At 40.2% G+C, this 65090-nt stretch overlaps 2 protein-coding genes across 8 annotated transcripts; both read left to right on the top strand.

The window, feature by feature from the left end:
* Positions 1-5954: 5954 nt before the first annotated feature.
* On the top strand, positions 5955-13635 carry Asgr2 (asialoglycoprotein receptor 2). 7 transcript variants are annotated; one of them, XM_087191712.1, is made up of 10 exons: positions 5955-6069; positions 6340-6398; positions 6724-6878; positions 8735-8848; positions 9084-9179; positions 9384-9452; positions 9804-9890; positions 9973-10118; positions 12647-12753; positions 12969-13635. In XM_087191712.1, exons 3-10 carry the CDS (start codon positions 6755-6757, stop codon positions 13123-13125), a joined length of 900 nt encoding a protein of 299 aa, XP_087047838.1. In that variant the 5' UTR covers positions 5955-6069; positions 6340-6398; positions 6724-6754; the 3' UTR covers positions 13126-13635. The 7 variants fall into 7 exon arrangements, with proteins under 7 accessions (XP_087047838.1, XP_004857415.1, XP_087047837.1 ...); XM_004857358.4 differs by having other exon boundaries at positions 5960-6069; positions 9381-9452; XM_087191711.1 differs by lacking the exon at positions 5955-6069 and adding an exon at positions 6109-6127 and having other exon boundaries at positions 9381-9452.
* Positions 13636-13829: 194 nt separating this feature from the next.
* LOC101725332 (C-type lectin domain family 10 member A) lies at positions 13830-32557 on the top strand. Its single transcript, XM_087191713.1, is given in 10 exon segments — positions 13830-28855; positions 29805-29907; positions 30632-30745; positions 31181-31276; positions 31377-31448; positions 31529-31600; positions 31754-31840; positions 31935-32083; positions 32160-32266; positions 32401-32557. Coding segments are annotated over 9 exon segments (915 nt in total). The 5' UTR covers positions 13830-28855; positions 29805-29846.
* The last annotated feature ends 32533 nt before the right edge of the window (positions 32558-65090 follow it).

The raw sequence follows: 65090 nt of genomic DNA, 5'->3' as shown, positions 1-65090 counted from the left end.
ACAATTTGAAAACTTGTATTGTGATGCCTCCACCTTTGCTCTTTTTCTTTTGGATTGTCAAATAAATCAAATTAGTAGTCACAATGAATCTCAAGGCTCAAATGTTCCAATACTATTTACGAACACGATCTGATAATTTCATATTTTTCTTTCTTTTTTTTTTTGATTTCATATTTTTCAACTAAAACTATAAGTCTAAAATTTAGAACTTGGGCTGGGGATTTAGCTCAATGGTGCTGCTGCCTGCCTTGCAAGATCAAGGTCCTGAGTTCAATCCCCAGTACCTCCCCCCAAATTAATAACTCAGTTTTGGTTTAATATCACAAGGCTAACTTGAAAGTTTTTATCATACTAAATTTCCTTGCACATTATAATACCAAATACAGATTGCTCTTAAATTTAGCACAAATATATCAATACTATATTTTTATTACTTTTGTCATCTGTTTTGCTATTTTTTTTTTTGGTACTGGGGATTGAACTCGGGTCCCTGTGCTTGCGCAGCAGGTGGCAAAACCACTGAGCTAAATCCTCTGCCCCCCTGTTTTGTTATTGTTAATGGATAAATTAACTTGTGAAATGAGGTTCACTGTGCTTTCCAGGCAGTCTTGCACTCTTGGGCTTATGGGACTCTCAGCTTCCGGAGTAGCTGGGACTGGTGGAGTGCACTGTCATACCCAGATACTGTGGAATCTATATATTTAGTTTCAAACCTTCTTAGTTTAGAATACACTTCTCTGAAGGAAAAGCATTACCATCCCTTGTCACCTGGGATTGTTAGAGGTTTTCTGAAGCTACATTATGGGACACAGTTCTGAGACTGAATGTAGGGCTTGGTGCTTGCTTATAACCAGGATGATTCTCCCTGAGCCCCGGGGAAAGATTGTGTGTCCTATTTTAGTTGCTAAGTCCATACTTTCCAGATGGGATTGAACTCTCAGCCCACATTCTCTGGATTCCATATTTCATATTTTTGGTTTGGATTTGAATAGATGGAGTAATGCAAAGGCTGAAGTTGCAGATATCTTCCTTCACTCCACAGCTGGGGTAAACATAAAATTCTTTACCACTTATTCAGCCTGAGCTGTCTAACTTTACCAGGAATTTATGTGATGTCTGACTCATCATGCTGATGATCCAATGGGAGACAGCACTTCTCTCCTCCATCCCCATGGTGATCTACACTGTACTTGCTGGGTGGATTCCTTTTGCTCACCCAGATGAGTTTTCAGGTAGCTCAATGACTTTTCCTGGGATCATCCACTTTGCCTTCACACTTGAGGTTACAGAAGCTCCTGAAGGTCTCTTCCAGTCTGCCAAGAGCTGTGGGGTGCTGAGAGGGGAATCTGCTCAGCCAGTTAGGGAAGTTCTTTCAGGCTTTGTTTGAATAAGATAATTCTAAGGTCTCTGGACCTCAGGAATCTCCAATTGAGAAGCAGCAACCCGATTACCCTGTCTGTTAAACTCCCATGAGTTACCTTCTGCAAACCTTCACATGGTGGGCAGCCCTGTGGGTACCTCCTGCTCCTTGAGGTGGGAGAGGGGAAGATGAGCTACCTTTAATTTTTGTTTTAGAATTTCACCTGCAGTTATAAAGAACACCCACTTCTTCTGGATCACAAAGCTCACTTATTTCCATGTACACAGGGCCTTCACAGACCCTAGCCGTTTGCATTGCAGTCCTTTGTTCTTCCTGTGCGCAGGTGTGGTGAGGGGGGGATGTGCTGGGGGAGGTGGGTGGCTATAGGGGAAAATGAACAGAATTCTTTTTCCCTTTCTCAAGTTACTGTTGAAAGAAAACACAACATCCCTTGTCTTGTCCTTTTTGTGTTGTTTAATTATTATTTTTTATTAGTACATTTGCAGCACATGATTACATTCCCTGTAGGGAGTTGGTACATGTACATAACACAGCTTGATTTTTTCTTTACCCCTCCCCTTCCCCTCCATCTCTTGGTCCCCTTCCCTTTTGCCAAAGCTCTATCTCCCTATTTCCGATTATCTATCTTTTATTTTGCTCTTTATTTATATTTTGGGTTTCTCATATAAAAGAAACAATGTGATATTTAAGCTTGTGCATCTAATTTATTTCATTTAAAATTATGGTCTCAAGGTGCATTCCTTTTCCTACAAATGACTTGTTTATCCTAAAATTTCTGCCATGAAACAGAAAGAAAATTTGGGATATTGTTTAAATTTAGTTATGAGAAAATAAAGTGACATTTTTGAAACTTGAGCTGTGACCACAGTAGTAAGAATTGCAGAGATGTTTAGGGGGATGGCTATTCACCAGGTGTGGCAAGAGAGACAGGGCCAAGTCTGTGTCCCAGGGCTTCCACAAGGCTAGAGGAGGAAGGGACAGCTGGTGGTAGGGGCACACTCACTCTAGAAGTATTGGAGGGATTTACCTACCTCCCACCTACCTCCTACCCCCCACCTACCTCCTACCCACCTGCCTACCAGAGATACAGTAAAATATAACTAAGATATAAGACCACAGAAAACTGAAATACAAGTATAAAATGAAGATTTTGAGGAAAAGACAAACAGAAGTAATGCAGGCCATAATGACCTACAAAGTTGTTAATGTTTAAACCCTTGCTTCACTCTGATTCCTGAAAACTAAAATGAAGAGAGAGACACAATTATGTGGTGCTTATTATCAAGGAGGAAGGAGTATTCTGGTTTTATTCAGGGAGTGCAAGTGTTCTGAATTGTTGCTAATGCTTGAAGCATAGTAGGTTCTTAATGTTTGCTGATTGAATGCATGAGCAAATGAATAAATGAGTGGAGTTGTGTTTGCATTATAAACTAGGGACCAATTTTTAGATGAACCCATGGGAACAGGAGACTAAGGCTTTTACACAGCATGGAGAATTTAAAAAAATCATTTCTTAGGCTATGGTTTATTGTCTTCTCTTTTTCTGTAATTCTAATATGCATTTTGGATGTCCTAGTTCTATCTTATGTGTTTCTTATCATTTTCTTATACTGTATTTTCATCACTTGTGTGGTGTATATTTTTTCACATGAATATCTCTGAAGCTGAGATATTTTGCAATTGATGATGTCTCACAACAGTTTCTATCCAGGTGCTGGTTATGACATAGATGCTGCTCCCTGTGGGTACTTGAACTTGGTTGTTATTCCTGCAGATTTGACCAAAATGCAGGTTTTCCAAATTTTTCCATTCTGTTTGTTCCCAGTTCTAACAGTAATTTTGGCTAATAGCTGGCAGGAATACCCATACTGTTATTGGTTAATGGGTCCTGGGAAAATTCCTTCTAGGTTCTTGCTATTCTGTTTTTTGGTTTTGTTTTTTTGGTACTGGGGATCGAACTCGGGTCACTTGTGCTTGTGCAGCAGGTGGTGAAACCACTGAGCTAAATCCCTGGCCCAAGGTTCTTGCCATTCTGAACAAAGAAAGGGACAAGACACACAGAAAAGGTAGTGGGATGCACATTTATTGAAGGTGGAAAAGAAATAGGCTCTGAAGCCTGACTCACAGTGGCCGTGAGATAAGGGAAAGGGGTTCTTCATGTCTGGCAGTCCTCGATTGGCTTCTCCCTCATGCAAATAAAACATTGACACAGTTGTCCTATCACACATTCACTTGTCCTGGCACCAGATTTAAACTATCCTATCAAAGATTAGCTTTGGTTTTGTGCTGAATGTAAACGAATTAAAAATAGCACTTTTCTGGTTGGGTCCATGTACAGTGGTGAGGAGTTGCAGTCACCCTGAGTCCTGTGTTATGCATGTGTACCCTGGGTCTGCATGGTTTTGACAGATTCTGGCCAGTTGTTTGACTAGTTTTGCCCAGCCCTAATCTTTTACCTCAATGCCACTACCTGGATGCTGTGCTGCCTTGAAATTTCCTCTGTTAGGTAAGCTAGTTCATCACTTTTGAGCTCAGGGCATGGACAAAATGAGACCCAATTCTTTGCCACAGATTAACATGAGTGGCCTAAAGTCTAATTTCCAACACAATCTTCATTTCCATCTGAAACTTCATCAGCATAGCTTTAATTGTCTGCATTCCTACCAGCTTTCTGGTCTTCTGAGCATTCTAGGCTTTCTCTAGCCCACTTCTCCAAATTTTTCCAAACTCTACCTGCAAGCCAGTCCCTAACACTTTCCCACATCATCTCAGGTATAGCAATGACTGCTCCACTTCTCACTATCAGCTTTCTGTCACTGTAAAAAAGGGAAAAACCTAAATAAACTCTCCAGCCTCACTAGCTTTTAGTTGACTTCAAAAATCGCTAATTTGGAGGCAGTACAGCAGAACAATATGTTAGTTGTTTCCCACTAGTTTTGCTGTAGATTGCACCTCCACTGAAGCTTCCTAATGAGTTAATACTGTTCTCCAGCAAAAGCTGCTTTCTGTTCTTCTCCCCTGCTCTGTATCTTAAACGCAAGGTTTGCTATTCCTGGGGAAAGGAACTAAAAAGACATAAGTCATAAAACTAGTCAGTAACTTTTCTCTAGATTTACAGAACCCAGGACATCTGACAACCTTCGGGTATCATCAGAATGTACCTCATCTAGCACAAAGCATACAACTTGACAATCCTGTTCTTTAAAAACAGAAATATAGGTAATTTGCAAGAAAATATGTTTATTAAAGAATTATAGGACAGGGCTAGAACATGACAGTTGATTGTTATTGCAAGCATATTCTGGCAAAAGAGGAAAAAAAAAACCCTCAGTGACAGGATGGTAGGGAGCCTAGATGCGACTCAGTGTGCCTGCTCATTACTCCCCTGCACCTCTCATCCCTCTATAAAAACTTTTATATACTTGAGTTTCCTAAGAAGGGGCTCTGGAGACTATAGCTCTCTCCATGTTCAAGGGTTCTGGCTCTTAAGTAAAACTGATTTCCTTTCAACCAGCTCTCATCTCCTGAGTGTTGCCTTTTGAGCAGTGAGCAGCTGGACCTCGGTCCAGTAACACAAACACCTGAGATAAGTCAACTTATAAAGAGAAGAAATTTACTTTGGCTTATGGTTTTAGAGGTTTCAGTCTATGATCAATTGCCTCATTTTGCTTTGGACCTGTGGTGAATCAGCACATCCTGGTGGGGGAAAGCTGCTCACCTGGTGTCTGGGAATTGAGAGAAGAAGAGGAGGGTTTGGCTTTCACAGTCCTCTTCAAGGGCAGGCCTCCAGTGACTGGAAGACCTCCCAATGGGCCTCACCTCTTAAAAGTTGTTCTCCACTTCCCAGTAGTGCCATGGTCTGGGGAGCAGGCTCTAGCACATGAGCCTTTGGGGACATTCCAGATTCAAGGTACAGTGCTCCCACCTGGAGCACACACTCAATTTTCTTGAGGCTCTAGTTCCCCTGTGGAATGGGGATAGCAAACATAGCTCCCTCTTGGGGCTGTTGTAATGGTTAAATGAGAAAACATCTGTAGGAATTCACAGCAATGGCTGGGGATGAGGACAAATGTTTGTATTCCTGGACCTGGTGTGGTGCTTAGACTGCAGAAGGTGCTTACCGAGGTAGAGTTCCTGCCGCTGCAGAGAGGTCTGCTTCCTGCTGTGCACCTTTTTCCTTCCTCTGTTTTATTTTTTTATTCATTGAGTTTATTGGTACATTTTATGTATACAATATGATGGCACTTATCATTGGGAATTTGTATCTATATATGATATATCTTGGTTCTTATTTTTCCCCCATTCCCCTGCCCTCCCTTCAACCCCTCTGTCCCTCCCTATTTTATAAAGACTTCGTTTCTGTTTATTCCTTTTCTCTCCTTCCCGTTTCTCCTGTATCTTGAGGAACTTTGCTCCCTTAGAAAGTGAGCAAGTCAGGCTGGGACTGGGGAACCTGCTGAGCTCACAGGAAGTTGTGGTCTGGTATTTGGATTCCAGTATCACAGTCCCAGATTGGGCAAGAACAGGGAAACTGTTGGTTCCTCTGAACCTGGTCAGGGATATGTGGAGACACCAAGAATTCTGGGAAAAGGGGGAGGGACAGAGGGGGAACCACAAACTACACCCTGGACCCCCTTGGCCTGGCTTCCCTTCCCAAATTGTGCAATGAAGAATGAGATGATTGGCATGTGAGGATGGTGGTGGTGGGGAACCAGGAGACTCCTTCCTAAGGGGATGAGAACAGAGGTGGTTGTATCCCCCTCCCCCACTATTCATTGTCCAAGTTCCAACTCTGTTTCCACTTCTATTTACTGTCCAAAGTCCCAGGGCCAGGAGATGCCAGGTTAGAGTAATTCGAACATTCAGGACCCTGGCCTGAACTAACTTCCTCTTCCCCTCGCATGTAGCACCCACCACCTGCCTGAGTTGTCTTAGCTTTAATCCTTCTTTCTCCATAGGGCCTGAGCTGCCTGCAGAAGCCAGAGCCAGGTCTTCATACCTTTAACGGCTAACCAAGGTAAGGGAGACAGGCACGATGGGGGATGTTTCAAATCAAGGAGACCCTGGTTTAGGGACAGTGGGGCCAGGTGGGAAAATGTGTGTGATTTGATCTTTGAGAGTATGGAGGGATGGTTTCTGGCCATGTCAGGGGCCAAGTCATCTCTTGAGAAGGGTCAAGATCCTGCAATATTTCTAATCTTTACCCTGAGGTCATCTCCGATCTCATACCCAACTGAAGCCATCACCTTGACCCCTCCAGGCCCTACTCAATCCTACTGTCTGCCTCCACTAGAATTCTCATCTTAGCACAAGCCCCAGCTCTAATAACAACCTCTACTCAGTCCCAGATCTGGCTCCAGCTCTGGGACCATCATGGAGAAGGACTTTCAAGACATCCAGCAGCTGGACTTCGAGGAAAATGACCATCAGCTCAGTGGTGGTGAGGGACCAGGCATTTGTGGGCAGAATCCCAAGAGAGAAAATCCATTTTGGAAAGGCAAGTGTCCAGTTTCCTGGGCTTCATCTGCACCCCTGTACCAGCTGCTGATTACTCTCTGCCTCTCTGGGGTCTGTCACACTGACTTTCTGAGCTGGGACTAAGTCCTTCTGACTGTAAGCTGTAGATAGCTGTGCTTCCAGAGGACTTCCAGAGGGTGTGTGGGACACCTGGAAGTTACAGGTGGCTTTCTTCCTCCTCCCACCACAAGAGACAGCTGTGCTGTGTGTTTGCCTGGGCACATGTGTGCACAGAAGGAATGCAGAGCCAGCTAGGACTCTGTGTAAGTTGGGGTGGGTGGGGAAATGAGCACAGAAAGATCTTGGAAGATTCTTGCTCCTCTTTGACTTCCTGCCTGAATCTTCCTTTAGCAAATTTTGAAGCAGGCCCCAAGGGGCTGGGAAAAGTGTTAAAGTAAGAGAGATCTGAATGGTTCTAGGCAGAGGGGAAGGAGCCAGGGATGGAGGAGGTGCTGTGTGTAGGTGCTGGTGTTGGAGCTGGTTTCTGTGGAGGGAGGAGGTGCTGGGACTCAAGCTCAGGGAGGGAGATTGATGAGCCTGGGCTGGGAGGAATCCCTGCATTCCTGGGGCTGGCAGAGGAGGGAGAGCTGATGCTGGGCAGAGCAGGAGTGGGCAGAAGGGATAAATGTACCACTGATGGCTTCTCCTTCCCCTGGAAGTGGGCTGGTAGGTCTTATGACCCATTGGTGGGGTCTATGGAGACAGAAGCCATGTCTGCCTCCATTGTCTTTTGCAGCTTTTGGGTCCACATGGTGCCTGGGACTAATGAACCTTCAACAATGACTTTGGTTATTGCTAAACCTTCTGAGGTTGAGAGGATTCAGAGTTTGAGTGGGTGGGCTTGGAGAGAGTCCAGAGTTTTTGAAATTAATGGGAGTGGGAACTTGCCCAAATGGACTGAGGGTCAACACTGAGGGACAGGCCTAGGTGTCACAATAAGTTATGCATTTCCCTCCAGCAGCTCTGCCATCTGGAAGGGTCCCTGCAGGAGCAGACTTCACTGCTAGTTGCCTCCCATTCTTCCTGGCACTTTCCATCTATACAGTTTCCAACAAATTTGGAAATATTTTGACCATTGTTTCTGAAAATATTTTTTTTCTGTTTCCACCCCTTTCCTTTCTGTCAAGGACTCCAATTAAGTATATATTAATATACCACATTTATTAATGGCTCCATTGATGCTTTTCAAAAGCATCCTTCAAAAGGAGGTCTGTGAATGGTTTCCCCTCCTGCCCACCAGCCAGAGAGACCCACTGATCATCTCTGGTTTTAGTCTCTGCCCTTCCACATTCCCTGTCCCTTCAGACTGGGATCCCTTGAGGCTGGGCCCAGCATTCTCCCTAAGATCAATGCCTGTATCCCTCATACAAGTCCTCTCGTATCAAGGCTGTGCCTCTGACCTCCTTCCTGCCCACTAAGCACAGCCTCCCTGCTCTCACCTGCCCACACCCTCCATTTATTTACAGCGTAGAGGAATGCAAGGGCATTGGGGAGGGTGATTTGAAGGATGTATGTCTTGTAAAGCCCAAGTCTGTCTCCCAGGCCCCACTGTGTCTCTGTCCCCAAGTCCAATCTCAGTTTTGCACCTCGCTGATGTACCATGTACCATGTGAATGGATGTTCTATGCATGCTTAAACATGTTCATATGGGCCCAGATGTGTGTGTGTTCAATGCCTCAATGGTCAAAACCCATCAAGACCCCACAGCCCCTGACCTGGTTTCCTCCCCTGCCCTGGTTGCACCTCCTCAGACGTCTGAGCCCCTCTGCCCCACTGTGCCTTGTTCTGCAGCTCCCATTCCCTGGATGCCCAGCTCCTGACACCCCTCTCTCACAGGGCCATCTCCCCAGCCCCTCCAGCAACGCCTCTGCTCCAGGTTCCGTCTCAGTCTTCTCGCCCTGGCCTTCAATGTCCTACTGCTGGTGGCCACATGTGTGATTGGATCCCAAAGTGAGAGTCCCAGGGCCAGCAGGGATGGGGCAGGATGGGGAAGGGTTATGGGCATGGTGGGTCAGTGATGGGAACAACAAGAGGGGAAGAATAGAGGCAGCATGAGGTACATGTTGGGCAAAAGTGGGGGTCAGTGATGGGTGAATGATGGGAATAATGATGGTAGCAGTGTGGGTGGTGAGTGGGACAGTCCCACAGACAGCCCCACAACCCATCCCCCCTGTTTCCTGATAAGGCACACAGCTGCAAGTGGAGCTGCAGACCCTGAAAGAAGCTTTCAGCAATTTCTCCTCCAGCACCCTGGTGGAGATCCGGGCTCTGGACTCCTATGGTGAGTGGGCTGGGTGGTTGGCACAAGAGTTTGCTGGTCTCTGTGCTGAGTCTTCCTTCAGTAGGCGTGTGTTCAGGGGCTGTGGGGGTGCAGACTGGAGTCAGGCAGCATCCTGCGACAAGGTGAGAAGTCCCCAGGGTGAGGACCATGTGGCTGGAGGCACATGCAGGAGCAGAACAACTTAGTTTCTCTCTTTTTGAGGAGGCAGAGCAGGTGGCAAGTTGACATCCTTGGGAGACCAATTGGAGAAAAAGCAGAAAGATCTTCAAGCAGGTCAGAGACCTTCCTAGTGTGTGTACATGATGGTATGTGTGGTTTTATGTGTCATGGTGTGTGTTCGTATGTGTGTGGTATGCCTGTGCACTCTGTAAGGGATATCTGTGTGTGAATGGCATAGGCGATGTGTGTGGTGTGTGTGATATGTGTAAGGTGTGGTGTGTGCTATCCTTTCATGTGTGATGTGTGGTGCATGTGTGTTACATGGTGGGGCATGTGTATATGTGGGACATGTGGTGTGATGTGTGGGTGTGTGCTTCCCTAGCTGACAGCTAAAGTCTTGTGCCTGGTCCTGGAAGGATGGGGACTCACTGTTGACACACTGCTGTTTGTTCATCTGTTCCCTAGATCATGCTACCTTGCTCCTTCACCTTAAGCACTTTCCAGTGGATCTTCGTACCCTGGCTTGTCAGATGGCATTCCTCCAGAGCAATGGTAGGGTCAAGGAGATTCTGATCCCAGTGTGTTTGTCCCCACCAGCTGGATCTTACCTCTTTCTGCCCCTCTATCCCCTCAGGCACAGAATGCTGCCCCATTAACTGGGTGGAGTATGAAGGCAGCTGCTACTGGTTCTCTCGTGCTGGGATGACCTGGCCTGAGGCTCGAAATTACTGCCAGCTGGAGAACGCCTACCTGGTGGTCATCAACTCTTGGGAAGAGCAGGTAAGGTCATGCTTCCCAAAGGCAGGGGGAAACCTCATATATAGGGTTGGTCAAGAGGCCTAGTCAGGCTTGTTTTTTTTCTTTTTAACCTAAATAAGAGTCTAGAAGCAGAAGTGTGGTAGAGCTCGGGGAGGTGCCTAGTGGAGCAGCCTTTGATTCTAAGAGGTGGGAGACCATGCCAGGAGCCATGTGACCAAGTGATGAAGAGCCAGCTAGGAGACAGAATGCCAGCCGGGGTGACCTTGAGGCCAGGACATAGGAAGAGGAGAACATAGGGGAGGGCTCAGAGTCCTTTCTTGCTGTGCTGGCCTTTTGATGTGTTTGTCACCTGGGTTAAATCAATAGAATGAGCAAGATCCAGGGGTCTCCTGCAGTGGGTCACTGGGTTCTTCCAAGGAGCCTTGTGTATCCCCTTCCCACTGCTGCCATAAGAGAGCAACCCTGACCACTCAAGTTTGTGGGGAAGAATAGATAGGATGCTTTTGGAAAAGGAGGGTAATATTGGTAGCATTTACCCAATACTTACTATGTTCTGGGTGCTTTCATCTGTGCATGTTAAGCCTCACAGCCCTGTTGGGCAGGGATCCTTATTATCTCCACTTTGAGATGAGACCACTAAGGAATAGAGAGGTTAAGTGATTTGGCACATAGCTAAGTATGGAGCCAGAATTCTTATCCATTTGGCCTCTTTTGCTAGAGTTTCCACTTACTACCTGCTGCCTTAGTACTGTGAAGTCAAAGGGGGGTTGTGCTGTATGAACTTGAAAGTGTTATAAAGCCAAAGCAATTAAGCCATGTGGTACAGAAGCCAGGAATATATTTATTGAGTGTTTGCTATCCATGACGGTCTGTAAATATTTTACACGCAAAGTGATGGCAAACATATTTTGCTTTACTAATCAGGTTGAAATTATCAAAATTTAATTGGTTTTCACCCATAAATGTTAATTTCATGTCATTCAGCCTAAGATTTCAGAATTTTGTGATTTGGCTCACAAGTTCCTAACCATTACATCTTCCTGGTGCATTGTGCTTTCATCATTATGAAGTGACTGACAGCATCCCACTTAATGTTTTTGTCTTGATTTCATCTCTAGTGATTACTTTTTAACTTTAAATGGCTGAAGCTTATTAGCTTAAAAAAAAAAAAAAACCAACAGCTTATATAACTTTCTACATGTAAGGTGAGGAAAAGGAAAACAGCACACTTCCTAGGGTATAATCTCCCCAAAAAGCTATCCAGTCAGTAGTTTTTAAGTGTGTTTTCACCCAGCTCTCTTGGGATCCTTCACTGACTTTGGTGACACACTGTTCATAGAGCAAGTAATGAAAATTCTCACCTTTCCTTTTTTGGGACTCTTTTGGGCTCCATGATGATTTTCCTCTTCTGTCTCTGTTATGAATGGGTATAATTCTTTCTTCTCTGTATTTCACCCAGTAAGGGAAGGAATGAATGATCCTAGATGATTTTCTCTGATTGTCTAGTACAATTTGATTCCTACTTGGCCTCTGTATTGAAGGATCCTAGAACTTAGAGGTGCTACTCTAACTGATTATATCGTTGGGTGAGGTGACCAACTGCAACCTTAATTATGTCTCTATGGAGTATGAGTGGAATTAGACATTTTCCCTCCAAATGCAAGTAAGAACCCTTCACATGCTGTCAAAGGGGATATAAGGTTTCTGTTGATCAACCCATTCCTCTGCTCCCTCCACAAAATCAGGTGACCACATCTTGGCTTACCAAACCATGGGACTTAAATCTCTAGGAATAGCCATATCTGTAAGAGAAAGCCATTTGGAAGGGCTTCTTGGGAAGCTACCTGTAAGCTCAGAGACACTGTCATCCAAGGCTCTGCCAGTTGGATGAGATGCCTCTCATTCCCAGGACACCCTCCTGCATAACATGCCAGATCCCATGTAGCCAGGTCCTGATGGAGCTCCAGGCAGTGGGCCCTTGGAACGCTTGAGGCTTGGCAAACCTTAGGAAATGACAGCTACACTTAGAAGCAGGAGCAAACAGGGGCAGATATACCTGAAAGTGAGTGAAGCTGAGATCCTTAATAGGTTCTGGGGTCTGTTGAGGCAGCAGGAGCAGAGATACCAAGAGTTGGAAGTTGTGGGAAGATTGGGAGAGGACCAGAGTTAGGATAGCAGTTGTGATGGGAATGGAGTGAAACTCTAGGCCAGGGCTGGGAACAGAGTGCAGTGGCTAGTGGCTAGTTCATGGCTTGGCTCTCTGGGCTCTAACAACTGCCCTGCCAAATATGAATCACTTAGAAGGTTTCTGAGGATTAAATGAGATTATTCTTACAAAATATTTTAGCACAAAGTGTAGATCAGTAAAAGGGTGACTAAGCAACACCTGAGGTTACAGAAGAAAAAGCAAGGAAGCAGTTGTATTGGGAACTGAAGCTCCAGCCGGGGGCAGATCTGTCTGGGGAGTCTGAGGGGGGCACATGAATGCCTGCAGGGCGAAGAATGAAGGTACAAGCAACTAGCCACCCCCCCCCCATCTGTTTTTCCAGAAATTTATTACACAACACACCGGCCCCTTTCATACCTGGATAGGTCTCACTGACACTGAAGGCTCCTGGAAATGGGTGGATGGAAGTGACTACAAGTATGGCTACAGGTAAGAGACCTCCCTCCAGCTCCCTTTCAGTTTCCCCTGGGGACAGCCACCTGGCCCTTTACCCCAATGTATTCCCACAGGTCCCTCAAGGACCACGTTTCCCAATCCTCTCCTTCCTGGCTCCCCACCTCCAAGGCTGTGTTTTGACAGCCTGGGGGATGGGGTTGCTGGGATGTGGCGCAGGTCAGCACTTGAGCTTCAGTTTGCCTTCTTAGGAACTGGGCTCTCTCTCAGCAACAAAATTGGTGGGGCAGCGAAGTGGGTGGAAGCAAAGACTGTGTTGAAGTCTTGTCGAATGGCTTCTGGAACGACAATTTCTGCCAGGAGGTGAACCGCTGGGTGTGTGAGATGCGGCAGAATATTACTGAATAGGAGCCCCGCCCCAGCCCTCTCTGTTGAAGAAAGCAAGCAAAATGGAGTCCTGGCCATGGGGAGCAGTTGAGGAAAAATAGAGAAGGGGTGGTTTGTCTTAGATCCTGGGAAGGCTGAGATCCTGCCTCTTGCAATTCATGTAATTAGTATAATTTTCAGCCTCTTCAACGGATTAGGAAAAGAAGAAGGAAATACTTGAAACTCTGTGTGGCTTGGTTATTTGGAACTGGGATGTGAAGGGTGCACAGAAAAGGGAGGGGCTGGGGATTTAGCTCAGTGGTTCCACCGCCTGCCTCACAAGCAAGCTCAAGGTCCTGAGTTTGATCCCCAGCACCAAAAGCAAAAACAAAAAATGTGCTTTGGGCCGGGGATTTAGCTCAGTGGTTCTGCCTCCTCTCCTGCAAGCCCAAGGACCCGAGTTCAATCCCCAGTACCAAAAAAAAACAACAACAAAAAAAAAAAAAAAAAGAAAAGAGAGGGGGGAGGGTCTAGAAGAGGCAAAGTATAATTCCTAGACAGCTGCTCCCCACACTGACCCCCTAGGTACATCCGTAAGGGATGGAGGAAAGAGGCTTGGAGCACAAACACTCAGTGGCTGAAACTTCTAAGAGCTGGAGGGGTTACCTGGAATGCCAGAGGGGCTTTCCCTGCAGCTGTGGCTCTCCCCAAACTGGGTTGCAGGGAAACCCCCCCCCCCAACCTCTACCCTCAAAGGAAAATATTTGCCTGGAGAGAAGGAGGCTGGGTAGATGACATCTTCCTGCTGCCTTCAGCATGGCTGCCCCTTTTGAACCCCAAACAAATTTAGACCTATCACCAACACAGACTATTGCCAACAGTTTCCACAGTGGGCACATTTCCCCTCTTAAGATCATTTAGGCCACACAATGAAATATTATTTAGTCATAAAGAAGAATGAAATTATGTCATTTGCAAGAAAATGGGTAGAACTGGAGATCTTCATGTTAAGTGAAACAAGCCAGACTCAGAAAGTCAACTATCATATAAGGAATCTAGGGAAAAGATAAAAAGAGAGATGCATGAAAGTAGAAGAGAGAGACTATTAGAGAAGAGAAAGGGGATCTGGATGTGAGGGGAAGGGTGAAGGAGAGGAAATGGGGAGAAGAAAGTGATCAAAATATGTTATATGCATGGACAAATATGCCAAAATGAACCCACTAGTCTGTATGACTAATATATGTTAATTTTTTTAAAAAGTAAGTGCCAAGGCTGGGGATGTTGCTTGGTGGTAGAGAGAACACTTGTCTAGCATGTCCAAAGCACCTCTCCTCCACAAGTATTGCTCATTGCTAGGTTAAAAAAGCCAGTCTACAAAAGCTACACACTGAATGATCCCAACTATACGACATAAGATCAGTGGTTGCCAGGGGTTCAGGATCAGTGGTTGCCAAGGGAGAGATGAATAGATGGGACACAGAAGAATTTGAGGGTAATAAAACCATTCTGTATGACACTGTAAGAGTGGATACATGGCATACATTTGGTAAGTCTCATAAAAATGTGCAACAGAGTGAACTCAAGTACATTATAGACTTCAGTTAATCATAATATATAAATATTGGCTTATCATTTATAACAAATACTAATGGAGGAAAAACAAGTAAATGAATAAAATGAAAATTCCATTAAGCACAACTTCCTGTTCTTTTGAGCTATTGAAATGACTCCTATAGGAAGATATAAACTTATACGTGTCCTGGTGTTGTATAATTTCCCAACATTTCTCAGTGCTTTGAGAAAGTAAAATTGCCTCTGAAAGATGAACAAATTGTGAGAGCTGAGAGCTTCCAACAATCATAAATAAAAACAAAATTAGTTTTCATGGTGTTTTGAGGAGTAATTTTGCTATTACAATCTATCAAAGAAAATCTTTAATAATTATCAAAAAGGGAGAGATTTTTGAGGTTGTATTTTCCTGTTATGATACAATTAAATTAAAATTACATATAAACTAATAAAAAGGATGAGCTATTTGTAAATGAAAAAATATTTCCCCATAGTACTATGATTCAAAGGAAAAGTTATGTATAAAATAATGAAATATATCAAAACATATAGGATATAGCCAAAGGTGGCTCACAGGAAAAGCTACAGCCTCAAGTTTTTTTAATTATTAAAAACTAAAGACTGAAACTAGTTTCTTACTTAAAAGATGCTATAAATCAACCATAAACCAAAATGTAGTAGTAGTAGGAAATTAATAATGATGGACAATTACAAGAATTAGTAGAATACATAAAGCTAAAACTCATTTTAAAAAGAAAACTTTGAAAGTTTAGATAATTGACTTACATGCAGTAGTGAAAAAACAACACAGTGATCCTACATGACCTTTCCCAAGTCCCCTCCAATTTTGTAAATATATCGCACAGTACCAAGACCAGGATATGAACATTGACAGTCATGATACAGAAGACTTCTAACCACCAGGGTCCTTTTTCCTATTCCCTTTATATTGATACCTACATCCAAACCCTGCCCATAAACCTGCCCAGTTCCTAACCTGACAGCCATAAATCTGTTCTCTACTTCTATAGTTTTGTAATTTCAGGAATGTTATATAAATGGAATCATATAATAGGTAACCCTTTTGGATTGGCTTATTTTCTCTCAGTGTAATTCTCTGGAGAGTCCCTAAGTTGTTGCATATGTCAGTAGTTCATTCCTTTGTTTTGCTGAGTTGTATTCTGAGGTATGAATGTACCAGTGTGTTTAATCATTCACCCACTGATGGCCATCTGGGTTGTTTGTAATTTTTCACTATTGCAAATAAATCTGCTGTGAACAATCATGTATAAGGTTTTGTGTGAACATAACTTTTAATTTTTCTGGGATAAATGCTCAAGGGTGCAATTGCTGGATCATGTATATAGTTGTTGCACATTTAATTGTGGAAGAAACTGACAAATCACTTTCTAGAGTTGTACCATTTTATATTCTTGCCAATAATGTGTTAATGACCTGATTTGTCCACTTCTCACCTACCTCTGGCTGAAATATATATATATATATATATATATATATATATATATATATATGACATATACAACAATGATATATATTAATTTCAGCTGTTCTCAAAAGTGCATAGTGATGCATTGCTGTGGTTTTAACTTGCATTTCCTTGGGGGCTAATGATGTCTATCTTTTCATGTTCTTGTTTTCCATCTGCATATTATCTTCAGTAAAATAACACTTCATGCTTTTTGCCATTTTCTAATTGGGACTTTTAAATTGTTAAGTTTTCAGAATTCTTTATATATTTTAGATATCAGGTCTTTGTTGGATTTGTGGTCTGTAATATTTTCTCCAAGTCTATAACTTGTTTTTTCATCCTCTTAACAAACTCATTTCCGCAAAGACTATCAAGATTACTAGAATCTTGGCAAGCCCAATTAAGGAATCGAGAAAAGTGACATGACCACATGAAATTTCCTGTTTTTATAGAAATTTGGCTGGATTCCTAAAGCTGAAAATGATTGTTGGTAGTCCCAGTATATTTAAAACTGCCAGGAATTGGAGGCATGGAGGCAGGACTTACTAAGAGGTGGCAAAACAAGCAATCACCAATATTATTTTAAGGGAGTTTTTAGGTGTAGTGAGGGATTGAACTTTTTCTCTGCACAGTGAAGGAGAATGCTTCCACACACCCTCACCACACAGATGAAGGCTTCTCCAAAGGAACCATTTGCAGAGACAGTGGTTATCTCCAAGGGCACAAGTCAAGGATCTCTCTACCAGGCAGATGGTAGCTAAGCTGTGGGTATCTCCCTGGACTGCTACTTGAGAGGGGCAATGAGTTTTAGGGGAGGCTGTGAATGTGTCTCCTGGAGTTTTGAGAAATAAAGAAATAAACTTATCTCTGCTTCTCGACAGGGGAATCTGAAGGCAAACACCTGACCAAACCCATGTCCTTTTCATCAGTTATTCAGGCTGCACTTGGTAGTTTGGCAGGGCAAGGATGTCAGAGAATTTAGAAGCCAAGATGTCAGGTTTGACCTTACCTGGGAGGTCTGCACAGCAGAGTTTGGCTGAAAGAAGCCTGGTAAAAGCTAGTGTAAACTGGAGAGCACCTCATCTTTATGAGGCCCTGCTTCGGAGCAGAGGGGTGTAGTGGGGTCTGAGGCACCACCTTGAGGACTCATGAAAGGTCAGTGTTGGATGCTTGGTGTGAAGAGCACTTTAATCCTTAACCACCACAGTAGCACCAGCCTGTGTCCTTGAATTCTGTCCTTTGCCCTTGAGGGTCGGTGAGGAGAAAAGGAAAAGACTGGGGAAAGAGTCCTGTGTTCCAGGAGAGGGACAGTCTACGGCAGGTGTCCCAGGTTCTTGAGGAACAGACTCTGAGATGAGAATTCTTTTGAAAGTGATTCATTAGAAAGTGTTCTGAGGAAAAATGGGTAGTGGAATGTGTGCGGAAGCAGGGTGAGGAAGAGAAGGAGGCCCAGCAAGGATAGACGCTGACTGTGAGGTGAAGGTTCTTGTAAAAGTAATTCATTAGAAAGACTTTTCATCAGTTTTAAATGGAGTTCTGTGGTGGTGGTGGTGGTAGATGCAACTTCAGCTCAGTCCCACAGGAGAGCAATGGGGATGATATAGGTCACAGCTCAGAGTTATCCCTATTAGGAACAAGGGAGCTGCACACATCAGTCAGCGGTTAACAGTGAGAATGTGAATCCCAAGATACTTCTCCCCGTGTGCCCAGATGTATGAGGGCCTTCATCAGATGAAGAAACATTGATGCTGGCTGTTAAAAATAAACCCACAGGGGAAGTCAGTGTGCAGGAAAGGGGTGAAGGGATCTGAAGGGGTCCAAGCAAAGCCTTCAGTTTTCTGCTGTGGCCCCACCCATGGCAGATCCATCCCCAGCCAACACTGCTTGAAGTTTTGATGGAGTGTGAGATGAAAGTTTTGCTTTAGTCTGGATTGGACTTTTGAGACCTGAAATTAAGACTGTTCATATAGCTGCATATATAGGAAAGAATAATGCAAAAATTCTACTTAATAACAGTGAAGGGTGAATTAGTATATGGTGCAGTTTATCAGGTTAAAGAAGCTCCCTTCTATTCCTAGTGTACTGAGAAAAAAAAGTCACAAATGGGGCTGGGGATTTAGCTCAGTGGCACCATGCCTGCCTTACAAGTGCAAGGTCCTGAGTTTGATCCCTGGTACCAAAAAAAATATAAATAAAAATTTAAAAAATCATGAATAGGTATTGAATTTTGTCTAGAGTCTTTTCTGCACAAGTTGATCCAATTATGTAGTTTTTCTTTATAGATTTCTATATAGTAGATTACATTAATTGGTTTCTGAATATTTAGCTAGACTTGCAGTCCTGGCATAAACTGCACTTAGTTGTACCTTTTTACAAATCGCTAGACTCAAGCTGCTAATATTTTGTTGACAATTTTTGTGTTTATGTTCATGTGACTTCTGGTCAGTGCTTTTCTTGTATTATCTTTGGTTAACAGTTGTGGTGAACCTATGGCACGCAATGCTGCAGTGGACATGCAGAGCCCTGTCAGCACATTAGCTAAGTCACCCCAGCAGCTGAGCAATGGATAAGTTGTTTTATCTAAACCAAAACCTCAGTATTAAGGTTTAATTGTAGCATTGGCACTTTGTGATAAATAAGTGAGTTTTGGGTTGCTGGGTTAGTGTTAGAGTTAGGGAAAATGCTAGCCTAATAAAATGAAGTGGGAAGTGTTCCTTCCTTTCTACTTTCTGGAAAAAATTGTGCAGAACTGGTGTTCTTTCATTTTTAAGTATTTGATAGAATTTTCTAGTTAATCTGCCTAGGGCTAGAGAATTCCTTTTTTTTTCGGTACCGGGGATTGAACTTGGGTCCTTTCGCTTGCAAGGCAGGCAGTGAAACCACTGAGCTAAATCCCCAGCCCAACTTATGGATTATTTAGAAATATATCATTTAATTTTTGAAGTGTTGGGGATTTAAAATTCTTTTTGTTATTGATTCTGAGCTTAATTCTATGATTATCTGATGACATACTTTGCATAATTTCAGTTTGTTTAAATTTGCTAAGGTTTGCCGGAGATGTAGCTCGGTGGTGCTGCTCCTGCCTGGCAAGCACAAGGTCCTGAGTTTGATTCCTGATACTGGGAAAAAAATTTGCTAAGGTTTGTTTTATAATCTGAGGTAGAGTTAGCTTGGTGAAAGTTACATATGCACTTGAAAATAGTGTGTATCCTGCTGTTGTTGGGTAGAGTAAGGAACAGTGTTAATTAGGTCCAGCTGTTAATGGCACTATTCAATTTTGTATTTTAGGTTTTTAATCATAATGATTGGTTTGTGTCTGAGTTAATGGTAATGAAAGACCTAATGTGGGACTCTTAGATAGGTTCAGTATGGGGATACTCACCAGACAGAACAAATGATTAAGGGGTTGAAACTCGTAGCCTCATCAACTGATCTCTGGGGTGGTAGCTGGAGATGAATTTGTATGGCAAACTCTCAAACTTTGAGATATTATGAGCATTTAGGGTGATGAGGATGTTCATATGCCAGGTGGGTGGTGGACCTGAACTCCATAGGACAGAAGCTTCTCTCCTCAGGGCCCTTATGCACCTCACCCTTTGTACCTTTTCATCTGACTGTTCATCTGTATGATATTCATTATAGTAAAGTGGTCAAAGCAAGCAAATTTTTCTCTGGGTTTTGTGAGCTGTTCCAGAAAGTTATTGAACTCAAGGGCAGGGTTGTGGGATCTCCCAGTTTACACACAGTTGGTCAGAAGTGTGAGTAGCCTGAATTTGTGATTGGCACCTGAAATAGGGCAATCATGTGCAACTGAGCCCTTGGCCTGTTGGATTTGCTATGTAGATAGTGTCAGAATTAAATTAAATTACAGGATACTCAACTAATGTTTGCAGAGAATTTGTTTTTGGTGTTAGAAAATACCATAGTTACGATATTAGCACAAGAAGAAAAGTTAAATCAGTGGAACCTATTAAAAATCCAGAAACACATACAAATATAATTAGGAGCTTAATATATAATGAAAGTCTTACTTAAATTCTTTGGGAGAAAAGAATTAGAGAAATCTGTTCTAGGCAAATGTTAATAAAAGTAGCACAAGTGAAACATTTTATGATAAAAGAGACTTTCAGGTAAAAAATGTTAAAGCTACATCATGTGTTGATATAGTGCACCTAAAATGAGTCAGGTTATTGACTCCTTTGATCTGAAGGAGTAGATCCAACTCATTTAGAGCAAAAGTTTACAGAAATACAAGGATAAATTAATAAAGTTCCAATTCATGGAAGAGGAACTGACCTTTCCCTGAACAGAAAGAGAAAAACACACACTCCTTGTCTTTGAGTTAGAATTTGAAATCAGAACTATGTCTATTTATAAAAGAAAGTCTACTGGAATTAAATGTAAACTTGAAACCAAATCCCCTGGACTAAAACATGGATGTTATTGTACCACCAATGCCTTATCCCAAGAACCTGGATTTATAATCTAGTGAGTAAAACAAAAGCAAAAAAGTATTTGTGCAAACTCAGGTCAGGGAAAATGTCAGGAGTGAGATTAAATTTGGCTCATCTCTGGAATCTGTTGTGTAATGGATTTCTTTTTAGTGATTTTAGTATTTGATGTAAAGACGTAAACTTCTCTCATCACATCGTCTTATTCAGGTGACCGCTTTTTCTCATTTGAAATGTAAACCTTTTTTTGTAGGAACATCAGGTTTTGTGGAAAATATTTAGATAATGCTGAGAAGTCATAAAACATTACTCATGTAGGAAGTAGTAATTTTCTTAAAGCATGCATGTTAATCTCTGTAGCTATCATTGAATTTAAAATTAAGGTTTTAAAATTTTCTTTTAAGCATTTGAAACTCAATCTTTTGTTTCACATACTCTAAACACTTGCTGCAATGTCTAATGTATGTATAGTGTTTTGAAGTAGCCATTACACATTTCTGTCTTCCACTTGCAGTGTTTGTAGTAAACTTCAATTAAATAAAAGAGATTTTGGCATTTTACAAACCTAAAATATAATTCAAAGCTTTGTTTTTTCCACAGTGGTAACAGGTAAGTATTTATTGAAACAATGAGGCAGAAGATATTTCTCTTTTTTTTTTTGGTACCGGGGATCAAACTGGAGCCCTTGCACTTGCGCAGCAGGCGGTGAAACCACTGAGCAAAATCCCCGGCCGAGAAGATAGTCCTTGATTGGCTAGAATTAAAAGTTTGTTGGAGAAGGGTTTCCTTCTATATGACTGTTGTCTTAGTTACTTTTCTCATTGCTGAGACAAAATATTCAACACCCAAAGTTAAAGAAGAAAAGGTTTATTTTGGCTCATAGTTGGTAGAAATTTCAGTGCATAATTGGCTAGCTTGAAGCCAGGGTGGCATGGCAGAGGGGCATCACAGAGGAGAAAAAACAGTTCATGGCATGGAAAGTGAAAGGCACGAGGCAGTGAAAGCAGCAAGTGACGGCATCAGCCCTTTTTCTGTCCCTTATATTCTATTCAGGTTATACTCCCTCAGGGTGTGTGGCACTCACACCCAAGGTAGGCTTTCCCATTATCCACACCCAGAACTGTGCCAAATCAATTAGTACACTAATTTAGTAACCACACACTCTTAATCCCAGCATCACATACCCTAGATCCAGATACCTCTGAGAAGCTCCACCTACAACCCTATGAAGCTTTGGGGGTATATCTAGACACAAGCCATAACAACTGTTAAGAAGAAAAATTGATAAATTCTTTATGGGTCAATATGGCAGTACAGTTATCTTTACAATTTTTTATTTTAACATAGAGATTTCTACCTAGCAATCTTATTTCTAGATATCTAGGGGAAATATTTGATTATCACAATAGGCAAATATGATACTTAAATAAATATAAGAAAATAAAAATAATCTCAGGTATATATGAGATCATTGCACAATAAAACTAGAAATCAATGACAAAAGAAATCACAGAGGGCCGGAGATTTAGCTCAGTGGTTTTGCAGCCTGCCTCGCAAGCGCAAGGACCCGAGTTCAATCCCAGGTACCAAAAAAAAAAAAAAAAAAGAAATCATAGAAAGTACACAAACACACAGAGATTAAATAATATACTCTTGAATAATCAATGGGTCACAGAAGAAATCAAAGAAAACATTTGGAAGTTTCTAGAATCAAACAATAATGGCTGTACAACATATCAGAATTTATGGGACACTAAAAACAGTCCTAAGATGAAAGTTTACACGTGTGAATGCCTATATTAGAAAAATAGAGTAATCTCAAATAAGTAACCTAATCATGCATTTCAAGTTCCTAGAAATATAAGAGAAATTCACATCCAAAACCTGTACAAGGAAAAATCATAAAGAATTGAATAGAAATTAATGAAATTGAGACTAAAAACATATAAAGAATCAATAAATCATAGAGTTGAATTTTGAAAAGATAGACAAAATAGACAAATCCTTAGCCAAATTTACAAAAAGAAGGAAAGAAAGCATTCATATCAAAGCAAATAGAAATGAAAAATATCAACAATGATATTGCTGAGATTCAGAGGATTAAACTAATTACTTTGAAAACTGTATTCCAATAAATTGCAGAATGTAGAGGAAAAGGAGACATTCATAGACACATACCAATTACTAAACCTGAACCCAGAGTAAAAAACCCTGAGTAGACCAATAATAACAATAAAATGGAAGCAGCAATAAAACCCCTTCCAAGTAAGAACAGTTCTGGATCCAGTGGATTCACCTTGAATTTTAGCAGAACTTGAGGGAAGATTTACTGACAATGCTCTTTAAACTCCTCCATGAAATTGAAAGGGAAGAGACACTGCCAAACTCATTCCTTGAAACCAGCATTGCTCTAATATCAAAATTAGATAAGGAGCTGCGCAAGCACAAAGACCTGAGTTCGATCTCTGGTACCAAAAAAAAAAAAATTAGACAAGGATTTAACAAAAAAGAGAAAACTGCAGTCCAGTTTCCTTAATGACCATAGATACAAAGATCCTCAACAAAATACTTGCAAACAGAATATAACAAATCATTACAAAGGTCCTACATCATGATCAAGTTGTTTTCATCCCAGGGATGCAAAGATAGTTTGACATACATAAATCAATAAATGCAATGCACCACATAAACATCACAGATCATCTCAATAGATGCAGAAAAAGCCCTTGACAAAGTGCAACATCCATTCATGATAAAAAAAAATCTTGATGAAAATTGGTATAGAAGAACCTTACCTTAAAATGATAAAAGCTATTTATGACAAACTCACTGTTAACATATTAAATGGGAAAAAAAGCATTTCTTCTGAAATCAGAAACCAGACAAAAGTGTCCACTTTCACCAATCCTGTTCAACATAGTACTCAAAACTTTAACCAGTGCATTAGGTAAGAGAAAGGAATAAAGAGATTAAATTTGGAAAGAAGTCAAACTATCTTTATTTGAAGATGACATCGTTCTTTACACAGAGGTCTCCATCAGAAGACTCTTAGAACTAATGAATTCAGCAAAATGTCAAGACACAAAATAAATACACAAAAATCAATAGCTTTCCTGTGTAGTCAGAATGAACCCACTGAGAAAGAAAGTAGGAGAATGATCCTATTTATAGTAGCTTCAAAAAAATTAAATTAAATACCTAGGAATTAACCTAATCATGGAAGCAGAACACCTTTATGATGAAAAGTAGGGCCGGGGATTTAGCAGAGTGGTTCCGCCGCCTGCCTCGCAAGTGTGAGGTCCTGAGTTTGATCACTGGTACCAAAAAAACCCCCCAAAAACAAAGAAAGAAATAAAATTCACATATAATGAAAAGTGTATGCTCTAAAAAACAGAGACTGAAGAGAACATTAGAAAGTGGAAAGACATGCTTTGTTCTTGGATAGGTAGAGCTAAATATCATCCAAATGGCTGTATTACCCAAAATGATATATAGATTTAATACAATTCACATCAAAATTCCATTGACATTTTCACAGAGCTAGAAAAAAATGATTCTAAAATTTATTTGGAACCAGAAAAGATCCAGAAAGCAATCCTGGGCAACAAGAACAAGGCAGGAGGTATTACAATCCTACACTTCAAGTTATACTACAGGGCTACAGTAGTTAAAAACAGCATGGTGGTGGAACAAAAACAGACAAATTGGCCAATGGAATAGAATAGAGGTTGGAGAAAACCCACAAGAATCTTCAGCCATCTGATTTTTGACAAATGGGCCAATAATATGCACTGGAGAGAAAATGACCTCTAAGAAATGATATTGGGAACACTGGTTATCCACATGTAAAAGAATGAATCTTGATCCATATCTCTCACCACATATTAAAATCAAATAAAAATGGATCAAAGCCCTATATAAAAAAACAGAAACACTGAGTCTGCTTGAAGAAAAAATTGGTAAACTCTTGAAAATATAGGCTATAGGCAAGGATTTCCTGAACAGAACCTCAACTGCACAAGAAATAATACCCAGAATCAACAATATATCAAAATAAAAATCTGCAAAGCAAAGGGAACAATAAACAAAGTAAAGAGACAACCAATAGACTGAGAAAAAATTTTTATTAGCTACTTTTCAGACAGAGGGCTAATATCTAGAATATATAAAGAACTCAAAAAATTAGACCCCCTGAAATAAAAGACCCAATCAAAAGATGGGCATTTGAAATGAATAGACACTTCTAGAATAAAGAATACAGTGGCCAGTAAATACATTAAAATATTCAGCATTTTTGACCATTATACAAATGCAGATCAGCCAGGGATTTAGCTCAGTGGTTCTGCTGCCTGTCTCGCAAGTGCAAGGTCCAGAGTTTGATCCCCAGTACCAAAAAACCAAAACCAAAACCAAAAAAAACCAAGTGCAGATCAAAACAACACAGATCCCACCTTACTCCACGAACCCTTCTACATACATTGATGGGAATGTAACTTAGTGCAAGTACTATGGAAAACTGTATGGAGATTCTTCAAAAAACTAAAAATAGAAACTGCATTTGACCTAGCTATACCTCTCCTGGGTATCTGAAAGAACTCAAGTCATCATGTTGGAATGATGTATGCATACCCATGTTTATAAAACAGCACAGCTTACAACAGACACATCATGGAAGGAGGCTTTATGCCCATCAACAGAAAATGGATAAAGAAAATGTGGTATATATGTATAATGGAGTATGACTCAGCCAAAAAAAAGGATAAATTTGAGTCATTCATAAGAAAAATGGGTGGATCTTGAGACCATAATACTAAGTGAAATAGGTTAGTCAGAAAAGGTCGAGAGATAGAGGAAGGTAGTGTTTCCCCTCACCATGATACTGAATAATCCGTTTAAAGAATTTCAGCTTTTCATCTGCACAATCTGGGCTCACTGGCTGATTCTAGAGCTCAAGAGAATAACCCATCCAACAGGAAGGACAGCTTAGGGACTGTTTTAGTTGGAAGCTGAGACTGACTCCTAGCTGATTCGGGCTCCTCAGAATACTGAACCACTGAGAAGGAGATGAAGGCAATTGTATTTTTGAGAGTGACTGATTTGATTAAGAAAGAAAATTTGTCTGTTATCTCATAATGGGCAAAAAGAAGACTGAATTCGCCATTCACGAGACTTATTTGGTGTCATATAACATTCCCATGACTGGTAATAAAAATGTTCAATGGCAAATTTGTGACAACTCAATAGACAGAACTCCTAAGGATGTGAACCCTGTAGAAATGAACTTCTGGGGGCCGGGGATTTAGCTCAGTGGTGCCACTGCCTGCCTTGCAAGCACAAGGTCCTGAGTTCAATACCTGGTACTAAAAAAAAAAGAACTTTTGGGGTCACCTCACTGAGAAAAAGAATCCTGAAGTGATGGGAGAGGGTTAGTAATCATGGCCAGGTTGGTGGAAGAAGGAAACTGTGATTGTCAACATGAAAGAAGTCTTGGAGACAGAAGCATGGAGGAAAGAAAGAAGACTGCTTATAAAGAGGTTGAAAGGGAATCAGCCTTTAGTAGGACAAGTGTAACAAGCAAAACACCAAAACAGATATTCCAAGGGAAATCCTTGGAATATCATCAGTGTTAACTGGTTTTGACCAGTCTCCTTGGCTGGCAGAACTCAGCACTTCTCTTCCATGATCTTCATCTTCACAAAAAGTCATGACATGTGTTTAGGCATCAGCACTGCAAAAGTCAGGGTTATTTTTCCTAGAGAGTCAGCAATTATGGGAAATGCTCAAACTTCAAATTATTTTGTGGGACTAGAAAGAGAACTACCTTTAATGAAACCCTCATGCAATTTATCGGCAATATTGTCCACTTGACTCTCGTGATATGTTTAGAATTGGAACTTTTTATGGCCCACATGCCAGCTGGGACAACTACTGTGATGACACTGTTCAAGCTTCCAAAACTCCCTGTGGAGCTGGCTAAAGTCATGTTTGGTCTCCCTCTACCCAGCTTTACTTATTTCCCCATCCTTTCCTAGATATTGATCCTAATAATTAGCTCATATCCCAAATACAATTTCAGCATTAGGATCCAAAAACTCAATGTGTTAGCTTACCATCAGTATAAAAAAATAAGATATAATCAACTTAAAAAGAGAAAAGATTTACTTGGGTTCCTAGTTTTAGAGGTTTCAGTCCATGATTGACTGACTCAAATGCTTTGGGCTCGTGGTGAGCAGCACATCATAGGCATGGTCCTCTAAAACATTACACTAAATCCCAGGCCTTTCTCCCTCCCTTCCTTCCTTCCTTCCTTCTTTCTTTCTTTCTTTCACTCTTACTTTTGCTTTCTTGCTTTCTTTTCTTTGTTACTGGAGATTGAACCGAAGGCCTCACAAATGCTAGGCAATCATTCTGCTACTGAACTACATCCCCAGCCTTTTAAAATTATTTTATTTTTTTGAGACAAGGTCTCACTATGTAGTCCAAGTCAGCTTTAAACATGCTATATAGCCCAGGATGGCCTCCAACTTGCAGTCCTCCTGCCACAGCATTCTCAGTAGCCAGGATTACTGGCATGTGCCCCTATACTGGGTTTAGGTCCCACCTTTTAAAGAGTCCACCATCTACTAGTAGTGACCTGCTGGGAGTTAAGCATCTAATAGATGGGTCATTCAAGAACATCCTAGATCCAAACTGTAGCACTAGCCTGCAACATTTATGTTGTGGTTTAAATCAGGAATGAGGCCCAGAACTCTCATATGCTCTGAAGTAGGGCTTTTTGGAGGTGACTGGATCATTGGGGTGCTATAGCTGTCTTGCTGTTAGAGGTAGGGGCTGGTTGGAGTCAAGTCATTGGGAGCACGAGGCTGGAAGGGCATAGCTGTTCCTGTAGCTCCTCTCTTCTTTCTCTGTTTCTTGGCCTCCATGTGGAGAACAGCTTCCCTCCACCTTAGTCCTTCTACCATGATGTTTCTATCTTGAAGCCAGCCAATGATGGACTAAAAATGTGAGCAAAAATAAACCTCTCCTCCTTTAAGCTGTGGATGTCAGGTATTGTCTCTCAGTGATGAGAAGGTGACTCAGACAATATACTAATCAAACTATCAAATAACAAAAACAAAACCAGAAAACAAAACCAAACTGGAGACAACCTTCATGTTTACCATAGGGAAATGCTTAATAAATAAATGATGAGATATATGATGAAATGAACATTACCTTTCATGAACTCAGGTGGAGAAATGATCTTAATACATTTTTAGTTCAATTTCTAAAAAAGCAAGTAGATGAACACATTTCCATGTATATAAAAAATGTTCTACAATGTATTTATTTTACATGTCCACACTTGGGTTTCTTCCTCTTGAAAGGGATGTGTGCATGGACCTAGGGCAGTCCTGAGAGAACTGGCAGGGCCACAGCATGACCTGGAATCTAGTTCATGAGGACAATAGCTTTGCAGACAGCCTGGCCAGGGTGTCTGCAGCAGTGGGTTTGACTCCTGGTTATCTCCTTTGCATCATCCAAAATGCCTCCCAAGGTGCTTGTGAGAATCAATTGGCTATTTAAATAAAATGTCTGGAACAGCTCCCTTCAAAAATTTGATGCTCAGTAAAAGTTTGTGCCTTTTATTGATTTAACCTGCCCAGGACATGCTAGTCTCTAATGCTCTTTTTCCTCCTGACTTGAGTGACAAGAATGAATCTCAAGCTGGGGAGCTTGATGGTTAAGGCCTCAGAGGCTGCTCAGATGCCAGGGAGTCAGGCAAGGATTGAGCATGAGGAGGTTCCTCTGGGGCTGGGAGTCAAGGATGGCAACACCAATAATTCTAGAAAATTCAGAGGTAGAAGGTGAATGGAGATATAAGGCATAGAAGAAAAATAGACTTTCCCTTTTGGTACCGCTCTCCCCTCACATGGTAAAACAAGGAAGTCAGGGGAACTTCAAGAAAGCGGAAGGGGAGTAGACATGCCCAGGAAGTTGATAAAAAATCTGGGTCCACACCCAGTCCTTCCCACATCTCTGCAGGTGTTCCAGTTACAATCTATTCTCATTATTTACAGTGCCACATTGAGGAAAAGGGATGTCCTATTCTGTAGAACTTTGCTTTTCATACACAAAGATCAGCAGGACTGCGTCATGCATGTGAGTTCTCCTTTGGTCCTTCCCGCCTCAACTGTCCAGGATTCAGTTCTTCACTTCCCCCGTTTGGTCATTCCTGCCTGCACAACAAAGCCAAGAGTCACAGCCTTCACACTTTCCACAGGTAACTGGGCTGGTGAGGCCAGGGGGACAAAGGGGACAGGGAATGTGTTAGAAGAAGCAGGGAGAGGGAGACTTTGGGTCTTGGGTGGGAGCAATTGGGTTTTTTTTGGTTCCGGGGATCGAACTTGGGAACTTGCACTTGCAAAGCAGGCGGTGGAACCACTGAGCTAAATTCCCAGCCCAAGGGTGGGAGTAATTGGAAGAAATATAAGAGGGCAAAGTGGAAATTAATTACCAAGTGGAGACTTGAGACTCTATTCTCTTTCATATATTCTAGATTGAGTTGTGGTGGTCACAGTCCTCAGTCACAAACTCAAACTCAAACTCAGGCTCATTTCTGGCCCAATTGTAGTCTGATCTTCAACCCCAATTCTAGTCACAGCCCTAAGCCTAATTCTAACCTCCGCTCCTTCTTTAACCCAACCTCAGCTTCAACCTCAGAATCAACTTGAATCTAAATACCGGCCTCAACCCAAAATTACACCTCAATGCTATTCTGCTTCCAGTTTCGGTGCCAAGCTTAGACTTGACTCCATCCATGACCTACCATGAATACTGATGCCAATCCGACATATAATACAACCTCAGCTCCAGCCCAAGTTTAGATTCAGGCATAGCAATAAATTTTGCTCCAAGTTTACTCAACTCAACCCCTGCCCGAAGTTCAAACCTGACCTATTTCTACCTTCAGCTACAAACACCAGCACTTTTTTTTTTTTTTTTTTTTTTTTGGTGCCAGGGATTGAACTCAGGACCTTTCACTTGCGAGGCAGGAGGTGGCACCACTGAGCTAAATCCCCGGCCCAACACCAGCACAATTTGATCATAGTCCTAATTCGGAGATTATTCTCAACTAGAACCTTACTCTGCTCTGACCTCAGCTACACTCTGCTACTCTGCTCTTTGGCTCCAGTTCTGCTCCACTCTGGACTCTGGTCTCTTAATTTCAGCTCTGACAGCCTCAGAGGCTGTGTGTTTGTCCAAGAAGGAACATGGAGTATGAAAACTTGAAGCAGTTGGGGAGTGAGGAGAAAAACCCAGGGATTAGAAAAGGTAAGAGGAATGAGGAAACAGTCTTTCTTAAAGTTCGCTGTTAATATGTCTGGTAGGATATCTGCTGTCATGTCATGTCAGCTCTGCTACCATGTACAATTTTGGACCTTAATTCTGAGTGGGTCAGTTCCTCTGAAGGCCCATTGTGAAGAGGATTTAAGGTCCTCAGACAGACAGAGACACAGAAGATCTCCATTGACCTTCTTTCCAGAGCTCTATGGGGTGGGGATGAGAGGTGTGCTTTGCACAGTTGGGTTTGGGAGAAAAACTCATTAATTTGCATGCCCAGTCATGCAGATGTGTGTGAACCTGCTAAGGACCTGTCTCTCCCCAACTATCTCTATCCTTGTGCTGTCTCCTCCAGCTCTGATGATAAGACTTCAGATATCACCAACTGTCCCTGTCTCTGTATATTTATATGTATATGGCTCACATATACATATAAATGTACACATTTATACATATACATATAAATGTACACATTTAGGGGTGTGCACATAAGTCTCCAGGGGTGTGAGAGATCTGTGTGACTGAGGACTTGTGTTGGTCCAGGAGGAGTCAAAGGGCTGGTAATCTGCCGCCCCCAAAATCTCCTCATTCAGCTCTTATCCCAGCAAAACCAAGGCTCAGCCTTCAACCCTAGATGGGTCTTTGGGGCTCTCTTTTCCTCCTGACTCTGTCCCAGCCTGGATTCTCCTTGTAATGATACTCTCTTCTCTCTCAGCCCCACCTCTCCAGAGTATACTGGGGAATTTCTGCTGTAGGCCCTACCTCATCCTGATCTCCCTGGGCCTTAGTTTCCTGCTCCTGATGGTTATCTGTGTGATTGGACACCAAGGTGGGTGCCCGGGGTGGGCAGGAAGAGAGAAATCATGGGAGTGCAGTTGTGAGGCAGTGCTAGGGTGATGGTGAGAACCAAGGCAGGAGCAGTGATGGGCACAGTGGATAGTTATGGGATAACATGACAGTGGCACTGCTATCAGCAGCCTAGCAGCCAGAGGGGCTGTAATGAGACAGTTGATAAGAGAGGTGGGGATAGTGATGGAAATAGTGAAGGACCCATGATTTGGATGGCTGGTGGTCATGTCACTTATTAGTTGGGCCATGTTGTCTAATTACATCACCTCCTAAGCCTTAGTGTCTCTGTGTGCAATTCTGGATAACAACAAGGCCTGTACCATTTCCACTGGGTCAGTGTAAGGACCAAAGGAAACTATGTGTAAAATGAGGACCTGATAAATCTTATCTCTGATTACTGCCTCCACTTCATCAGGTTCTAACATACAGAAAGACCTGGTTACCTTGAGTACAAATTTCAGCAACTTCACCTCAGACCACGAGGCTGACATCCAGTGACTGACTTCCAACTGTGAGCCAAACTTGAAAGGGGCACTGGGATGAGGTGGGTCTGGATGAGGAGCAGCAGGGCAGGGGTCTGCCTCATGAGCTTGAGTCCCTTTGTCCTCCAGATGGCACATTGCAAGAAAGCATAAATTCTCTTAAAGCAGAGGTGGAAGATCACAGGCAGGAACTGCAAGCAGGTGAGAGACCCTTGTCTCCATAGTGCAGGGGTGGGTATGTAGGGGAACAACTTCCTGGTGCTGAGCCCCCTCCTCTCCAGGCCATAGCTTGAAGGATAAAGTGAATTCTCTGGAGGAAACTCTGCAGAAAAAGGAGCAGGAGTTCAAAGCAGGTCAGATGGCTGTTCCCCTGCACTTCGGCGTGGTATTTGTGGGAGCACATGTTTTCTGGACTGTGTCCTGTGCAAGGTGCATGAGGGGTAGGAGCTCACTGAGCAAGGCCACACATAGAGCATGGTTCCCACTCACATCTGTTTCTGTCCCAGATCAATCTCAAATGCTCATGCAAGTCCAGAAGCTGATAAAAGACCTGCTGTCCCTGTCTTGCCAGCTGGTTGAGCTCAAGAGCAATGGTGAGGAGCGATAAGGGTGTGCCTGGCCTCTCTTTAGAGCTGACAGCCCACTGAGCATCACTTCAACACCTTCTCCCTCCCTCTCCCTACCTAGGTTCTAAGACCTGCTGCCCTCTTAACTGGATGGAGCATGAGGGCAGCTGCTACTGGTTTTCTCAATCAGGGAAGTCCTGGCTTGAGGCTAACAAGTCCTGCCAGATGGAGAATGCCCACCTGGTGATAGTGAACTCCTTGGAGGAGCAGGTGAGGACCCACCAGGCCCTTATTCAAGGCTGGATGGTCTAAGGAAGAGGTCACCATCTTATTCTTCTCTCCCCAGAGATTTATTGAGGGCAACGCGAGACAGAGGAACATCTGGATAGGCCTAACTGACAAAAGTGGGTCCTGGAAATGGGTGGGTGGATCTGACCAGGACAGAGGTTTTACGTATGTTTGTTTGCCAGAATCTCTGTGTCCTGTGTCTGGGGCTGTTCCTACTTCCCGGCCTGTGGCCCTGTGTTCAGAGAGACTCCTGGGGATGGGGCCGAGACTGACTTTCTTGTCATTTCTCTTGTCTACAGGAACTGGAGTCCAGAGCAGCCAGATGACTGGTATGGGCATGGGCTGGGAGGAGGCGAGGACTGTGCCCACTTCACCAGTGATGGTAGATGGAATGATGACGCCTGCGTGAGGCCCTACCACTGGGTCTGTGAGATAGAGGTGAGCCAAGCCAGCTAAGAGCCTCTCTCACTGTAATTTATTTCCTCAATGATTTGAAATGCTAAGATCAAGTATTAAGAATCCTCCTTTCTAGGGGCCTTCACTTTCTTGGGGATTTTTCAACTAGCAGTTTAAGGGGAGAGAAAATGTTGATCTCTAAGGAATGTGAGATTTTTAGGGGTGGGGAGAATGAAATCCATGCTATTTTGTACAGTGTGCAGCTTATTATTGTCAACTTTTTCTTAGAGTAAAAAGAATAGAAGCATACCTATGCACTGTCTGGTTACTGGTGGTTTGGAGCAGGCAGTGGCCTGGTTGACAGGTGGGAGACTTGGGCAGGAAGTGACATCATGAGAACTGAATAGGCTTTGGGCCTGCTGGCCTGGTGAGGAGCCTGGCTTTGTGATTTACAAGTGTGCGAGCTTGGGCAAGTTATTCTGTTCTCTGAACCTCAGCTGAAAAATAGGATTGTTAGGGGAGCAACATCCCGTAGAACTTTGTTGAGTGCTTCAAAAACCTTAAGTGAAACACATGGCATCTGTTGCGTTCATCACAGTAAACAGAAGCCACATTTACAGAGAGGTTTCACATGCCACAAATACCCAGTGACCAAGTGCCTGAGGACAACAGGGACCATGGAAGAGAAACACCAACCTTAATAGAATCAGTGAGCAGGAATGGGAGTGGAGACACCAATTAAGATTTCACAGATACTTCTGGGATTATTATGCTTATTATTCCTGTGGTACTAGTGATTGAACACAGGGCTGTCCCACTGAGCTATATCCTCAGCTCTTTTTATTTTTATTTTTTAAATTTTGAATCCAAGTCTACTAAATTGCTCACACTGGGCTCAAATATGTGATCCTCTTACCTCTGCATTCCCAGCTGCTGGGATTACAAGCAGGTGCCACCCTACCCCCCAGCATGCTTGTGGAATTAGTAACAAATTTGTACAAAGTGTTTGCACATAAATAAGACCTTAACTGATTCAAAACAGGAGGAATTCTCTTACCATTATAAAATAGAAATGACCACAAAAGTGCATTCTTTTTTTTATAGTTTGAGTTGTTTTATTGATATATGAAAAGGGTTAAAGATGAAAGTAGAATAAAAGGCAAATATTCAAATTCTTGTATCAAAATATAATCTTTTAACCTGCTTAGAAAGATTTTCAAGACAGAATTCTATATTTCCTCCCATTCATATACTAGCTACTCTCCTACAATTATAGCTTATTTAAATAAATTGTGTTGAAAGTTAGGCCTAGGTTTTTTTGGTTGTTCTATTTTAACTATAAGGCATTTAAATGTTTAAAAAACTTTAATGTGGAAAATATATAAAAATAAAATGTTCTCTTTACTTTTAACTATTAACTTCAGTAACAATATTACAATCCAATTTAACACTAACTGCCTAACAATCAAATATTCATATAGGGATGTTTTCTCTTCATATAACTTATAATACTATAAAAAACAAAGAAAAACTTCATTTCTATATCATATGATCTCTGTATTACTCTATTAGCAGTGGATAGAAATTCTTATCATCAGACAAATATTTCTGTATCCTCTAAGGACAAAGTCTCTGGACTTCTATAATTTTTGGTGCTGTATTTGTGTGATATTTGCTTCTACTTTCTTCTATTTCCCATCATCAAGTATAAATGATGCCAGCACTGGAATCTGAAAAAAGTAGTTCTCAGCCAGAATATGTTCGTGTTTGATTTTGTGACTAAATACACGTCTATATCCCTTTTCAATACTTTCTAGCTTGAGATGAGCAACTGCTTCACCTTTGGTGTGAAGAATTCCAAGGGGACCACTCAAAGGACTTAACCCATCTGACCATGACCAGGTCATCGAGATTGTCCCGGGCACTGAGTACAGACTGGGGGGCCCAAATACTCTCTGTTAGGTATTAAATATCTTGGAGCTGCATCAAGAAAGCAATTTGAGTGCCATGGTCACATTTGGCTTCTGAAGAGTAGAGCTGCTGAAGTAAACATTTATAGTTCAAAAATGATTCTTGTCCTTGCGCCTCATTCTCAAGGTTAAAACAATGATGACACTTGAATACATGGTGTGAAGTAGATGAAACAGCAAATTCTGTAGAAGGCAGAAACAGCTGGCAACTGTGGCAAAAGTAAATCTTATAAAACTTTAGTGGGTCTTGAGGGACTTAAATAGTAGAAAGAAAAAAGTGAAGGAACAAAGGAGGGGAGGGAGGGAAGGGAGAGGAAAGGAAGGAAAGGGGGAAGTACGTTCTTAAAAAGATATATAAACATGTAATTTTCTCACCATCTCTAAATAATATTGGGTTTAAGAGGAAATCGAAATGCACAGTCATGTGATTTAGAAATGAACAATGTGAGCACTACATATTGACACTGTAGATGCTCTAAAGCAGTTCAGAGGAAGATATGCATGTGGCACATTTATTAAATATAGAGAAAGTGCCAGGCATAATGGGGTATGCCTGTAATCTTACCCACTCAGGAGGCTGAGGTAGGAGGATCACAAGTTTAAGGCCGGCCTGAGCAACTCAGAAAGATTCTGTCTAAAAATTTAAAAAAAGAAAAGAGTTGGAGATGCAGCCCAGTACTCCACAGGCTCAATCCACAGTACCTAAAAAAAAAAAAAAAAATTGCCAATGGCTGCAATGGAATAAAGCTGTTTTAACTCAACAACCTGGAAAAAGAACAGTAAAATAAATCTTCCTAAACAGAAGAAAGGAATTTATTAAAAAACCCCTGATATACCTAGGAATCATCCTAATGAAAGAAATCAAAGACCTCTTCTCTGAAAACTATGGCACTCTGAAAAGAGAGATTGAAGATGATATCAGAAAATGGACAGACATCCCCTGCAACTGGGTAGGAAGGATTAATATAGTGAAAATGGCCATACTTCCAAAACTGCTTTATAGATTTAATGCAATTCCAATTGAGATCCCAGCAGCATACTTCATAGACCTCGAGAAAACAATCCAAAAATTCATTTGGAGCAAGAAGAGACCCAGAATAGCAAAAGCAATTCTAGGTAACAGAGACATGGCAGGGGGTATCACAATCTCCAACCTGCAACTATACTACAAAGCTACTGTGATAAAAACAGCATAGTACTGGCAAAGAAACAGACTTGAGGACCAGTGGAACAGATTAGAAGATGCAGAAACAATGCCAGACACACTCAGCCATCTCATCTTTGACAAAGGAGCCAAACACCCTCACTGGAGGAAAGATAGCCTCTTTAATAAATGGTGCTGGAAAAATTGGGCTTCAACTTGCCAAAGATTAAAAGTAGACCTGTTATCTCTCACCATGCACTAAACTAAAATCAAAATGGATTAAAGATCTAAATATTAAAATAGAAACTCTGAACCAGTTGGAACAGAGGTTAGGTAGAACCCTTGAAGACATCGGTATAGGAAAAGATTTTATGAACAAAACCTCAGTTGCCCATGAACTAGCACAAACAATCAACAAATGGGATCTCTTCTTATTAAAAAGCTTCTACACAGCAAGAGAAACCACCAGCAGTGTAAAGAGACAATCCACAATGTGGGAAAAAAATCTTCACCTGCTCTTCCTCAGACAAAGGTCTACTATCTCGAATCTATAAAGAACTTAAAAAGATCAGACCTCCCAAATTTAAAGACCCAATCAAAAAATGGGCATCTGAAATGAACAGACATTTCTCAGACAAAGAAGTAGAAATAGCAAATAAATACATGAAAAAATGTTCAACATCACTGGTCATTTGAGAGATGCAAATGAACACAATGCTGAGATTCCCCTTCACTCCAGAAAGAATGGCTGCTATCATGAAATCAACCAATAACAAATGCTGGCAGGGCTGTGGGGAAAGAGGAACCCTGCTCCACTGCTGGTGGGAGTGTAGACTGGTGCAAGCACTGTGGAAATCAGTATGGAGATACCTCAAAGAACTAGGACTGGAAGTCCCATTTGACCCCACTATTCCACTGCTGGGGATCTTCCCCAAAGAGTTAAAAGAATCATACCACAGTGATATATGTTCACCCATGTTCATAGCAGCGCAGTTTGTGATAGCTAAAACTTGGAAACAGCCCAAATGCCCATCAACTGGAGACTGGATAAAGAAAATGTGGTTTTTTAATAAAATGGAGTACTACTCAGCCATAAAGAATGAGAAACTAGAGACATTTATAGCTAAGTGGATGCACATTGAGGCAATACTCTTAAGTGAAATAAATAGGACACACATATGTAAATACCAAATAGTTTCTCTGGTGTGAGAAACTGAAAGTGTAAACAAGGACTAAATGTATAATAGGTCATGTGAAATAGGAAGAATAGGGGCAAAGGGGAAGGAAGTGGGAGGGCTAGGGGAAAGGATAGAAGGGAATGGGATTAATATGAGAAAATGGAAAAATAGGAACAAAATCTTTGTAAATAGGGAGGGCTGGAGGGGTTGAAGGGAGGGCTGGGCAAGGGTGAAACATAAGAACCAAGAGAGACTATGTAAAGGTGCAAATTTCCAATGATGAATGTCATTATATTGTATACCTAAAATGTACCAATGATTAGAATGAATAATTGATAATGTAAAATAGGAAGAAAAGGTCCAAAGGGGTAGGGGTAGTGGGAGGGGCAGGGGAAAGGAAAGAAGGGAAAGGAAAAAATGATGAGAAATGGAAAAAATGGAAATAAAGTCTTTGTAAATAGGGAAGGGTGGAGGGCATGAAGGGAGGGCTAGGAATGGGGAAAAAATAAGAACCAAGATGCATTATGTAAAGGTACAATTCCCAATGAGAAATGTAATTGTCCTCACATTGGCTCATTCTGCTGTGTAGACTTTCAATAGAGTTTTTCATGTCCTGGAAATCTATTTGCATCTGTTTTATGGATTCCATTTGTTTCTTATGTTGGGATTCCATCATGTTCCTCACCTCCTCTCTAGATTTATTAATCATGTCTTGCACTAGGGGCACAATTTCTCCTGTTATCTGAGAAATTATTTCTGATTTCATTTTTTCCAGATCCCCTTTTGTTGCTAGTTCAGTGGGTCCAGGTGGTTGAGTATCAGAGTGTTCCATCTCATTTCCCTTTGGGGTTGCTGTAGGTGATCTGGAAGTCTGGTTTTGAGACTTATTTACGTGTTTTCTCATTTCGACTCGGGGGGGCCGCTGTTAACGCCTGCACGGATTACCTCCTCTGAGCTGGGTGAGGTGGTACAGGGGCCGGGAGCAGCGGTAGGGATGGTGACCTTAAAGCCCTTTCCTGTGGGCTGGGAGCAGCCGGAGGGATGGTGGCCGGGAAACCCCTTCCTCTGGACCAGGAGCAGTGGGATGGTGGCTCAGAAGCCCCTCCCTCTGGGCCGGGAGCGGCGGGAGGGATGGTGGCCCGGAAGCCCCTTCCTCTGGGCCAGGAGCAGCGGGACAGAAGGTGGCCCAAAAGCCCTTTCCTCTGGGCTGGGAGCAGTGGGAGGGATGGTGACCGGGAAGCCCCTTCCTCTGGACCAGGAGCAGTGGGATGACGGCTCAGAAGCCCCTACCTCTGGGCCAGGAACAGTGGGACTCAATACCTTGGTCTGGTGGTCTGGTGTCCTCTGCGTCTTTGTAGTGTGGAATCAGGTGGCTGCCTGTCTGCAGCGGGATGACTGGGTGTCTTCTGCGCGACTCAGGACCTCGGTAGGGTGTGCACAGACCTGCCTGTCTGCAGCAGGCTGACTCGGCGTGTGTTCCGCGCTACTGGGGACCTAGGTAGGGCGTGGGCAGACCTGCCTGTCTGCAGCAGAGTGATTCGGCGTCCTCCGCGCGACCCAAAATTACACTTTCTGAAGTAAAGAAGATCTCTTTAGTGTATTCTTGGGGTCTCTCAAGCAGCAGAAACTGGAGGAGGCAAGGCTGGGGGCATGATTCGGTTCACTGTCTTGTTAGTGAAATGGAGGAATTGGATCTTCACAGAGAATCCCACAGCTGATCTTTATGTAGACAAAGCAATTTATTCCTTTCACAGCTGAGGAGACAGCTTTGGAACTCTGATGCTGGCCCAGTCAGTGTGCAAATAATTAGCTCAGAAATATCCAACCCACTCAATGATGAGTCTTGGAAAGTAACTGTTCTAGTGATAAGGAAAGAATGTACATCATAGCAGGCCTTTGTCTGTGCCCCCGTCACATTTTTGTCAAGAATCATAAGATGCTTTGTTAAAGCCACCTGCACTGCCAATGTAACTGTTCAAACAATGTAACTGTTCAGGTGTCCTGACTGAAAATGTGATTGTTCAAGCTGCAAGATGTTCCTACTGGATATTTCAAGATGTTCTGTTAACTCTGCCCTTCCTTCTGCAAACATGCTTGCCTGGTATGTGACCTCAACCTTCCTACCCCACAGATCACTATATAAGGTTACTTCTATTTCTGTTTGGTGGGCTGGGGATTTAGCTCAGTGGTTCTGCTGCCTGCCTCCAAAGCTCAAGGACCCGAGTTCAATCCCTAGTACCAGTCTGGGGCTCAAACTTTGGAGTACAAACTCCTCTGGACATGCCAGTGTAATAAAGTTTGGATCCTCTCCATCTCTCTGAGTGTCTCTCAGTTCCTTCACCTCTGGAGACTTTTGAATAGCTGTAGCACTTGACTGCAATGCTGAGCTCTCACATTTTGCTGTAACACTAGCATTGATAAGATATACGAAGAAAAAATGTGGAGAACAGCAGTAAAATCTACCAATAGATGAAGAATACTCACGGTAAGAATTTCCCATGCAGCAGGTGAAAATTGTGATTAAATATTTTACTATAAATTAAAAAAATAATTAATCATACTGATGAAGAGGATAAGGCAGGAATGCAAGAGTTCAGAAAACATATTATGGGGCAATAGGAGCAGATGAGAGTGTGGCTGGATTTCAGAAAGAAATGGGGAAAATACAAAGTAGAGAAATTAAAATAAAAATTGAAAGAACATGAAAAAGACACCATGGAAGATATTATAAAGGCATACAAGAAAAGTGAACTAATAAAGTGGAAATAAAGGCAGGATTAGAATATGAGAGATTATATAGATACATTTATATAATATAGGACATATAAAGGATATTTAGTTGGAGTCTCTTTGCAAGAAAACCAAAACAACAGATTGAACATACATTTAAAGATATAATTCAATACATTTTTCCTAAAAGAATTGAATCTATATGTTGAAAGAGGAAGCTATGCCAGGAAAATTGATTAAGTTGTTTGTAACTGAGAAATATGCTAGTAAAGTTAATTAATTTTGAAAATAAAGAAACTTTGAGCACTCAGGAAGCAGATAAAATCACTTACAAAGGCTAACGTTAGCTATCTGTAGATTCACATCTAGTTTCGGAAGAGATAGAATAAGATATAGAAGGAAAGTAGACACAAGTTGGAGATTTAAAAAGATCATCATGGGAAGGTTTTCCCTCTCTCCACCATTCTCCTCCTGACATGTACTGATATTTTACTGTCCTCATAGTTTTGCTTTTCCAGACTATCATATAGTTGGAATCATGATGTATGTATCCTTTTCAAGCTGGATTCTTTCAATTACTAACCTGCATTTAGTATTCCTCCATGTCAAATGCAACTGAATCTGAAAGTGTAAACAAAAATTTAAGATTTAAGTACCAAAAAGAAAAATTATTTAACTTTTTTAAATGTCAGGGTTAATTTGTTTGTGTAACATGTCTTTTCTCATTCATATTGATACAAAATTATTTTAGTATATGTGCTACCGAAGGGAGCGCATATTGATACAAAATTAAAAGAGAGAAGGTTAAAAGATGATTAAAAATAGTAGGATAAACACAAAGAAATATCACCAAATGCAAATAAAAAGAAAGCAAGAATGAGATATATGATAAGGTGGATAATAAGGTTAAAAGTATTGAAAAGAATGAACAGTGACAGTGGGTTGTGAGAAAAACCAGAATTCTTGAAAAACATACAAAGTTTTAAACACACACAACATTAATAGCATGTTATGTATTAATATGATAGTTAAAAACAAAGGTATAAAAAAAGATTTCTCCATATCTTTTTTATGGCTTGGTAACTCATGTTTTTTTTTAAACTGTCATTTATTATTTTATGTTGCTGATTCCTTTGATTTTTGCTTTTGCTCAACTGCTCAACCTGCTTGATATAATCATTCTATTAGAGTATTTGACATTGTTGTTTTATTTCTAGGATATCCTTGAAAAATTGTCAGAGGGCTTCCTTGGTGATCATGCATTTCTTAAGATGGTCTTTGTCATGAAATAGTCCTTATTTCTTCATCAATTTTAAAAGAGAATTTTGTCGGATGTATTAGTCTGGTTGCAAGTTGTTTTCTTTTAGGGCTTGAAACACTTCACTCTAAGGTTTCCAGGCCTTTGAGGTTTATGTTGAGAAGTCTGATGTTATTCTAATGGGTTTACCTTTGTAAGTGATTTTTTTTTTTTTGGTATCGGGGATTGAACTCGGGTCCTTGTGCATGTGAGGCAGGTGGTGGAACCATGGAGATACATCCCTGGCCCAGTGATTTGTTTTTTTTTTCTCTGACAGCTTTTAAAATTCTTTCCTTGTGTTGGACTTCAGAGATTTTCACTATGATGTGTCATGGAGAAGTTTTTTTTCTGTTCATGAGTATTTGGGGTTCTATTTCTCTCATTTACCTGAATGTTTTTTTTTTTTTTTGGTACCGGGGATCGAACTCGGGTCCTTGCGCTTGCAAGACAGGCGGCAAAACCACTGAGCTAAATCCCTGGCCCTACCTGAATGTTTAATTCTTTCCTCATACTTGGAAAATTTTCTGATTTCTGTAAATAGATTTTTATGCTACTTATTTTATGCCATTTTCTAATTTTTCTCTAATTCCAGTTAACCTTAGGTTAGACTTCTTTGTGTCATCTAGCAGCTGGTAGATCCATTTTCCATGATCACTTCTTTTTAATGTATCTCTAAATATCTGGTCACCTGCATCAGCCCTGAAGTCTAGTTCTGACACTCTCCTCACATTGGTCGCTTCTGGCTTCCATACCTTCAGTGGAATTTTTTTTAATCTCTTGGATTTCTATTTAGTACCTTTTCATGGACTCTAATTCTTTACTAAACTGGTCTTTCATGTTTTGTATCATTTTAGTTAGCTCAGCTAGCTTTTTGTGTCTTCTTTAAACTCATTGATCTTTTTGTTTATTAAGTCCATTATCTGTTTAGCTATATCATCTTTCAGCTTGCTGAACACCTTATTGATCTATTTTAAAAATTTTTTGTTCTTCATCACTTTGTATAATTTAGCTGATTGGGTTTTGATTTCCTCCCTATCAATGCCCATTGGATCAGTTTTGGGGGATTTAAGAGCTTTGGGAGGCATTTTGTTCCCTTGTGTTCTTGTGTTTTATCGTGTGTGTGTGTGCACATGCACATGCGTGTGTGTGTGTGCGTGCTGCTTTTTGGTGTTTATCTACCTCTTTCAATTATTCAGATTAATAGGATCAGACCTGGTTGCTATTTTGTAAGTAGAAAATCCCTACTGGTTATAACAACTCTAATAGATCCAAACATACATTATTCATGTACATTAAAACTTGTTTTAGCAATTTTAGCCTTTTATCAATGAACCACACAGACTACAATTCCTGTTAGTACTGCTGATGATAGACTGGGATGTGCTAGGTAGAGAAAAGGAAAAAGGAAGAGAAAGGAAAGGGAGTTGATCAGGAAGGAGAAGAAAAGACAATGCTTGGGGGACTGTTGATACTATTTTTATATGTTGATTAGAGGGCTGGTATAGAGGAGGTTTGAAAGAATGTTTGTGGGAGTAGGAGAAAGGATGCAGAATGAGGGAAGTATAATTGGCTACTGGGGGAAGCTGTGAGACTTGGATCCTGCTAATATGCTGATAGTTAGCTTGTGTTTGGATCCTTTACACACAATTCTGGTGAGGGCTGCCCTATGATTATATATACATATATATATATCTCCAGCTGAGCACACTATGCCTCATTGTCTGCCTAAACAGAGTCTGACTCTTCCTCTAGGTCTCTTTCTCAGCCCTCTGTAAAGCCATCATCTTCCTGCCCATGAGCTCTGTGACATCTAGGGCTCTGTAGGGGTTGGCATCAATCAGCTGGGGCTGGGAAAGTTCCCCTGTCAGTGCTGGACAGTAGGCAGCGGGCAGACTATCAGGAGGACAAAATATTCTCTGAGGACACAGTGCTCCCCATATTTGGGAGGATAATGGGAGGAATTGCCAGTTCTAGTGCTGCTGGCTCTTCCTTTCTCCCCTGTGTATCACTGAGTATGTAGGGAGCCTATCCCAGGATCTAGTCTCTGCAGCACTAGCTTCTTCCCTCAGGATGTTAGAACCACTCCCAAGATGGTGTGTTTGCTGGGTAAAGGGAATAAGGGTGCTGCCCAGGGGTGGCCCCACCTCACCTTTTCAACCATCCTGGTATTGGATTCAATTTAGTGAATTTCTCCTCTAGGCTGTTTCTTCATATTTGGCTGTCCCCCCCCCCCCCATTTTAGAAGACCTGCATTATCCAATGGCTCTCCAAGCTTCTGTATCACACCTGTCTTGAGAAGTCATGATGGACTCCCATCCTTTTTTTTTTTTTTTTGAGTGTCTAGATAAATTGTCCAGGTAGGCCTTGAAATTTCAACCCTCCTGCATCAGCATCCTGGTTGGCAGGAGGTACAGCTGTAGGACACTATGCCTGGCCAGTTGATATCTTTATATCACTGGATAATATTTCATTGCATGGATGTATCACAGTTTGTTTATTCATTCGCTTATTAAAGTACACCTTGGGGCTGGGGATTTAGCTCAGTGGTTCTGCCACTTGCCTCGCAAGCACAAGGACTGGAGTTCGATCCTCAGTACCAAAAAAAAAAAAAGTACACCTTGGTTGTTTCCAAATTTTGGCAGTTACAAATAAATCTGCTGTAGTCATTTGTGTGGAGGTTTTATGTAGATAAATTTTTCAAAATTCATTTTTAAATACTTGGGCGTATGATTGTTGGAAAGGATAGTATATCTACATGTAGCCTTATAAGAAACTTTCAGATTGCCTTCCAAAGTGGCTGTACCATTTTACATTCCTATCAAGAATGAATAAAAATTTTTGTTGTTCTATATCCTTACTGGTATTTGATGTTGTATGTGTTCTAGATTTTGGTCATTCTAATAGGCCTGTAGAGGTAAACAGCTGTTTGTTTTCCAAGGAGGCTTTTATTTTTTTATTTTATGAAAAAATAAAACAAAATTTATTAACTGTTGTTACTCCCTCATTATTTTGTTAGTGGTAACCAACTACTATTTTAATTTTAAATTTTATGTAATATTAAGCATGTTTTCCTATGCTTATTGGCAATATACATTTTTTTCCTGTGGTGAGATGTCTGTTCAATCATTTTGCCCATTTTTTATTTGGGTAGTCTGTTTTTATTGTTTCATCTGAAGAATTCTTTGCTCAATTTGAATGTAAGCCTTTTATCAGATGTCTGTTTTGCCAATATTTTCTCCCAGGATGCGGTTAGTCATTTTATTCTTTATGCCATAGATAATTTTGAGAATGTATGATTTCAGGTAATAAAATGAGCCCTTCTAGGAGAACTTACTAGAGGATCAACTTGTGTCAGCTAAGGAAAAACTGAGTAAATTTTAATAAAGCAAAGGCTGTGTATATTTAATAGAACTGACGCTAAAACAAAAGTTTGCTGATGGGATTCAGAGAGGGAAGGAGGGAAGTTGAGACTATGAAACAATTTATTTGTTTTTCATAAAAAGTTGAATGATTAAATAATTTTCTAGAGAAATATTACCTTCAAGAAAAAAAACCCAGAAAGGAGAAAATAAAACCAGACGTTTTGTAAAAGAAATATAGAAAGGTTTCAAAGAGCTACCAGTTTCCTCCAAAATACCAGGCTCAGATGGTTTCATGGCAGAATTCCAGGACACTGTTAGAAGAGATTATTTAAAAGCTTCTCCAAGGTACAGAAAAAGAGGGTAAACACCTTCAGGTTATTTTATTTTAAAAAAAAATTTTTTATTAGTGCATGTTTATATTATGTAACAATTACATTAATCAGGGGGAGTTTGTACATGTATAGAACACACCTTAATTCTTTTTACTTCTACTTCTCCTCCTATCCCTCCGTACTCCCTCTATCTTCTTCCCCTTATTTTCATAATGTCAGTATATCATTATAAAACTTAATTATAATTATACAAATAATATTTATCTATTTTAGATATAAATATGAATATAAAATACCAATACTGTAATACATTAGCAAGTGTAATTCAGCAATGTATTAAAAGAATTAAGACTTATGACCAAATGAACTTAATTCAGGAAATGTAAGAATGGTTCAAGTTATTATCATTTTTCTGCCCATGCTTAACTTCCGTGCAATAACAACAAATCATCCTACTACCTAACATGGTAAAACTAGTTTTTATTCTCATAAAGATACCTCGAAGTGAAGACATAAAACCCTATCATCCACTGTATCCATTGATGAGTGATATTAATTTATCTTCTAGTTCAGTCAAACCCCCACCTGTATGTTCTGTGAGCTGAAAACTAAAATTAGAAGGTAATCTATACCAAATTCTATTTTTCTTTTATTAGTACATGTTTGCAATTCATGCAGTTTGCAACCATTTTGGGGACTGGTTACATGTACATACCACAGCTTGTTTCTTTTTTTTAATCCCTTCCCCCTTCCCTACCCCTCCCTCTCTCCTCCAATTCTGCTATCCAATTTTTCATTTTTGTTTATATTATTAATCCAAGTTCATGTTATGGCATATAATGTTTACATTAATTGGGGCTATTAGGTTCCTGTACGTGGCATATCTTTATTCTATTTATTTTCCCTTCCCCTCCTCCTCACCCCTCACACTTTTTCCCTTGGATCATTTCCCTATTGCAAGAGATCCATCTCCTAGTTTCCTTCCATCCACTCTTTATTAGTCTTTTTGTTTGTATTTTGCTTCACTAATGATTGGGCCAGGGGTTTAGCTCAGTGGTTCTGGTGCCTGCCTCGCAAGTGCAAGTTCCCAAGTTTGATCCCCGGTACCAAAAAAACCCCCCCAAAACCAAAAAACTAATGTATTTTGCTTCACTCAGATAAGACATACCATACAGTATTTAAGCTTGTGTGTCTGGTTTATTTCACTCAATGTTTTCCAGATGCATCCATTTTCGTACAAATGTCTCAAATCTGTCATTCTTTATAGCAGAAAATAGTATTCCATTATATAGATACCACATTTTCTTTATCCAATCATCTGTTGATGGTTACACAGACTGTTTCCAGGATTTAGCCATTATAAGTTGTGCTGTAAATATTGTATGCATGTATTACTATAGTATGATGTCTTAAGCGCTTTGGGGGAGATACATAGCAAGGGAATCGCAGGGTCATATGGAACTCCTAATTTCAGTTTTTTGAGAAATCTCCATACTGATTTCCATAATGGTTGTATTAATTTGCATTCTCACCAACAAATGAAAGAGGGTTTCTTTTTCACCACAACCTTGGCAGCATTTGTTATTGTTTAATTTCTACCGATTGCTATACTTTCTGGAGTAAGATGGAATCTTAGCATTGTTTTAATTTGCATTTGTCTAATAGCCAGAGATGTTCAGCATTTTTTCATAAATTTGTTGAACATTTGTATCTCTTTCTCTGTGAAGTGTCTGTTCATTTCTCTCACCCACTTCTTGACTGGATCTTTAATTTTAGGAAGATTAATTTTTTGAGCTCTTTGTATATTCTAGATCTTAGTCCTCTATTTGTGTAGCTGGCACATTTTTTTTCCCATTCTGTAAGCTGTCTCTTCACTCTGCTGATTGATTCTTTTGCTGTACAGAAATTTTTTAGTCTGATATAATCTGATTTGTTAATCCTTGCTATTATTTCTTGCACAGTTGAGGTTTTGCTTAGAAAATCCTTTCTTAAATCTATGTCTTTAAATATTTTATCTTCCAGTAGGTTTAATGTTTCTGTTTTTTTTTTTTGTATGGGGGATGGGGATCGAACTCGAGTCCTTGTGCTTGTGAGGCAGGCGGCAGAATCACTGAGCTAAATCCCCGGAACCTAATGTTTCTGTTTTAATGTTTAGATCTTTGATTTATTTTGATTTTAATTTAGTACATGGTGAGAGACAAGGGACTGGTTTCAATCTTTTGCACACAGATAACCAGTTTTCCAAGCTACACTTGTTGAATTGGCTATCTTTCCTCCAACGTATGCTCTTGGCCCATTTGTGGAAGATCAAATAGCTGAATGTGTCAGAGGAAGTTTCTGTATCCTTAGTTCTGTTCCATTAATCCATATATATTTTTTTGTTCCAGTACCACCTGTTTTTATCACTGTTGTTTGTAGTATAGCTTGAACTCTGGTATTGTTATGTCTTTTGGTTTGCTCTAGTTGCCCAAAATTGCTTTTGCTATTCTGAGTCTCTTCTGGTTCCATATGAATTTTAGGATTGTTTTTTCAAGATCTGTAAAGCATGCTGTTGGTATTTTGATTGAGACTACATTGAATCTATATAACACTTTTGGAATTATGGCCATTTTGACAATATTGATTCTGCCTAGCCAGGAGTAAGGAATATCTTTCCATTTTCTGATGTCCTCTTCAATATTCTTTTTCAGAGTACTGTAGTTTTATTTATAGAGGTCTTTCACTTCTTTGGTTAGGTTGATTCCTAAGTATCTCATTTTTTTGAAGCTACTGAGAATGGTATGATTTTTATAATTTCCTTCTTGTCTTGTTCATTGTTGGTGTACACAAATGCTAATGATTTTTGTATGTTGATCTTATATCCTGCTGTATTGCTAAAGTTCATTATTAGTTCTATGCATTTTTTTGGTGGAGTTCTTTGAGTCTTCTATGCAGAGTACCATGTCATCAGCAAATAATGATAATTTGAGTTCTTCCTTTCCTATATGTATCTCTTTTATTCTCTTGCCTAATTGGTCTGGCTAATGTTTGAAGTACTATGTTGAATAGAAGAGGTGATAGTGGGCTTTGAAATACTCTCGATGTATCTATTAAGTTCATATGTTGGAGTGTAGTTCGGCTCTGAAATTTCTTTATTGGTTTTTTTCTTTTTTTGGTTTAATTGATCTTTCTTTGTGAAAGTGGGGTGTTAAAATCCCCTGCTATGACTGTGTTCATGTTTATTTGATCTTTTTTTTTTTTTTTTGGTACTGGGGATCAAACTCAGGCCCTTACACTTGCGAGGCAGGCGGCGGAACCACTGAGCTAAATCCCCAGCAATGTTAACTCTTCTTCTTAAATTGTTCCCTTAACTAATATGTAGTGACTTTCTTTGTCTCTTCTAATCATTTCTAACTTTAACTTTACTATGTCTGACATTAGAATCACTACCCCTGCTTGTTTTCAGGGTCCTGGTAGTTGGAATGTTCTCCATCCTTTAATTTTTAATCTGTGAATACCTTTTTGAATTAGATGAGTTTCTTGAATACAACAGATTGTTGGATTGTTTTGTTTTTTTTTATCCAGTCTGCAAGTTTGTCTTTTAATTGGAGAGTTGAGGCTAACATTGAGAGATATTATGGAGATGTGTTGGTTATTTACTATCATTGCCTTTTTATCTGTTGGTGAATCCTTTGTTTTTCTTTTCCTGATTTTTTCCCCCCATTGGTATTTTTTTTTTTTTTTTTGCTACCGGGGATTGAACTCAGGTCCTTTGGCCTGAGAGGCAGGTGCCAGAACCACTGAGCTAAATCCCCAGCCTCTCCCATTGCTATTTACCCATTGACCTCACTTGTTTCTTCAGTGTTTTTAGCTGTGTCCAATTCATTCTTTCTGTCAAGAATATTCTTGAGTATTTTCTCTAGAGTTGATTTAGCACTTGTTTATCTTCTGAGCTGGTCTTTTTCATGAAAATACTTTATTGCTGCATCTATTTTGAAGGATAGCTTTGCTGAGTAAATTAATCTGGGTTGGATGTCATTTGCTCTTAGGGCTTGAAATACTTCACTCCAAGTTCTTCTGGCCTTCAGGGTTTGTGCAGAGAAATCTGCTGTGATTCTAATTGGTTTACGTTTATGTGTGATTTTTTTTTGTTCTCTGGCTGTCTTTAAAATTCTGGGATGTTTTGCTGGATATTTGGTAATTTATATTTTTTTAAGAGTAGGAAAAATTTATTGAGAGAAAGAAAGCTTCTGTCTAAGAGAGACAGAAGGGGGGACTGGAAAGTGGGTTGCCCCCCACCCCACTTTTCAAAGTTGTTTTATACAGCAAAGCCATGTGGTGAGATGGGTACAAAGTGGGACAAACTATAAGACCCAATGGAAATTTACAAGGTGGGCGTGAGGTGGGACAAAACCATGATCAGCCAATAAGATTACAAGTATAGTCACCCAGGTAATACTGATTAAATGGGGATCAAATTGGGGAGCAAGTCACATAGCAAGCTTACATGGATTTTCAGTAAGGGTGGGTCAGGGATATTTCCCAGAAAGGCTAGGTTAAGACCTTGACCCCCACTCCCCCAGGTGATTGATGCCTGTTTAGAATATCAGTCACTGCTATTCATCCTTCATGGGTGTGCTAATTTCTCTTCTTTTACAATGCTGGGCTTCAGTGAATGTGTCTTCATTCTCCTCCTTGTTAGTGCCTTGTGGGCTGGTCCTGTCTAGCTGCCTACAAGATATCTAATTAATTTACATATCTGCAATATTCCCCCCTCTGAAGTACCCCTAACTGCTGTGAGGGGGCAAAGGGCGAAGAGAGGTCTGGCTACTTCCAGCTGAAGAGGGTCGTAGCTGTGATAAGCAGTCAGCGTTACTCTACAGAGGATCTATCTAACGGCCTTGGATAGGTGCCAGGCATTGTCATCTCGGTAGCTGTATAGCTGTGAGTCTGGAGGAGACAAAGCCAAAGAAACAGTTAAGAATACATGGGCCAAATTACAAGGTCAGCTGGATTGCTATGAATATAGCCAACAAATGTTTCCACTGGGAGGAACTAGTAATCGCCTCCCATAAAGAGGATAAGAAGGTCCAGGGGACTTCAGAATCCAACATAGAAGTCATATTTTACAGTTTAACAGTTAAAACTGTTTACAAGGTCAATCTAGTGGATCCCGGTAAAAGAAGCCTAGCACATTTGTCATTGGTTCCATTTGTATGACTGCTTGGAGTTTGGCAGCCCCTAGTCAAGTATAAACAAAACTTTTAAGAAATTAGAACATGCATAATCTAAGCATGAGCACACTAGAATGAAAGGGCAGGTTGGGGAGAAAGTCACACTTAGAAATTGAAATGGTGAGTGTAACCTGCTGGTTTAGATTCTTTCATTGATAAAGGTTGTGTATAAGTCTGATACTTTAAGAAGAGACAATTTGAAGAACAAATCTTCCTTAAGAAATTTAAAACTCTAGCTGAGCTCTTATAGATTTTACCATAGTTTTTTCCTAATGATCCATAACTGTGGTCAGCTACTGGTGTAGCTAGAAACTGCCCGAAGGGGTGATATTTGGTAATTTAATAAGGCTATGCTTTGGTGAACTTCTCCTTTCATCATAATTGTTTGGTGTTCTAAAAGTGTCACTTGTATTTTAAACTTTTTTCTTACATTTGGGAAATTGTCTTCCATAATCTCTGTAAGCATGTTAGTGAATCCATCTGTGCTATCTTCTAGTTTTTCTCTAACTCTGATTAGCCTTAGCTTGGTCTTGTTATCGTCTGGCAGTTGCTGGATAGTCCTCTCTTGTTCTCTTATTTTGTTTTTGGCTTCTTTGAGCTCTTTACTGTAATTTACTATTTTGTTCTCAATATCAGACATTCTATCTTCACATTTGTCATTTCTGCAATTTATGAATTCTATACAGGTTTTCATTTCAGTTATTTCTGTCTGACATCTTTTCAAGGAGTCCATATCCTTGTTGAATCTGTCCTTCATATTTTGAACTGTTTTTATTAACTTGTCCAGTTTTTTTACATATTTCCCCAAAATTCACCATGGGCATATTGAGTGAAATTGCTGTGAACTTTTGGTTCATTTCCTCTTTGAACTCATCTATTTTCTTCATCCTTTCTATGAACTTTTCATAGATTTCTGTTACCTGGTATTTGTTTTCTTCTCCTTTTGGGACCCCTTGCTCTGCCTTGGGAGAGTTGGGAGATCTTCTGTTTTCTTGCTTCCTCATTTCCCTACATCTACCTGTGTTTATTTTCTAAAAAAATTATATATTCCCCCCTCTTTTTCTTCTCCTTTTTTGGAGGGGGTTACTGCAAGTTGGGGACAAGAAGTGAGGAGAGTTTATGGCTTATATGGAAATTTTTAATAGGATGTTGCCTCCTTGTGAATAATTTTCAGCTTTGCATTCCAGTGTTAGTATTTACTCCTTCTGTTATTTACTTTAAGTGATTTGGGCTTGGTTCCTATGTTTTGCAGAAAGAATTACTTCTGTTTATAACAGAATCCAGATTCATTCTTACAACACTTCTATATGATAGTCCTACCAGCTACTCTTCTCCCCCTTTTATATTCTCCATGCACACTAGGACAGTTTATTATTTGTGGTTGCTCTGCAGTCATAGGTGAAGTGGAGTGGGGAGAATGGGAGGGGATTGGGTGAGTAGTGTTAGACAATAAGGAGGAGGTTTGAAGGGGGGAATAGTGGTAGATGAGAAAAAAAGGTTGATGTGGAGTATGGTTTTATTGGAGTATTTTATTTATTTGTTTATTTATTTGTACATTTTAGGTATATGATACATTTACATTTATCATTGGGTGCTTGTATCTGAACATGCAGTGTCTTAGTTCTTATTTTTTCCCCCATTACCTGTGTGTCCTTCACCCCCACCACCCTTCCCTATTTACATAGACTTTGTTTCTTTCTCATAATTTTTCCTTTCCCTTCTTCCCTTTCCCCTTCCCCTCCCACCACCCCTACCTCTTTGGACCTTTTCCTATTTCAAATTATCAATTATTCTTTTTAATCATTTTCATCCTTATTTACACTTTCAGTTTCTCACACTAGAGAAACTATTCGGTATTTACACGTGTGTCCTATTTATTTCACTTAAGAGTATGGCCTCAATATGCATCCATTTAGCTATTAATGTCTCTAGTTTCTCATTGTTTATGGCTGAGTAGTATTCCATTTTATAAAAAAACAACACATCTTCTTTATCCAGTTTCCAGTTGATGGGCACTTGGTGTGTTTCCAAGCTGTAGCTATTACAAACTTTGCCGCTATAAACATAGGTGCACATGTATCGCTGTGGTATGATTCTTTTAATTCTTTGGGGAAGATACCCAATAGAAGAATAGCTGGGTCAAATGGGACCTGTAGTCCTAGTTCTTTGTGGTATCTCCATACTGATTTCCACAGTGGTTGCACCAGTCTGCACACCCAAAAACAATGGAGAAGGGTTCCTTTCTCTCCACAGCCCCGCCAGCATTTGTTATTGGTTGATTTCTTGATAGCAGCCATTCTTTGTGGGGCTGAGGTGGAATCTCAGTGTTGTTTACATCTGCATCTCTCAAATGACCAGTGATGTCGAACATTTTTTCATATGTTTATTGCTGCTTTTACTTCCTTGTCTGAGAAATGTCTGTTCATTTCGGATGCCCATTTTTAAATAGGTCTTTGAATTTGAGGGGTCTGATTTTTTTCAATTTTTTAAAAAAAAATTTATATATTAATTGGTACATTTTAGGTATACAATAAATTTACATTTATCATTGGGTGTTTGTACCTGAACATGATGTATCTTAGTTCTTATTTTTTTCCCCATTACCTATGTGCCCTTCACTGCCACCACCTTTCCCTATTTACATAGATTTCATTTCCATTGTTTTTCTTTCTCATAATTTTTCCTTTCCTTTCTTCAATTCTTTATATATTCTCAATAGTAGACCTTTGTCTGAGGTAGAGCTGCTAAAAATTTCTTCCCAGATTGTAGGTTGTCTCTTAGCTCTGTTGGTAGTTTCTCTTGCAGTGCAGAAGCTTTTTTTTTTTTTTTTTTTGGTACCAGGGATTGAACTCAGGACCTTGAGCTTGGAAGGCAGACGCCGGAACCACTGAGCTAAATCCCTGGCCCCCAGAAGCTTTTTAATATGATGAGATCCCAGTTGTTGATTCTTTGTGCTAGCTCCCGTGCTACTGAAGATTTGTTCATAAAGTCTTTTCCTATGCCAATGTCATCAAGAGTTCTACCTAACTTATCTTCCAGCAAGTTTAGTGTTTCTGTCTTAATATTTAGATTTTTAATCCACTTCCATCTTAGTTTACTGCATGGTGATAGGTATGGGTCTAGTTTTAATCTTTGGCAGGTTGAAATACAGTTTTTCCAACACAATTTATTAAATAGGCTATCTTTTCTCCAATGAGGGTGGTTGGCTCCTTTGTCAAAGATGAGGTAGCTGAGTATGTCTTGGAGTTGTTTCTGCATCTTCTAATCTAGTCCACTGATCTTTGGGTCTGTTTCTTTGCCAGTACCATGCTGTTTTTATTACAGTAGCTTTGTAGTATAGTTTCAAGTTGGGGATTGTGATACCCCCAGCCATGCCTCTGTTGCCTAGAATTGCTTTTGCTATTCTGGGTCTCTTCTTCTTCCAAATGAATATTTGGATTGTTTTCTCTAGTTCTGTGAAGTGTATTGTTGGAATTTCAATTGGTATTGTCTTAAATCAATATAGTAGTTTTGGAAGTATGGCCATTTTCACTATATTGGTTCTTCCTACCCAGGAGCAAGAGATGTCTTTCCATTTTCTTGTATCCTCTTTAATCTCGTTTTTCAGGGTGCTGTAGTTTTCAGTGTAGAGATCTTTTGCTTCCTTTGTTAGATTGATCCCTAGATATTTCATGTTTTTGGATGCTATTGTAAAAGGAATTGTTTCCCTAATTTCTCTCTCAGTAAGACTGTTACTTGTGTACAAGAAGGCTATTGTTTTTTGAGTGTTGACTTTGTATCCAGCTACTCTGCTGAATCTGTCAATTAAGTCTAGAAGTCTTTTTTGGTGGAGTTTTTTGGGCCTTCTATGTAAAGTATCATCATCAGCAAATAATGACAGTTTAACTTCTTCTTTTCCTATCTTTATTCCTTTTATTTCTTTCTCTTTTCTAATTGCTGTGGTTAATGTTTCCAGAACTATATTGAACAGGAGTGGTGATAGTGGGCATCCTTGTCTTGTTCCTGATTTTAGCACGAAAGCTTTCAGTTTTTGACCATGTGGTATGATGTTGGCTGTTGATTTTTCATAGGTAGCCTTAATCAGGTTAAGATAAAGACCTTCTATTCCAATTTTCTGTAGGGTTTTTATCATGAATGCAAGCTGGATTTTGTTGAATGCTTTTTCTGCATCTATTGAGATGATCATATGGTTTTTGTCCTTGACTCTGTTAATATGGTGTATTACATTTATTGATTTTCAAATGTTGAACCATCCTTGCATCCCTGGGATAAATCCGACTTGGTCAGGGTGTATGATCTTCTTGATGACCCTCTGTATTCTGTTTGCCAGTATCTTGTTGAGGATTTTTGCATCTATGTTCATTAGGGAGATTGGCCTGTAGTTCTCTTTTTGAGTTGTGTCTTTTCTTGGTTTTGGAATCAAAGTAACACTTGCTTCCAGGAATGAATTTGGAAGTATTGCTTCCCTTTCAATTTCCTTGATGAGTTTAAAGAGTAATGGCAATAGTTCTTCTTTAAATGTCTTGTAGAATTCTGCAGTGAAGCCATCAGGACCTGGGCTTTTCTTTGTTGGTAAATTTTTAATCACATTTTCAATTCACTCATTGTTATTGGGGTGTTTAGAATTTCTATATCTTCTTCATTTAATTTTGGCAATTCATATGTATCTAGGAATCTGTCCATTTCTTCTGTGTTTTCCATTTCATTAGAGTACAGGTTCTCAAAGTAGGTATTGATGATCCTCTGGATTTCTGCTGGATCTGTTGTGGCTTTACCTTTTTTGTTCTTAATTGCATGGATTTGAGCCTTTTCTTTTCTTTTTTTTGATAAGGTTGGCTAAAGGTTTATCGATTTTATTTATTCTTTCAAAAAACCAACTCTTTGATTCATTGATTTTTTTGTATCATTCTCTTAGTCTCCATTGCATTGATTTCTGCTCTGATCTTTATAATTTCCTCTCTTGTATGAGGTTTGGGTTTGTCATGCTCTTCTTTTTCTAGGAGCTTGAGGTTCTGCATTAGGTTATTTTACTGAGTTCTCTCTGTTGTTCTAATATGGCCATTCACTGCTGTGAATTTCCCGCATAGAACTACTTTCATTGTGTCCCACAGAGTCCTGTATGTTGTAGTGGCATTATCATTTACTTGTAGAAACTGTCTAATTTCTTCTTTAATTTCCTCTGTCACCCATTGGTTGTTCTGGAGGGTGTTATTCAATTTCCATGTGTTTGTGGGAGTTTTGGGGTTTCTTATGTTATTGATCTCCAATTTTATTGCACTACAGTCTGATAATATACAGGGGATAACTTCAATTCTTTTATATTTACTTAGATATGTCCTATGAGGTAGCATGTGATGTATTTTGGAGAATGACCTGTGTGCAGCTGAAAAGCATGTGTATTCTGATTTTGTGGGGTGGAACAGTCTGTAAACATCTATTAAGTCCATTTGTTCAATAGCTTGGTTCAGTTCTAGAATTTCATTGTTAATTTTTTTCTAGTTGATCTGTGTATTTGTGACAGAGGGGTGTTGCAGTCCCCCACTACAATTGTATTAGTGCTTATTTGGTTTTTCATGTCCATTAATATTTGTTTTGTATAGTTGAGGGCATTCGTATTTGGTGCATATACATTTAGGATTGTCATCTCTTCCTCTTGGATTGTTCCCTTCACAAGGATGTAGTGACCATCTTTGTCTCTCTTAATTAGTTTTGGTTTGAAATCTACTTTGTCTGCAAATAAGATTGCTATGCCTGCTTTTTTTGGGTTCCTATTGCATAGAGAACTGTTTTCCATCCTTTTACTTTCAGTCTATGAATTTCCTTTTGAGTTAGGTGTGTTTCTTGTATACAGCATATTGCTGGGTTTTGCTCCTTTTTTGTTTTTTGTTTTTGGTACTGGGGATTGAACTCAGGTCCTTGCACTTGTGCAACAAGTGGTGAAACCACTGAGCTAAATCCCCGGCCCTGGGTTTTGCTTCTTAATCCATTCTGTCAGTCTATCTCTTTTGATTGGTGAATTGAGGCCATTAATATTGATAGTGATAATTGATATTGACTCATCCTTGTCATGATATTTTACTGTTCTTGGCTCTTTTATTTCTTATTTTCACCCCTTTCCCTTTAGTGTCTTACCTTGCATGGTGCCTTCTGTCTGTTGGGCCTCATGGAGTTGTGAGCTTCATTGTCTTTTTCTAGGATATTGCTTAAAATTGTTTGGAGTGCTGGTTTGGTGTTCATGAAATTTCTCAGGTGTTCTTTGTTGTGAAAGTATCTAATTTCCCCATTAATTTTGAAAGATAATTTTGCAGGATACAACAGTCTAGGTTGAAAGTTATTTTCTTTTAGGGCTTGAAATACTTCACTCCAGGCTTTCCTTGATTTGAGGGTTTGTGTTGAGAAATCTGCCATGATTCTGATGGGCTTTCCTTTATAGGTGATTTGTTTCTTTTCTCTAACTGCCTATAGAATTTTGTTCTTCTGTTGGGTTTCTGGAATCTTGACTATTATATGTCTAGGTGTAGATTTTTTTTTTTGGTCATGGCTAGTTGGAGTTCTATATGCCTCACTTATCCGTACGTCCAATTCTCTACCTCTGTCTGGGAAGTTTTCTACTATTACTTCTGTGAACAGTTTTTTTATGTCAATTGTACTTTCTCCTGTTTTTTTGTGGACTCCTATCAGTCTTATGTTATTCTTCTTTGCATCATCTAGCAGCTGTTGGATTGATTTTTCATGGTCCCTTACTATCTTTAAGAAATTTCTGTTTTCATGGTCCTTAACTGCAATCCTGTCTTCTGCATCTGATATTCTGTCTTCAGATTCTCTTAGTCTGCTCTGCATGCTTTCAATGGAGTTTTTAATCTCCTGAATATCTGTTTGAATCTGTTTCATGGATTCCATTTCTTTCTTATGTTGGGCGATCATGGTTTCCATTTCTTTCTTATGCTGGGCATTCATGGCTTCCAGCATGTTTGTGATCTCATCTATTTTCTTATCTGTTTCTGATTTAGAGCCTTGAATCATGTCTTTCACTCTGCTCACCATCTCTGTATTTATCTGGGAGATTATTTCTGCTTTGAATTTTTCTAGAGCCTCATGCATCTGCTTTGTTACTTCCTGTGCTGTCAGTTCAGGGTGTCCAGGTGGTTGTTTATCAGACTTTTCCACCTCATTTCCCCCAAAATTTCCCTTTTGTGGTGTGGAAGCCTGCATTTGTGCCTTGGTTAAATGTCTTCTCATTTTTGTTTTTGGTGCTGTCCTTGGTTTAATGCCTGGGTTGATATTTCAAAATTGCTTAATGTAGGTATCTTTGTTGCTTGTGTTTTAAACCCTTGTGGAATGGTTGCTTTTCAGAGGTGTCTTCCAGATATAGCTTGTGTTTAGGTTTTGAGACTCTAATGACTTTGAGACTATTTTATTTTCCTTATACCAGGAAGGAAAACTGATTAGATCAATCACAACATGTTAGCCCATATCATACAATCAGCAATACCATAACATCAAGCACAGCTTAGAAAATGACAATTTGAAAAAAAAAAAAGAAAATGACAATTTGTGGTAGTTATTAATCTATCACATTTAACTATGTGAATTAAATTAAAACCGAGGACCAACTCAACATACGTGTATAGTGAATAAACTCTTCAATATAGCATCTTTCCCCTTTGGGGTGGGGAGTCAGAAGGAGTTGGGGAGGGAGGGACAGGTAGAAAGATCAGGAAACATTAGCAGTGAGGCCAGAAGACACAGGAAGATCACACAAACTCTAAGAAATTATTAAAGGCAAGGGGAAAAGGCAGAATGAAAGAACAAAGATGTGAACAGAATCACCTAACAGTAACAGGGAGGCTAGACACTGTATTTCCTTTCTTTTAAAACTAATGATAATCAAGTGAAGGAAAAAGAGAAGAAAAGAAAAATAAAGGAGAAATCCAAATTCAGTGCAGAAGGGAACAAATGGGGAGATGCAGAGCAATGTGGGACAGAGAGAGAATGAGTGAGAGAGAGGGAGAGAGAGAAAGAAAAGATAAAAGAAAGAAAAGAAAGAAAAGTAAAAATTTGAAAAGAGTAGAAAAAAGTAAAAATTAAGAATTAAAAATAAGAGAAAAAATATTTTTTTCTTTTTTGCAAATAGCCCTCTTCAGGGCCTCCTTCAGGGTATGTCTCTGCTGTCACAGTAGGCAATGTAGGAATCTGTGTGCATATACAAATCAATGAGTCCCAGCAAGCCAGCAGCAGACCTGTGAGATTCAGGCAGATTTCTGGCTGCTAGTCCCAAGTTGAGCTTCCTGTCCCCCTGGAGGGTTGAACTCTGCAAAGTTCTACTAGAGGTTCCAGTTGTCCTTCCCCTGAAGATAGTGCAGGTTTTGATGGGAGGTAATGGTCCCAGGTGATGATCCCTCCAACTTACCAAGTACGGTGGTCTGGTGTGCCTTTATTGTAGAGATTCTCTTTACTTTTCCACTGAGCTTCAGTTTTCATTGAGGAGCCTGAGAAGCCCTCTTTCTGTTACTAACTTCTGCTCTATCTTGTGGCACTCAGGACAAGGGCTTTTAAAATCCCCCGTGCCTCTGTAGTGTGGGACCAGGTAGCAGAAGAGCCAGAAGGCCAGGGACTGTGGTGGTGGGGGAGTGGGACTGGGCCTTGCAGGCACCCGCACGGCTAAGTGGAGAGCCGGATGGGGGCAGGGGTCCAAGCTGTGGCTGGGACCTCACCGTGGCATGGGCGGGGCCCAGGACAGAGCTGGGGAGCTTCACAATGCTTGGCTCACCCGCTTGTGCTGGCTAGTCGCACTGATCCTTATTTGAGTATTATTAGTTGAGTTGAAGGATTAGTATTGAGAACTTTCAGAGGATATTTTGTGGGGGCAAGGGCAAGATATAGGAGAAAGGGGATTTTCAGAGGATATTTTGTGGGAGTAAAAGTGACATATGGGAGAAAGGGGGTTTATTTTGTGATTTAGAAAAACTATGTGGTTGTCAGAACTTGATGATAGGTAGGACAATAAACTAGATAGTATATGGAAGAGCCAAAGGCTTAGGATGGGGGGGATAGAGTGAAAGATTTCTGAGTTATTATACACAGGCAACAGTATGCATTGCATTTGTAAAAACAGTCTTGACATCATTTTGATTAGATGGCAACTGGGGGAAGGAATCATGTCTTTAACTCTAATGATATTTACCTATAACCCAACTTAAGTCATAGGCAAATATTTTAAAAATCTATAAAGGTGAAAAAGGGAGAAAAAATTATTGAGCTCAAACAAAATAGCTGTAAGATTGGGTAGACAGATGGACAAACACACACATAAAACAATTTGCTTATAAAGCCAGAGTGTACTCAGATATATTTGGCCAAGTTGAATTATAATAACCCTTTTATAGTTTTTAGATTAGTAACTATAAATAAGATTACTCAGAACTTTTTGTAGGTCAATTAACAGAGATCTCTTATAATTAGAATCAGAAGGAATGAAAACGTTTTATGCTTGTAAATGCAAAAACAGTTTTTAAGGTGGGTCCTAGGCTGATGGCCATTTTTTTTTCTCTTGGTCTCATTCACTGTAAACCTTTGATAACAAACTTGGCTGCAGCTGCTTAGATTTCAAAATGTGTGTGTCTGTGTGTGTGTGTGTGTGTGTGTGTGTGTGTGTGTGTGTTGGGGGATTGTTGTTGTTGTTGTTCTGAGACCACCACACTTCAATTTGACTGGCTGCCAATAGATCTCTAATCAACCTTGAATTAGTGATAACAGAGTAGAGAGAAAAGCAAGCTAACCCTATAATTACAATTTAAGAACTTGTAAGGCACAAGAAATGTTGTAAGCACACCAGTTAAACATGAATTCAAATTGGAAACCAAAAGTACATTTATCTATTAGCTAAAATTTGTAATTTAATTTTTCTTGTAACCTCCTTATGCCGGGTGGGATGTGGTTGCAGCTTTTTAAACCTTGGTTATTTAATCCCAGGCTGGGGCTGTTTTGACCTGGGGCCAGCCCATGTTTCTTTGTGTTTCTCCATGGAGCATGCAGTCTGTAGCTGCTGGCACTGAGGCTCTAACACAGTGTGTGGTCATTGTGCTTGGATCTTGAGCACTCCCAGAATAGATTCTAATAACTCCAATGTAAAAGGTTTTTGAACTGTATTATTTTTGACACTAGATTTTAATTCCTTCAAAACTTTATATTTTATTCCCTGATGTTTATAAAACAGTTGTTGATGATTATTAGGGTCCTGTCTAGTTATAACAGGAAAACAGCAGGGCCCAATAGGATCTCCTGCCAGCATGGCCTGCTGAACAAGTTGTTGGTCTTCTATTGACAAGTTCTGCCCTATTATCCCAATTAAGAAAACCTTTCTGCAGTGCAGTAACTTACTTTCATCTTTTTTTTTTGGTACCGGTGATTGAACTCAGGACCTTGCGCTTGTGAGGCAGGCACGGTGCCACTGAGCTAAATCCCTGGCCCTTACTTTCATCTTTTGCAGACAGGCTCCTGATGTCCATCCCACGGAGTTCCTCAATGCTTCTTTTTCTGTTCCTTTCCCACTCCAGTGGACTTTCTACATCAGGTCTCAATTCCTTGTTTGGGTGCCAGTTGCTGGGGGCTGATCAGACACCCAGACACCTGTCAGGGACTTGAAGAGGAATAAAGACAGACAGAGACAAATTTCAAAGTTTAGGGGGACCAGGAGAAGATATGCCTCTAGTGGACACTCAACAATCTCTCTGGTGGACCCACTTTCATTAATAAGCAAGAAACTCAGGGGAAGGATAGTGTACTTTTCATGGAACAGCAGCAGCATTAGTAAATGCATAACTAGTGAATGGGGAACAGGTCCTTCCCTCTACTTGGATGCCTGTATTCTTTGTATTATCCTCAGCAGATGTCATCTTGCCCTATGAGTGGTATGAATGAGTTTTCTGCCCCAGCCAAGAAGCCTGAGGTTTTCTATTAGCTTTTCTGTTCCTGAAGCAAGTTATATTAGCCTTGGACCTTACGGGACCCAAATCACAGAGCCTGGTCCCCAACAGTACCAGAGAAGTGGGGTCATTGCTCTGACTATACCTGAACATGTGGTTCAGAAGTCTTTGAAATTGGTTTGTGAGAGGACTTTGGAAAGTTTTGGAGATGTGGATTAGCAATGTCCTATAATTTTGTAAGCAGAGGTTGCCATGCAATTTTTTTGGTCAGGGCTCAGAAGACCAGAGTGCTTGATAGGATTGTAGAAGGTAAAAGCTAGGCTCTTGAGGTTTTAGATAGGAATGAGAACTCTATTGGGAATTGGGCTAGAAGCTATCCATGTATATTCTGGCAAAAAACTTGTTTACATGTTCTAAGACTTTGGTTGAGGCTAAATTTAAAGGTGGTGAAATAATTGATCTTGCAGAATATAGATCATTTCTTATCTCTAAGCAATCATCAGGGCTATTGTCTAGGAAGTGGCATAATGGCTGTTTTAGAGTTAGGGAAATGTTCTTTATTTTGATTAGAATGGTTATTTGAGGGGATGCATGCTGAACTATGTGCCCAAAATGTGTGTATTTTATTGTGTATGAAATATACTTTAATAAAATTGATTAAAATATATGTATGTGTCTTCCAAAATGGAAAAAATTATAAAGACCATGCAAACTAAGTCTTACCCAGACTGGGGGATAACTGATACTCTTATTCCCTGCTGATGGGAAATAGTCGTTACACTTTGAAATGTTGTTTGGCAATATGTACTAAGGTTAAACATTTACATATTTTATGACCTGAGAACTTCACTCCTGGATATGTAAAAAAGAAGTTTATACATATATTCACCAAAAGACATGTACAAAAATGTTTACAGTAAAAAAGAGAAAAATTGAAAATTAAACAAATTCTCACATGTGGTTGGTTGAATGAATTAATTGGGCCATGCTTATGAATTATAATACCCTGGAGCAGTAGGAATGAATAAACTGCAAAAATATGCACAAACATGGTTCGGTATACAAACGTGATGTTTAGTGAAAGAAGTCAAGCAAAAGGAGTATTATTGTATGAATATTCATATATATTTTAAATCAGTCAAATTTTTTCTATGGAGTTAAACATGGTGGTTACTCTTGGGAAGATATTAGTTATTGGAAGGGGGTGCGTGGGACTTTTGAATGCTGGAATATCTGATTTTTGAAATTGATACTAGTTACATAGGTTCATTTTGTGAAAATTTATTGAAGAAGTTATTATGTCTGTATTCTGTATGTGTTACATTTGAATAAAATTTACAGTAAACAAATAAAATAATTCACAAAATTAAGTATAATATATGGATATCTGCTTTTATTGGTAATATTTAACATTGGAGCTAATGCCATAATAAAAAATTTAATTCATATAAATATAGGAATCAATAAAAATAAGAACATGTATTTCTTGTGGCTCCATAAAAGATAAGTACAGACAATGAAGTACTTTAAATGAACAATAACTAGTTACATATGGAACAAGAATTTATTAACAAGTCCAAGCCAGCTGCGGTGGTGCACATCTGCACATCTGTAATTGCAGCACTCAGTTGGCTGAGGCAGGAGGATAGCTGTGATTTCAAGGACAGCCTGGGATAAATAGTGAGTTCAAGACCAGCCTAAACTGCATAGTGAGACCCTGTATCTAAACAAACAAACAGAAACAAATCCAACAGTGTTAAAAGTAAAAGAGATAAGCTGTAGACTGGGAGATTATATTTGTAATCACATCTAACAAAAGACTTGAATCTAGAATATATAAACAACTCTTACTTGCCTAGCATGCAGGAGGCCTTGGGTTCAATCTCCAGCACTGCAAACAAACAAAAACTGATTAGAATATATAAACAATCTTAAAACTCAATACTAAAGAGGCAGTACTTCTGGAATGCTAGATTAAGGACTTCCAAAAATCTGTTCCTCTAAAAAAAGTAATGAGAATATTGGCAAAAGTGATCAAAATATGCTTTTTTTCTGAACTCCAAAAATTAATCAAAGACTTCAAAATAATTACTGGGGAGTGATTATTCAAGAGAAACACCTGAATGTGTGGGACCAAAATGACTCCATCTTGGAGCAGTCTCCTTTGTTCTCTCAAATTTGTGCTTGAACTGCGACAAAGGACGTAATCCACAACTCGGGATTCCTAAATTTATTACTCAGCCATCTGTTTGCCCTAGAAACAAATGTCCTGGGCCCACTATCTATAGGACAATCTGTTAACGTGCTGACTGTCCACACAGGGTGGTCGTGACCATTAGTCAGGATGTCTGCTGACCATCAGTACGTGACAGTAGACCACTAACCTTTGTCCCCATTCTTCTTGTAAAAACCTATACGTAATCCCCTCCAACCCCCAACGAGCCTAGCCAATCAAAATTCTACACTTCATACTTGCTAAATATTAACCAATCATATGGCTGCTAATGACCAAAGCTTGTTGTATTCCCAATAAAAACCCTGCTAATTTGGAACTCGGGGCTCTCAATCTCGATCCGATGTGTCGGTGACAATTGAGAGTCCCTGCTTGAGCTTGAATAAACGACCCTCGTGTGCTTACATCGGAAACAGCCTCCTGGTGGTCTTTGGGACTTCGCAATCTGGGCACAACAAATATTGGTAGATACAGTGAATTTTATGGTGGTTTTCACTTTTCTTATTCCAACTCCCTTCTCCCCACATCCATAGAAGCTTTGAAACCCAACAGTCATGCAACTATGGGAGTTGTGAGAACCAGCATAGCATCATAGTAGTAGTAGTAGTAGCAGCAGCAGCAGCAGCAGCAGTTGTAGTGGATAAATGGGTTTGCTGCTACATTAAAAAAACCATTCCTGAAAATTTGTCATTATGTGATCTGTTTGGAAGATCTCTGGAAACCTCCACTTCCAACACTCACCTTTGTTAGATCCAACTCAGAGCTTGTTCACTGCAATCGGGCTTTCCCCAGGGCACTGGTAAAACACACTCCATGACAATTGTTAAACACTGAAGCTGATTGAAGCTTAGATAACAATTGGGACAAATAAGAGCCCTACCAAGAACGTAAAAGGAAAGGTTGGGAAATGCTATTTCCATATGGGCTTTAAAAAGCTCTGATGTTCTCAGGAATTTGGAGGGCTATACTTGTGTACAGGGGTGTATACAAAGCAGAAGATCTGAAAAACTGACTATTTATCACCTCTGACTGATCTTGAGGGTGTGCACAAGCAGAAAGTGAAGACTAAAGGAGAGTTTTCACCTGCTGGAGGACTCATGTCATGCTCATCACTCATAGAGATTCCAGGCAAAGATTGGAAGACATTGCAAGGCAGTTAAGCACTTAGGACATTGGTCCAAATAAAAAAATTTAAAAAGGGCTGGAAGTGTAGCTCATTGAAAAGGCCTTATATTCAATTCCCAGTAGTGAAAAAAAAAAAAAAAAAACCTTTGTCTAATAATTAGCTGTTCATTGAAATAAAAAACCAGAGACTGGCTGAGCACAGTGGCACACACTTATTGTCCCAAATACTCAGAAGGTTAAAAGGAAGGATAACATAATCTCATGAGCTTGAGACCAGCTTGGTAAACATAGTGAGATTGTGGTTCAAAAAAAATCAGAGTCCTCAGTAGCTACATGTAACAGTGAATACAGATTTTAAACAGTTAGTTTCAGGAAAGTCACTAGTCCAAAAGGCAAGAGCAAATGGCAACCACACACAACTTTGGGGAAGAGGGAATCTGATTTCCAGAATTGTCTTCAAGTAAGACCAATGGTAAACAACTCCCATGGGGATACTCTTTGAGGTCCCAGCACTTCCTGTTGGACTGGTTCTCACCATGTTGGGTCTCCGTCTGTTTGCTTTTGTTGCTTCTCCTGTCCTTTCCCGGGTCTTGATCCCTAACAAATAGTTTGCAGGCTAAATTCAGACTTAGCATTAGCCAAAAGCCAGCTGTATTAATCAGCTTTCCTTTAGTGTAACAAATACCTGAACAAATCAAGTCATTAAGAGAAAAGATTTATTTTGGCTCACAGTTTTAGAGATTTCAGTCCATGACCAATTGGCCCTGCTGCTTTGGATGTATTGTGATGTTGCATAACATGGCAGGAGTCCATGGCTTAGCAAACTCACCTCTGGGCCAGGAAACAAAAGAGAAAGAAGGAGTTGGAGGTCTCATAATTTCAGAAGACCTTCCATTAGGCAACACCTATTAACGTTTCTACCACTTCCCAATTGCACCAAACTGGGGACCAAGCTTCCAACCCAGGGGCTCTGGAGGACATTCTAGATCTAAACTGTAACAGTAATCTTTGACATGGTAATCAAAACACTGAATAACAAACAGAAGCAAAATCAGAAACCAAGACTAAACTGGAGGACATCTAA

The sequence above is a fragment of the Heterocephalus glaber genome, unplaced genomic scaffold, assembly GCF_053883595.1.
Source record: "Heterocephalus glaber isolate CG9 unplaced genomic scaffold, H.glaber_assembly_v1.0 deba00001564, whole genome shotgun sequence".
In the NCBI taxonomy this organism is placed as follows: domain Eukaryota; kingdom Metazoa; phylum Chordata; class Mammalia; order Rodentia; family Bathyergidae; genus Heterocephalus; species Heterocephalus glaber.
The sequence above is the reverse complement of the archived record's forward strand: the minus strand, read 5'-3'. Positions and strand labels throughout refer to the sequence as shown.

What these genes read in the sequence shown, in the direction of transcription:
- Asgr2 (XM_004857358.4), top strand. Translation starts at nt 6,755, where the DNA reads ATGGAGAAGGACTTTCAAGACATCCAGCAGCTGGACTTCGAGGAAAAT. An exon ending in CCGGGCTCTGGACTCCTATG is followed by an intron (nt 9,180 to 9,380) that starts GTGAGTGGGCTG and finishes TCTCTTTTTGAG; the next exon opens with GAGGCAGAGCAGGTGGCAAG. An exon ending in GCAGAAAGATCTTCAAGCAG is followed by an intron (nt 9,453 to 9,803) that starts GTCAGAGACCTT and finishes TCTGTTCCCTAG; the next exon opens with ATCATGCTACCTTGCTCCTT.